This window comes from Pristiophorus japonicus, chromosome 11 (assembly GCF_044704955.1).
Source record: "Pristiophorus japonicus isolate sPriJap1 chromosome 11, sPriJap1.hap1, whole genome shotgun sequence".
Classification (NCBI taxonomy): Eukaryota; Metazoa; Chordata; class Chondrichthyes; family Pristiophoridae; genus Pristiophorus; species Pristiophorus japonicus.
The window spans coordinates 29,061,152-29,133,240 of record NC_091987.1 but is presented as its reverse complement, the minus strand read 5'-3'; the positions used below and the strand labels follow the sequence as shown (position 1 = coordinate 29,133,240).

General features: G+C 45.8%; 1 protein-coding gene across 1 annotated transcript; it reads left to right on the top strand.

Moving 5' to 3' along the window:
• The first annotated feature begins 33,977 nt into the window (after positions 1-33,977).
• On the top strand, positions 33,978-64,264 carry LOC139275704 (galactosylgalactosylxylosylprotein 3-beta-glucuronosyltransferase 1-like). Its single transcript, XM_070892879.1, has 4 exons — positions 33,978-34,097; positions 39,383-39,909; positions 41,366-41,662; positions 64,178-64,264. The coding sequence occupies exons 1-4, from the start codon at positions 33,986-33,988 to the stop codon at positions 64,262-64,264; spliced, it is 1,023 nt and encodes a 340-aa protein (XP_070748980.1). The 5' UTR covers positions 33,978-33,985.
• Positions 64,265-72,089: the final 7,825 nt, after the last annotated feature.

The following is a 72,089-nucleotide window of genomic DNA, read 5'->3' as shown; positions in this document are numbered from 1 at the left end:
TGCAAATTCTTTCTTTTCTTTCTTTCTCTTTCATTATTTGGTATCTCAGGCAATTAATCTGATTCTATCTTTGAGAAGCACAATTTATTTCTCTGATATTTAACTGTTGTTTATAGAAAAGTATCAGAAATAATGCCTGGAAAATACCTTTAAAGTCTGTAAAGAATGGTCCTGGTCATACATTTAAATATAACTTGTCTGTGACTTTACAACAGTCTTTTACTCCAAGTAAAGTTCCCCAGGTCTTCTACTAAACGAGAGAGATTTATAATGAAAGTTTAATAAAAGAGTTTTACTATAAGATGTTGGGGATGAAATTGCCCCTTTTTTTAGAGGTCTGTTAGCGGCTCTGGGGGGACACTAACGGGGTGAGGAGAATTTTCACCGGGGGGGGGGGGGGGAACTACCGGCTCCCGGAAAATTGCCCGGAGTTTGCAAAGGCGCTGCCGCCGTGCCCCATGGGTAGTACCTTGGGCTGCCGCGCAACCGCCAATGAAGTCATCGCTGTGCACGGCGACCTCTCACTGCCCGTGCCGACCCCGCAGGCAAATTGCCCCATGGGCCACGAGGCCGGCACGAGCGGATGTCACCGACCGGTTCGAGGGTTGTGAAGCTGGCCGACATCTGCTCTTGGGGCGCTACTTAAAGCGAAGGCGCCAGTGCCCCAAGCCGCCTTATTTCCTGGATTGCCGAATCTCGGGTCGGCTCCAGGATGGCGGCCATCACGTGGTCCGGGCCGCCATTATGCAGCCCGGCACTCCGTTTTGAGTGCCAGGCTGCAGACCGGGTCCTAAGCTGCCCTGGTCGCCTAGTGGAGGCCAGCTGAGGCCTTGCAGAGCGCACAGCGGCCCTCCCCTTTAAGCGAAGGGGAGGAGCGTTGAAGCGCGGATTATCCGTGTAGCGCTTTATTCACCATCTCAGTAGTGCTCCAGTAACCGTCCCCAAGGTAAGTGGAGTGCGCGAGATTGCATTCCGCTTTCTTTGAGGGGCGGTAAGGGCAATTCATTGGCGACAGCGGGACTTCTGCACCGGTTGTAGAAAGTCTCGGCTCCAGCTCATTACTGCCTCCAATCGGGGCGCAGGGCAACAACAACTGAAAATTCTGGAAAAACACAAAGGGCTTTGAGGCGGTGATACCTACCGCCAGGATGCTACCTTTATCGCCAGACGATGTCTACCGCCTCAAAGTGGGATATTCAGTTGTATCCAACAGGAGAGTGGGGTGCTAAGAGAAGCATTCCACATTCCTCTTTGGGTGCTAACGGAGCAATAACGCAGGAGGCCTCGTCAATTTTTGGCGCTAGCATCCTAACGCCTAAAGATGAAAAAAAAAATCCTGTTGAAAAATTCAATGAATCTCATCCACACTTCCCCATTGCTGCAATAAATAAATAAAAGTTGCAAAAGTGACATTTCAGCACTTACCTTTCACTCCGGACAATATTGCCCCAGGATCGTCGCTGGACTGACTGTTTTCCCCTGCCGGTCACAGCACAGGCACTACAGCAAGCAAAAGACTGAATTTTGCAAACGCGGCACTACGGGTTGGTTGCACACTCGGTGACTGCACCGATGCAGTGCTAGCGAGCGCAGTGCAAACTGTCAGTGCCATCGCTAAACCTTCACTGAAGTTCGCGGCAGGCACTGACAGTGCTGCGCTTGGGCGCTCGGTGTTTAGTGCCGCTAACAGGTGGTACTAACCAACTGAATTTCTAGCCCAAGCCCATCAGCATCTGTGAAGGAAGAGATAAGTTGACATTTCAGGTGTAGGCCTTTCATCAGAACTGGTGCACAACTGACTAGCACATACCTTTGAGACAGTAAAATGTAATAACATATTCTATATAGAAACATAGAAACATACAACGTTACAGCGCAGAAGGAGGCCATTTCGGCTCATCATGTCCACACCGGCTGACAAAGAGCCACACGGCCCTTGGTCAGCAGCCCTAAAGGTTATATATAAACCTATGAACAATGACGGAAAGGCAAAGAGCACCCAGCCCAACCAGTCCACCTCTCATAACTGCAATACCCCTTGTACTGAAAACATCTAAACTCCACCCCAACTGGAACCATGTGATCCCCTGGCAGAGGCAAAAACCAGATAAAAATCCAGGCCAATTTTGGGAGAAAAAATCTGGGAAAATTCCTCTCCAATCCATCCAGGTGATCAAAACTAGTCCAGGAGATCACCCTGGCCGTATTCGATTCCCTGCAGTACGTACCATAAAAATCTGCGCCGTCCAACAAAAGGTCATCCAGTCTAATCCCAATTACAAGCTTTGGGTCCATAACCCTGAAGGTTACGGCACTTTAAGTGCCCATCCAATCATCTCTTAAAAGTGGTGAGGGTTTCTGTATCCACCGCTCTTCCAGGCAGCGAGTTCCAGATCCCCACAACCCTCTGTGTAAAGAAGCCCCCCCTCAAATCCCCTCTAAACCTTCCACTAACCACCTTAAAACTATGCCCCCTCATAATAGACTCTTCCACCAATGGAAATAGGCCTTAATATCCACTATGTCCAGGCCCCTCAATATTTTGTACACCTTAATGAGGTCTCCTCTCAACCTCCTCTGTTCCAATGAGAACAAACCCAGCCTATCCAACCTGTCCTCATAACGAAGATTTTCCATTCCAGGCAGCAGCCTAGTAAATCTCCTCTGCACCCTCTCTAGTACAATCACGTCCTTCTTATAATACGGCGACCAGACCTGCACGCAGTACTTCAGCTGTGGCCTAACCAAAGTATTATACAATTTAAGCATAACCTCCCTGCTCTTATATTCTCTGCCTTGGCCAATAAAGGCAAGCATTCCGTATGCCTTCTTAACCACCTTATCCACTTGGCCTGCTATTTTCAGGGATCTGTGGACAAGCACTCCAAGGTCCTTTTGTTCATCGATATTATTAAGTGGCCTACTGCTTAATGTGTATACCCTTTCCTTATTAGCCCTCCCAAAGTGCATCATCTCACACTTATGGAAGCAAAAGTTTATTGTCTTTACTTTGACTGATTTCACAGCTTGCACAGTGCATTGAGTCACAATCATATCAATCACTGCCTAATATTATGGTTGGCCAAATTTAATGGATTGTCCAGCAATCTACCCCCTTATCTTCCATGTAAAGTGTGAGGTCATGCACTGTGGCAGAAAAAATCAAAGAACAAGTTATTATTTAAATGGAGAAAGATTGCAGAGCAGGATCTGTGAGTACTTGAGCATGAAACACAAAAGGATAGTATGCAGGTACAGCAAGTGAACAGGAAGGTCAATGGAATCTTGGCCTTTATTGCAAAGGGGATGGAGTATAAAAGCAGGGAAGTCTTGCTTCAGTTATACAAGGTATTGGTGAAGCCATACCGGGAATACTGCGTGCAGTTTTGGTTTCCATATTTACAAAAGGATATACTTGCTTTGCAGGCAGTTCAGAGAAGGTTCAATCGGCTGATTCCGGAGATGAGGGGGTTGACATGAGGAAAGGTTGAGTAGGTTGGGCCTCTACTTATTGGAATTCAGAAGAATGAGAGGTGATCTTCTAGAAACGTATAAGATTATGAGGGGGCTTGACAAGGTGGATGAAGAGAGGATGTTTCCACTGATGGGGGAGACTAGAACTAGAGGGCATGATCTTAGAATAAGGGGTCGCCCATTTAAAACTGAGATGAGGAGAAATTTCTTCTCTCAGAGGGTTGTAAATCTGTGGAGGCTGGGACATTAAATAAATTTAAGACAGAAATAGACAGTATCTTAAACGATAAGGAGTTATGGGGAGCGGGCAGGGAAGTGGACCTGAGTTCATGATTGTATTAAATGGCGGAGCAGGCTCGAGGGGCTGTATGGCCTACTTCTGTTCCTATTTCTTATGTTCTTATGTAAACAACAAATGTAACGGTGATTAAACAAACAAAAGAATGACATGTAAACAAAGAAAAATATGACATTTAAAATAGATTCAGATTTTATTCAGTGTTTACCACAGTCATATAAGCTATAGCAAACATTTTTTCCTCGATTGAAGTATCCATTGTAGGCAGTAGAATAGCCCAAACTCTGATGAGCCAAACCCTGAATGAGAAGATACTGGGCTGCTGCCCATACGTGTGCACGAATTCCTGTCAGCAATATACGGCAGCTGATCACTATTAAAATTAATTCAAGCTATGCCAAACCACAAGGCTTAATTGTTTAAGTACAGTAATCTCAATCTGCTGTATTCTGCTGACAAAATTACTATTAATCTTCTGAATGTTCACATATGTTTAGCACATTGAACATCAACAAGGTTAGTTCTGTATTTATTCAAATAACAGCAAATAACAAAATCTTTTCATACAACAAAACTCTCGTTATAATACTGTAGAGGAATCATTTCTACATTGTATTTGTTGTTGTTAAGCACTAGAATTAAATAAGCAGTATGTCATTTGATTAAGTTTCACAATACATGTAATTTAAAAATATTGTTAATGAAATTCAAACTGACTATTTTGTCATCTTTTTATGTTGTTGCATTTATGAAAACTAAAATCTCACTGATAGTGTAATGCTTTCCTAATGGAGCAATCCACCTTAATTGTTGTCTCGGCAATTGACGAATGATTAACTGGGAAATTCTGACATTACAATGCCTGCAAGTATATCGAAAAGATGATGATGAAATTTACCGCTGTATAACTAGGGCTAAATATATGGCTCTCTATTTAGCTTGCTTTGAGTTATCCTACGTTAAACCAATCCGAATAACATTAAGTAAATATTCTGCTAATAGATTTGAATAAAGTGCAGCATTGGTTGAAAATGATCTAAATCCTGGGTTACTAAGACATTAAGAAATTAATCAAATTCTGAGTTTATTTAATTTAATATAATATAATACCCTGTAACAGGAAATGCTGGAAATACTCAGCAGGTCAGAGAGCAGAACGACCTGAAACGTTAACTCTGTTTCTCTCTCCACAGATGCTGTCTGACCTGCTGAGTATTTCCAGCATTTTCTGTTGTTTTCAGACTTCCAGCATCCTTGGTATTTTGCTTTTGTTTTAACACTGTTTGATTTCACTGTCTATACATACAAAGGTAACAGTTATGAAAGTAATCGTCTGATAATAACTTGGTTTCAGAGGTACAACAGTACAACTAGCTGTGTGAAACCAGGTGTTACATAACTCAGTTTAGCATTACTTTAGAGCAGCCTTAGCTGGGTTCAATTTAACGCGATGTGACATAATGTGATGTGACGTGCCAATTGCTGAACTCAACTTCTAGTTTAGCAATTGTTTGTATAGCAGAATGATATGTAGTAATCATATACATTCTGTTTATATTTATAATATTCATAAAATCATAGAATCATAAAGGTTTATAGAATAGAAGGAGGACATTTCGGCCCATTGTGTCCGCGCTGGCCAATAAGAGGCTATCCAGCCTAACCCCACTTTCCAGCTCTAGGTCCGTAGCCCTGCAGGTTACAGCACTTCAAGTGCACATCCAAGTACTTTTTAAATGTGGTGGAGGTTTCTGTCTCTACCTCCCCTTTCAGGCAGCGAGTTCCAGACCCCACCATGCTCTGGGTGAAAAAATTTCCCCTTAAATCCCCTCAAAACATTCTTCCAATTACATTAAATTTATGCCCCCTGGTTGTTGACTCCTCAGCTAACAGAAGTAGGCTCTTTTTATCCACTATATCTAGGCCCCTCATAATTTTATAAACCTCAAATAGGTCTCCCTTCAGCCTCCTCTTTTCCAAGGAAAACAAATCCAGCCTATCTAATCTGTCCTCATAGCTAAGATTCTCCACTCCTGGCAACATCATCGTAAATCTCTTCTGTATCCTCTCCAGTGCAATCACGTCCTTTCTATAACACGGTGACCAAAACTGCATGCAGTACCCCAGCTTTGGTCTAACCAGTGTTTTATACAGTTCATGCATAAGCCCCCTGCTCTTGTACTCTATGCCTCGGCAAATGAAGGCAAGCATTCCATATGCCTTCTTAACCACCTTATCCACTTGGCCTGCTACCTTCAGGGATCTGTGGACATGCACTCCAAGGTCCCTTTGTTCCTCTACACTTCTCAGTGTCCTACCATTTAATGTATATTCTCTTTTCTTGTTAGCCCTCCCCAAATGCATTACCTCACACTTCTCCGGATTAAATTTCATTTGCCACTGTTCTGCCCACCTGACCAGTTGATTAATATCTGGTCTGCAGTCTGCAGCTTTCTTCTTCATTATCAACCACACAGCTGATTTTAGTATCATCTGCAAACTTCTCAATCTATGTTGAAGTCTAGATCATTGATGTATACCACAAAAAGCAAGGGACCTAGTATGGAGCCCTGCGGAATCCCACTGGAAACATCCTTCCAGTCACAAAAACACCCATCAACCATTACCCTTTGCTTCCTGCCTCTGAGCCAATTTTGGATCTAACTTGGCACTTTGCCGTGGATTCCATGGGCTTTTACTTTCGTGACCAGTCTGCCATGTGGGACCTTATTGAAAGCTTTGCTAAAGTCCACATACACTACATCCTATGCACTACTCTCATCGACCCTCCTGGTTACCTCCTCAAAAAATTCAATCAAGTTAGTCAGGCACGACCTTCCCTTAACAGATCTGTGCTGACTGTTCTTGATTAATCCGTGACTTTCTAAATAAAGATTTATCCTGTCTTTCAATTTTCCCACCACTAAGATTAGGCTGGCTGGCCTGTAATTACTTGGTTTATCCCTTTCTCCCTTCTTAAACAAAGGTACCACATGAGCAGTCCTCCAGTCTTCTGGCGCCATACCTGAAGCTAGAGAGAATGCTGAGTTTTGGATGAGCTGAAGTTTATGGAGGTGAGGTATTAACCATTACAATGTAGAAGGAGGTAATGCAGCCTGTATGTCTGTGCGGCTATTTTCTTAGAACTATATAAAAGCAATCCCACTGCCCTACGCTCTTCCATGACACTATTTGCACAGCCCCATCATCAGAGGCAGTCCCTCGAAATCGAGGAAGACTTGCTTCCACTCTAAAAGTGAGTTCTCAGGTGATTGAACAGTCCGATACAGGAATTACAGTCTCTGTCGTTCACTAAACTGGATCTGACATCGACCTACATGACACAGGAGCTGGTCGAGATGTCGAAGAAACTTACATGCATCAACACTCATAAAGGACTGTTTATCTACACCGGGTGTCCTTTTGGAATTCGCTTGGCTGCAGCCATATTTCAGAGGAACATGGAGAGTCTACTGAAGTCCGTTCCTAGAACCGTCGTGTTCCAAGATGACATCCTGATCACAGGTTGTGACTCCGCCGAACGTCTGAACAATTTGGAAGAGGTTCTACATCATCTGGACAAAGTGGGACTCGGACTGAAACGCTCGAAGTGCGTCTTCATGGCACCGGAAGTTGACTTCCTGGGGAGGAAAATTACTGCTGATGGTATCAGGCCTACGGACTCGAAAACCAAGAGCATCAAAAATGCACCCAAGCCTCAGAATGTGACGGAGCTGCGTTCGTTCCTTGGTCTACTCAACTACTTCGGGATTTTCCTACCTAGATTGAGCATTTTATTAGAGCCACTGCACATGCTGCTAAGAAACGGCGACAACTGGGTGTGGGGTGCGTCTCAAGACACAGCTTTTGAGAAAGCTACTAATCTGCTTTGCTTTAACAAGCTGCTGGTACATTATGATCCGTGTAAGCGTCTAGTATTGGCCTGTGATGCTTCATCATATGGGGTTGGTTGCATGCTCCAACAAGCTATTGAGTCGGGTAAACTACAACCTGTTGCGTATGCTTCTAAAAGTTTGTCAAAGGTGAAAAGAGCCTACAGCATGGTAGAAAAAGAAGCATTAGCCTTTGTGTATGGGGTTAAAAAGATGCATCAGTACCTGTCTGGTCTTCGGTTTGAACTGGAAACAGATCACAAACCACTCATTTCATTGTTTTCGGAAAACAAAGGTATCAATACCAATGCATCATCCCGCATCCAGAGGTGGGCGCTGACATTATCTGCCCATGATTGTCATTCACCATAGATCTGGCACTGAGAATTGTGCTGATGCATTGAGCCGTCTGCCGTTGCCCACACCGGAGGTGGAAACGCCACAACCTGCAGACCTAATGTTAGTCATGGATGCTTTTGAAAGTGAAAGAACCCCTGTCACAGCCCAACAAGTTAAGACCTGGACCAGCCAGGACCCGATATTATCAGTTGTGAAACGTTGTATCCTTAGTGGTGATTGGTCTGTCATACCCAAACAAATGTTTGAGGAGACCAAACCTTACAACCATCGCAAAGACGAACTGTCCATTCAGTCAGATTGTTTACTGTGGGGTAATTGTGTTGTTATGCCCAAGAAAGGCAGAGAGAAATTTGTACATGACCTACATAGCACTCATCCCGGTATTGTCATGATGAAAGCCATTGCCAGGATTCATGTATGGTGGCCAGGAATTGACTCTGATCTGGAATCATGTGTGCATCAGTGCAACACTTGCATGCAGCTTAAGTAAAGCACCAGCGGAATCGCCGCTGAGTCTGTGGTCGTGGCCATCTAAACCATGGTCGAGGATTCACATCAACTTTGCAGGTCCCTTCCTGGGAAAGATGTTTTTAGTTGTGGTGGATGCATATTCCAAGTGGATAGAGTGTATAATCATGTCATCCAGCACATCCATAGCTATCATAGAGAGCCTTTGTGTCATGTTTGCCACTCATGGTCTGCCCGACATCGTTGTAAGCGACAACGGACCTTGCTTCACTAGTTTGGAGTTTCAAGAGTTCATGAAACTCAATGGTATCAAACATGTGAGGTCAGCACCATTCAAACCCGCATCTAATGGTCAAGCAGAGCATGCTGTCCAAACCATCAAGCAGAGTATGAAACGTGTAACTCAAGGTTCACTGCAGACTCGCTTATCATGCATATTGCTTAGTTACAGGACAAGACCCCACACGCTTACCGGGGTCCCCCCTGCTGAACTATTGATGAAGAGAGGTCTCAAGACCAGGCTCTCTCTTGTCCACCCTGACTTGAATAATCATGTTGAATACAGACATCAAAGTCAGCAGTGGTATCATGATCATGCTGCTGTGTCACGCAATATTTCTGTTATGTACTAAATTATGGTCAAGATCCCAAGTGGATCGCCGGTACTGTTACGACCAAGGAGGGTAACAGAGTGTTTATCGTCAAGCTCAAAAATGGGCAAACATGCAGGAAACATGTCGATCAGATAAAGCTGTGGCACACGGATGAACCGGAACAGTCTGAGGAAGACACAATCAGTGACCAACCAACCTACCCTCAGTCATCAGAGGACTCCGCTGTCATCAATGAATCTGGACTTTCAATCCCTGACATGGTCATTGCCTCTCCCATCAGATCGGCCCCAGCCCCCAGTCACAACAGACTCAGAACACTCGCCCAAGGCTGGAGTTGAACTGAGACGATCAACTCGGAAGCGGAAAGCCCCAGAGCATATCAATTTGTAAAAACACTGTTACTATATCTTAAACGGGGATATTGTCATGTATGTATGCTTGGGGTTACTAGCCACCAGGTGGCACGACTATCGGAGGTCATCGGGCTGTACGCACATGTGTGCAGCCCAGGTATAAAAGGCAAGCCATCATGTAATGTAATCACTTTGGGCCCTAATAAAGCAGAGCCAGGTTTGTACCTGTATTAGTTTTCAGTATTCAGTTTATCAAGTTATTATATACAAGTTATAATAGGAAAATGATGGTCAACGCCTCTGCTGTTTCCTCTTTTGCTTTGCTTCACAGCCTGGGATACATTTCATCAAGGCCTGGGGACCTATCCACTTTCAAAGCTGCTAAACCTCTTAATACCTGTTATGTATGAAGAAAGAGTCAGACTGAATACTGTGAGCTCAAAGTAAAGTGTGACCTTAGTCTTTTATTGCAAGTCTCTAGACTGCCTCTCCAACCTGTGAGGCCTCCTTAAATACCTGTGCTCCCAAGGGATTATGGGATCCCTTGGGACTCCAGGGGATGACTCTCTGGTGGTTGTACAGAGTGTATACAAGTTTACATATATAACAACACTCCCCCACCCCCCCCCCCCCAAAGTCAACAGTGTAACTATTTACATAGAAACATAGAAAATAGGTGCAGGAGTAGGCCATTCGGCCCTTTGAGCCTGCACCACCATTCAATAAGATCATGACTGATCATGCAACTTCAGTACCCCTTTCCTGCTTTCTCTCCATACCTCTTGATCCCTTTAGCCTTAAGGGCCACATCTAACACCCTCTTGAATATATCCAATGAACTGCCATCTACAACTCTCTGAGTGAAGAAGTTTCTCCTCATCTCAGTCCTAAATGCCTTATCCCTTATCCTTAGACTATGTCCCCTGATTCTGGACTTCCCCAACATCGGGAACATTCTTCCTGCATCTAACCTGTCCAGTCCCGTCAGAATTTTATGTGTTTGATCCCCTCTCATCCTTCTAAACTCCAGTGAATACAGGCCCAAGGTGAGTCGATCTGGGGCCCTTCTTGCCCTGGTTGATCATCTCGGGGCAATTGCAGGTACTGGTGAGTCGTCTATTGGGCCCTCGCTGGGCTGCTGTGCAGCTGGTCTTGCTGGGCTGCCTGGTGTGGTGAGTCCTGCTAGGCTGCTGTGGATGATGGGTTCTGCTTCGTGGTCAACCGCGGTGTCGGTTGCCACTGGGGGATCAAAGAAGGTAAGGTCCAAAGTGGATTGCTCTGGATAGTCCGTGAATTTGAGTTTGATTTGGTCCAAGTGTTTCCAATGAATGAGTCCATTTGAAAGTTTGACCCTAAACACCCTGTTCCCCTCGTTGGCCACAACAGTGCCGGGAAGCCACTTGGGACCTTGTCCATAATTCAATACAAATACAGGATCGTTCATTTCAATCTCGCGTGACACATTTGTGCTATCATGATATTGATTTTGTTGGAGCCGCCTGCTCTCTACCTGTTCATGTAGATCGGGGTGAACTAACAAGAGCCTTGTCTTAAGTGCTCTTTTCATGAGCAGTTCAGCAGGTGGGATTCCAGTGAGTGAGTGGGGTCTCATGCGGTAGCTAAGTAGGACTCGGGATAGGCGAGTCTGCAGTGAGCCTTCCGTGACCCTCTTCAAGTCTTGCTTGATGGTTTGCACTGCTCGCTGCCTGACCATTGGATGCTGGTTTAAACGGGGCAGATGCAACATGTTTGATCCCATTACAGGTCATGAATTCTTTGAATTCAGCACTGGTAAAACATGGCCCGTTGTCGCTCATCAGGACATTGGGCAGGCCGTGCGTGGCAAACATGGCCCGCAGGCTTCAGTGGTGGCAGCGAACATGCTTGCCAACATTATCTCACATTCAATCCATTTGGAGTACGCATCTACAACCACAAGGAACATCTTGCCCAAGAACGTGTCTGCATAGCCTTAGACAGACTCCTGGATGCATAAGCAACCGGTTGCAATTTCCCCAAATCATTAGCTTGTTGCAATACACACCCGCCATATGACGACGCATCACATGCTAGTACCAAACGCTTACATGGATCATACAACATAAGCAATTTGTTTGAGCATAACAATTTTCTAGTTTTTACAAAGTCATTTTCTTGGCTTTTGCCCCAAACCCATTCGTATCCTTTCCGTAGTAAGACATGCAATGGTTCTAATAGTGTGCTGAGACCCGGTAAGAAGTTACCAAAGTAGTTCAGGAGTCCCAGAAACGACCGCAGCTCCGTCACATTCTGTGGCCTCGGTGTGTTCTCGATTGCCTCCGTCTTCGAATTGGTGGGCCTGATGCCGTCCGCCGTGATCCTCCTCCCCAGGGACTCCACTTCAGATGCCAGGAAAATGCACTTCGAGCATTTTAACCTGAGCCCCACGCGGTTGAGTCGACTAAGAACCTCCTCCAAGTTCTGCAGATGCTCGACTGTGTCTTGACCTGTAACCAAGATGTCGTCCTGGAAGGCCAGGGTGCACGGGACCGACTTCAGTATGCTTTCCATGTTTCTCTGGAATATCGCCACCGCTGATCGAATTTCAAACGGGCATCTGTTATAAATGAAGAGACCTTTGTGCGTGTTGATGCAGGTGAGGCCCTTCAATTATTCCACCAGCTCCTGCGTCATGTAGGCTGAAGTCAAATCCAGCTTCGTGAACGTCTTTCCTCCCGCAAGCGTTGCAAAGACGCCGTCGGCCTTTGGTAGTGGGTATTGGTCCTGCAGGGAGAAACGATTGATAGTTACTTTGTAATCGCCACAGATTCTGATGGTGCCGTCTCCCTTGAGGACTGGGACAATCGGACTGGCCCACTCGCTGAATTCGATCGGTGAAATTATGCCCTCTCTCTGCAGCCAGTCTAGCTCGATCTCTACCATTTCTCTCATCATGTACGGTACTGCTCTCGCCTTGTGATTAATGGGTCGCGCTCCCGGAATTAGGTGGACCTGCACTTTCCCTCCTTGGAATTTCCCGATGCCTGGTTCTAACAGTGAAGGAAACTTGTTTAAGACCTGGGCACACGAAGTGTCGTCAGCGGGCGATAGCGCTCGGACTTCGTCCCAGTTCCAGCGTATCATTCCCAGTCAGCTCCTGCCGAGCAGATTGGGACCATCGCCCGGTACCACCCAGAGTGATAGCTTGTGCACCGCACCATCACAGGAGACCTTTAAATAGCACTGCTGATTACAGGAATCAGTTACTTTGTATAAGTTCTTAGTTTCGTGCGAATGGGAGTTAAGACTGGCCTTGAGGCCTTACTGCACCACAATTTTTCGAAAGTCTTTTTGCTCATGATGGACTGGCTCGTGCCCGTGTCCAGCTCCATTGACACCTGGAGTCCATTTAGTTTAACGTTCAGCATTATCGGGAGACACTTTGTGGTAAATGTGTTCACTACATGTACCTCTGCCTCCTCTATCAGAGGCACTGGTTCGTCGTGATCCACCGTGGATCTGTCCTCCTCTGCAACGTGGTGGTTTGCAGGATTAACAGGATTTGCAGCTCGCCTGCACACGCGTTGGAGGTGTCCCATTGTTCCACAGCCCTTGCAAAAGTACCCTTTGAAGTGGCATGAATGGAAACGATGATCACCCCCGCAGTGCCAACAAGATGTTAATGGCCTTGTATTCATCACCCTTGATGGTGGACTCTGAGACATCTGCGGACATGCAGCTGCAGGTATGCGTGCCCTGCCCTGTACGTTGCGATTTGAAAACAACATCACTTTGTTCACAGTACTTGTAGCAGTACTTGTGTGCTGAAAGATTTGCTTTGTATTGTCACTGGTGGCAATGAACGCCTGGGCTATCGCTATGGCCTTACTCAAGGTTGGGGTCTCTACAGTCAAAAGTTTGTGAAGTATGGTTTCGTGGCCAATGCCAAGTACGAAAAGGTCTCTGAGCATGTGCTCCAAATGTCCTTCAAATTCGCAATGTCCTGCAAGGCGTCTTAGCTCGGCGACATAACTCGCCACTTCCTGGCCTTCAGACCTTTTGTAGGTGTAGAACCGGTACCTCGCCATCAGAACGCTTTCCTTCGGGCTCAAATGCTCCCGGACCAGTGTGCACAAATCATCGTACAATTTCTCCGTGGGTTTCGCTGGAGCAAGCTGATTTTTCATGAGGCCATACGTTGGTGCCCCACAGACGGTGAGGAGAATCGCCCTTCGTTTGGTAGCGTTCTCTTCTCCATCCAGCTCGTTGGCTATGAAATATTGGTTGAGTCGCTCCACAAATGTTTCCCAATCATCTCGCTCCGAGAATTTCCCCAGGATGCCCACTGTTCTCTGCATCTTTGGGTCCGCTATCTATATCTCGTCACCAGTTGTTATGTATGAAGAAAGAGTCAGACTGAACACTGTGAGCTTGAAGTGAAGTGTGACCTTAGTCTTTTATTGCAGGTCTCCAGAGTGCCTCTCCAACCTGTGAGGCCTCCTTAAATACCTGTGCTCCCAAGGGATTATGGGTTCTCTTGGGACTCCAGGGGATGAGCCCTCTGGTGGCTGTATAGAGTATATACAAGTTTACATATATTTCATTGTTTATTTCATCTAATATTTCACACTCCTCCTCCTCGATGGCAGTGTCTGCATCTCCCCTCTCTTTTGTGAAATCAGACGTAAACTATTCATTAAGAACCATACCCACGTCTTCAACTTCCACACACACATTACCCTCATGGTCTCTAATATGCCCTACCCTTTCTTTAGTTATCCTCTTGCTCTTAATATATTTATAGAATATCTTTGGGTTTTCCTTGATTTTACTTGCCAAGAATGTTTTATGCTCTCTCTTTGCTTTCCTGATATCCTTTTTAATTTCACCCCTGGACTTTCTATACACCTCTCGAAATTCTGCAGTATTTAGCCCTCGATATCTGTCATTAGCCTCCTTTTTTTCCTTTATCCTACCTGTATGTCCCTCGACATCCAGTGGGCTCTAGATTTGTTGGTCCCTCCCTTCTTTCAGGGCACATATTTGGCCTGAACCCTCTGGATCTCCTCCTTGAATGTCTCACACTATCTGGCACTAATTTATCTTTACGTAGCTGTTTCCAGTCCACTATGGGCTAAATAACCTCTCAGTTTAGAAAAGTTGGCTTTTCCCCAATTTCGAATTTTTATTCCTGATCTATCCTTGTCCTTTTCCATAACTACCTTAAATCTCACTGAATTATGGTCACTAGCACCTAAATGCTCTCCTACAGATACCTCTTCCACCTGCCCAGCTTCATTCCCTAAAACTAAACCCAGAACTTCACCCTCCCATGTTGAGCTTGCTACATACTGACTAAAAAAGTTCTCTTGAATGCATTTCAGGAATTCAGCACCCTCTATATCCTTCACACTAATTTTGTCCCCGTTAATATTAGGATAGTTGAAATCTCCTACTATGACTGCCCTATAGTTTTTGCACTTCTCAGAAATTTGCCTACATATTTGCTCTTCTCTCTCCCTCTGACTGTTTGGGGGTCTATAGTACACTCCCAGCAGTGTGGTCACCCCTTTTTTATTTTTCAGTTCGACCCATATGGCCTTGTTTGATCTCTCTAACATATCATCCCTCCTCACAACTGTATTCTATAGTTTCTTTAATCAATACCGACCCTCCCTTTTTACCCTTCTTTATTCTGTCTGAAAACCCTGTAACCAGGAATGTTGAGCTGCCATACCTGCCCTTCTTTTAGCCATGTCTCTGTAATAGCTATAATATTGTACTCCCAAGTGTCTACCTGTGCTCTCTGCTCATCTGCCTTATTCGCTATACTCCTTGCATTGAACTATATACCATTTAGCACAGGAAGACCTCCTTGTTTACTACTTTCTAGCCCTTGTTTCCTCTGTCCTTCAAATTCACTTTCTAAGTTTTGCTTTCCAAATCCAGCTTTACTTCCCTCCCTACGGAATTTATTCTCAGGTTCCCATCCCCCTACGAAGCTAGTTTAAACCCTCCCCAACAGCACTAGCCAACCCTGCACCACCCCCCCCCCATCCCGCGAGGATATTGGTCCCGGTTCTGTTGAGGTGCAACCCGTCTGGCTTGTACAGGTCCCACCTCCCCCAGAAACAGTCCCAATGCCTCAGGAATCTAAAGCCTCCCTCCTGCACCATTCCTCCAGCCACGCTTTCATCTGCTTTATCCTTCTATAGCTCGTGGCACGGGAGTAATCCGGAGATTACTACCTTTTGAGGTCCTGCTTCTTAATCTCTCCCCTAGCTGCCTAAACTCTGCCTGCAGGACCTCATCCCTCTTTCTACCTATGTCATTGGTACCGATATGGACTACAACCTCTCGCTGTTCACCCTCTCCCCCCAGAATGTCCTGCAAACGCTCGTTGACATCCTTGACCCTGACACCAGCGAGGCAACATGCCATCCTAGAGTCACGTCTGCAGCCACAAAAACGCCTGTCTGCCCCCCCTGACTATTGAATCCTCTACCACTATAGCTCTTCCATTCTTCTTCGTCCCCCCGCACCCCACCGTGCAGCTGAGCCACCCGTGGTGCCGTGGATTTGGCTTTGGCTGCACGCCCCAAAAGCATCATCGCCCTCACCAGTACTCAGACAGAGTACCGGTTGGAGAGCAAGATGGACTCGGGAGACTCCTGCACTACCTGCTTAGTCCTCCTCTTCTGTCCGGCGGTCACCCACTCCATCTCTGCCTGCACACTCTTAAACTGTGCGGTGACCACCTCTAGAAACGTGCTGTCCACGTAGCTCTCTGTCTCGCGGATGCACCGCAGTGACTCCAGCCGCCGCTCAAGCTCCGAAAAGCGGAGCTCGAGTTGGTGCAGCTGGAGACACCTCCTGCACACGCGATCGTCCAGGCTACACGAAGCTTCCCGGACTTCCCACATGCCGCAGGATGTGCAGTCCACGGGAATGAGCTGCCCTGCCATCCCTCTAGTTAGACTCGGAACTACAAAGCAGAAATAAATTCGAAACCTTAGCAAAACACACCCAGCAGCTACTCAGCAATCAGCTGATTTAATTAATTAGGGTTTTTACTTTAGAAATATCACATCTATTTAATTGCGGCTCCTAACTTACAGCAATGCACAAGGTTTTAAAAAAGAAAGAGAAATACTCACCAACCAACTGGTCAATCACTTACCTGCTTGGCTGTGACATCACACTTCGATTTTTTTAACTTTTTATCTCTTCCCCACGCAGGTCCGTTTGGCGATGCTGCAGATAGCTCCTCTGATCTCCGGCTCTCCTGCTGTGAGCCGCCTTTTGTAGCCCCGCACTAGTGAGGTCTCTCCTCCCATATTGGTAGAAAGCACACAACCTCTTTGCTCAGGAAGTAGTTGATCTATCAGGTTAATGTTGAACCTTTTCTGTGGTGACTTGATTCCATCTCTCTCTCTTTCTCTCTCTCTCTCTCTTGTGCTTTTATTTTATTTATTAGTTCATGAGATGTGGGTGTCGCTGGCAAGCCAGCATTTATTACCCATCCCCAATCGCCCTTGAGAAGATGGTGGTGAGCCGCCTTCTTGAACAGCTGCAGTCCGTGTGGTGACTTTGTTGCAGCCGTTTGTTACAACTCAGTGGCTTGCTAGGCCATTTCAGAGGGCAGTTAAGAGTCAACCACATTGCTGTGGGTCTGGAGTCACATATAAACCAAACCGGGTAAGGGCAACAAATTTTCTTCGCTAAAGGACATTAGTGAACCAGTTGGGTTTTTCCGACAATCTGGTTTCATGGTCATCATTACTGATACTATCTTTTTTATTCCAGAGTTATTTAATTAACTGAATTTAAATTCCCCCAACTGCCATGATGCGATTTTAACTCACATCTACAGTCCAGGTCTCTGGATTAATAGTCCAGTAACATACCACTATGCTACCGTACCCCGGTTGCACTGTCTAGGTTTGACATCAATCACAAGCTTTCATATCTGGTTCATCAGGTGTCTTCTACATTGTTCTGCTTAACTCTAATTCTATCGTGTATTTTTTCACAAATAGCAAAAAAAACCAGCAGCAAGCATAATGCTCACTGATTTGGAACCTGACCAATCTCACTGGATTTCCATGATGGCTCTACTTATTTATTCAAGCCAGCTCAAGTTCATATTGGCACAAATGCTGGGAGCTTGGCTTAAATGGTTTTGGGAAAAATGTTAAAGGATACAGCGACTTAAGGGACACAGTTAAATGTTCTTTCTGCCTTTCTTAAGGTTGCAAATATTTTTTTATGTATGTTTCAGATTGGGATAAAAGGAGTGACTAGAAAACCCAAGGGAGGGGCAAAGGGAGAAGGAACAAGTAAAGCACCAAGACCCTGTTTAATCAATTGCAAAGTGGGATTGCTGCTGCATAAGGTGATGCACGGAAGATTTACCTGTTTGGTATCTAGTGAATGCTCTTCAGAAGACAGTAGTGTTGCAAAACTCGTTGTTTTCTATTCTTCACAAGGTTCCCTTGGAGAACAATGTGAAGTAGTGGAAGGGTTTGCAGGCTGAATTACAATCTGAACGCTCCTTCCATGGTCAGAACCATTTTATACCAGCTGAGAGGGTGGCTAGTCCTATACAGATGTGGGGAGGGGGGTACCCACAACCACCAGAGGTGAGTATCCTGCTGGATATCAATGCAAAATTTAGAGTCCGCACTCGCCGGGACTGTCTGGAGTGAGGTTTGAAACCTGCCCCTTCTGACTTTGAGGCGGAAATGCTGCCACTCACCAAAGCCCCACTCCAGCATACATGCTAAGTGATAGCAGCAAAAATGGAGAAACAAGGAGGTGACCTTCACTGCCATTGCCAGTGTCATCTCTATGGTTCAGCTTAGTTGCAGGTGTCCTTGAAACAGATAGAATTATATAGATATAACAGCATGGAAACAGGGGGCCCGAAATTGGCATGTTCTGCTCCCCCCGCTAACAGGACGTAAAACTGTTTTTGCCCGGGAGGGGGCAGGGGGGTTACCGGCTCCCACAAAATTGCACTGGAGCTAGCGGAGGCGTTAACACGGTAGCGCCGCACCCCGCTAGTAGCGCTCTGGGCCACTGCGCAACTGGCAATTATGTCATCACCATGCACATCAACCCCTTAGCACCCCTCGGTGGAATTGGGCCAGCATCCCATGAGGCTGCTGCGAGCAACATCAGCACCAGCCTCGCGGATCACGAACCGGGGCGGAAGTTAAAGGGGAGGTGCGTTGCACCGTGTGCCGCCATTTTTTATTTCGGCCGACTCACCAGTCAGTCCATTCTGCTGTGCCGTCACGTGGTCCGGGCTGCCATCGTGCAGCCTGGCACTCCGTTTGGGTGTCGGAGTGCGGCCACAGCACCATGCAACCCTGGTGGCCCAGTGGAGGCCACCAGAGGCCCTCCAGAGTTTGCCGCGGCCCTCCCCTTTAACGGAAGGGCGGGGCGTTGAAACGTGTCAGCGCCACATGTAGAAGCCATGTATCGCTGCCAAACCTGCCCGAGTAGTGCCCCCGAACCCGTCCCAACAGGAAGTGGAATGCATGACATTGCGCTCCACTTCCTGTGAAGGGCAGTAACTGCAATTTCACGGCCGGGCGGGGCTTCCGCGCTGAGCGCAGGAAATGCTGTCCCAACTGGGTTACTGCCCACAAGCAGAGGGCTGGGGAGTTTCTGCCCCAGGGTGCTTTGGTGTTTACCTCCTGCATGACCAGCAATCCTAATCCCATGCACCAACTCTGCTCCCATGTCCCTTTATCCCCCTTTCCTTCAGCCACCTACCTAACCTATTCTTAAATGTTAGCATGCTCTGCTTCAATCATTTACTCTGATCGTGCCTGCTCTTCTCCACAAGTATGCCTTTCATCGTCTACCACTACAAGCATAAAATATTGGTTTTGTGGTGCTATAAACCAACCATCATTAGCTTTAACGATTTGCCAATTAACATTCTCTTAGATGCCCCAAATGCACATGAAATTTGTATTGCAAGAGTTCTTTTTCATGTCCATTCCTTTGTTCAGCTCTTCCTGCTCTGTTTAAGTCTTGGGAATACTTCAAATGCGATCAACTTTATAATGGCTGAAGGGGAAGGGGTTCATTAGGATGAATGTAAGAAAATGCAGAAACATGCCAAAAGGGTGATTAGAGGTGACTTAGAACGAAAGATGCCAGAAGTTACTAAAACACAACTGCAGAGAAGAGTTACGAGCCTGATTCCTTGTGTGAAGGATCTGAACTACGAGGAAAGAATGGAGAAGCCTGGGGCTGTTCAGCATCTGAAGGAGGCATTTGAGAGATGGGCTGACATTTTCCCTACCTCAGCGGGTCTGTGGCTGGCGATGTCGGTGGCAGGTCCTGGCCTCGCTGTTGGCTCCAGCCCGCTGTGTAGATGTTTCCCTGATTGGGCTTATTAAGGCTGCCCAGCGCGTTTCCCAGCCAATTGAAGGAAGTGGATCTAATGACATAATTTGTTGATGCGTCATCAGCCGGTTTCCTTAAAGGGACCACGCGCAAATTTATTTTGACATTTGTGCTGTCAGTGTTGGGCAGCATTGATGTGCTGCAAACACTGACGAGCACTGCATAAAGGTGCAAGGCTGCACCCAGGCTCTCCCATAAATCCCTCTATATGCTTATGGAGGGAGTCACAGCACAAAGGAAGGTTCTCGTCCCTTCTAATGGACGGAAGAAACCTCCCCAGGAGACCACACAGCCTGGTTGCATATTGCACAGGAGGGCACAAGCCGAGCTATCATCAGGAGGATCTGGCTGCAGTGGTGCAAACCTTTCAATGATCTCAGTAGATCACAAAACGTTACTGCAAAGCCACACTCGACCTCATCCTGCTGAGCCACTTCCCATTATCTGCCTTCCCTACTCTACTGCTGCACATCCTTACTCACCAATGTACCTTGCACCTCCACCCATCTCTCTCTATCTACATTATCATTTCCCCATCTCACTAGCCACCCCTCACACTCACCCTCATCCTAGTCCAATCATACTAACAACACACTTGGATGTTTTAGCCAATGTTTATGTGAGGTTTCTATTAATGTGCTGTCAAGTATTGAAACCTTTATTTTCAACACTTTGCAAATTTGGACAGATTTCTGTGCATCTTTGGAAGTGGCTTAGTGTGTTGCAGTGAATCGTGAGACATAACGGTAACCCCTGCAATACTGATGAGCGTGAAAGAATGGGTTGGGCATTACAGGGATGCTTTATGGTGTTGGTGTGGGGTGGTGCCAACCTGGCGCATCATGTGGCAGCCAAGGTGTACAGGGTCAACTGAAGTAAATGTGGCCATGGTGAGGCTGTCCCTGGTGTCCCAGGCAGCAATGCGATTGAGTGCTGATGTCCAGTGTCCTGTGGGAGTATCAGTTGATTGTGAAGAAGGTTGGTGTTGTTGTTGGTGCTGCTGGTATGCCTGGTGATGCTGATGTTGGGGCTGATCGTGGTGGGATTCTGAGGACCAAGGTGAGAGAATTTCAAGGGTACCTATGCTGATGGAATAGATGGCAGGTGAAGTAGAGATAACAGAAGAGATCTGTTAATCGTGGGAGAGTTAATCAGGTCAGATTGGATGGAGACTTGTATAAGGACTTGCAGCATTCTGAATCTGTAGTGGAAATGCAGTTCAGAGAAACTAATGGCTAAGGGAAGAAATCTGAATCTGCTGGGAGCTTTGACTTGACATTTGAAGCTGTCAACTCATCAGCTGAAACAATGGCAAGTGGCCTCCAGCCTCAGCTTCACGGATGAGGTCCAGGCACAGTGGGAAACCAGTGGGCGCCTGTCAAATTTCAAAATCTGGGAAAAAAGCATTTTTAAGTGGCTGTAAACAAGCCACTAAATTGTCTCCTCCATCGTTGTGTGTCGGGTCTGTTCAGCGTTGACAGACCCGACATTTGGTAAAGGCGCGTGTTTGCAGGTCAAAAAGAATCATTTTCCCACCCGACCCGCCACCGATCACGCCCGCTGAGCCCTGCACTCCCCCCCCCCCCCCGCCGAAAATTACCCCCATGATCTTATGGAGTTAAGTAAGATTGTTAAGGGAACAGAGAGAGTTACTTTAAATTACATTGTGAAAGTAGGACAAGGGAACACAAGTTCATACTAATAAAATCCAAATTTAGAATTGATATGAAATCCTTCTTCACAAAGAGTGAACTATATATGGAATGGACCTCCAGGAAAATTGGAGGTGAAAACCCTGGAATTGTAGGAGACATTTAAGATCTCTCTGGATGGATGGATGAATTAAGGTGGGCTGAATAGTATTTCATATACAGACTTATCTTGTGAATGGACAATATGCAGCTAGTTTAGGTTCTACGTAAACATTATGGACTGTTAGGAGAAAATGCTTTTGCGAAATTCTGCATGAAAATATTTTTCATAAGAATGTAATTAAATATTAACAAAAAACTAGACAACTGGAAAATTAAAAAAGCATCAAAGAACCCTTGGACCCTTTAACAGCTCCTCACTTGTGAAGCGTCCCTTGGGCCCACTCCAAATGGTCAAAGGAATCAGTGCTCAGTCGTGGCCTAGGCAGACAGAAAATCGTGATATTGGATTGTTCTACGTAGCATTTAACCTGTTGTCAGATTAAAGAGGTCATATGCTCATTATATCTTATAATCTGCTCTGTTAATATTGATGAAAAAAGAACGATGTGCATCTATATAGCACCTTTCATGATGTCAGGACATCCCAAAGTGCTTTAGAGCCAGTGAAGTACTTTGGAAGTGTAGCCTAGATTATAATGTGGTATAATTTTCTAGCATTCTATTTTGACTGCAAAAGTATATACATCTTATTAAAACTGCAGCTGTCCACTGTAAGCTGGATTTTATTGATAAGCTATGTTGAATTAATCTATAAATATAAGAATAGATTTTTTTTATGTCTTCACACGCATCATTGGAAAATCATGAGCCTGCTGCTCTCGATTTTCCATTCATTGGTTTCAATCCTTTCCGGGTCTGCGAACCTAGAAAATCTATCAGTTGGCTGATATGCTGTAGGTGCAGTTAAATAAAGTCGTTCATTGGTAGTGTAAAATGTGTTGTGTGATGTCTAGTATAATAAGCAATGGGTGAATTGATAATTCTTCTCTGTCGCATTTTTATGTCTCTGTGCTTAAAACCCAAGGATTACAATGTCACCAAAAATTAATCTGGACAGAATTTCTGTGTCAACCGCTCCTGTAATCAAAAACAATTATAATGCATTAAATACTTGAATATTTTGAGGAAACACTCAAGGACACCGAGGCAGTCAGGGCCCGCTGGAAGGAGCACTTCGAAGAACTCCTCAATCGAGATTCTGTCTTTGACTCGAGTGTTCTCGACTCCATTCCGCAGAATGCTACCCATCTCTACCTCAGTGAGACCCCAACATTGCACGAGGTAGAAAAAGCCATAAGACTGCTAAAAAACAATAAGACTATGGGAGCGGATGGAATCCCTGCTGAGGCACTGAAGTATGGCGTAGGGACACTGCTGGCGCGAATACACAACCTCATTCACATCTAGAGGGAGGAGAGCATGCCAGGAGATCTTAGAGATGCAGTGATTGTGACCATCTTTAAAAAAAGGGGACAAATTCGACTGCGGCAACTACAGAGGAATCTCCCTGTTATCAACCACTGGGAAAGTCATCGCTAGAGTCCTCCTCAACCGTCTTCTCCCCGTGGCCGAGGAGCTCCTCCCGGAGTCACAGTGTGGATTTCGTCCCCTCCGAGGCACAACGGACATGATTGTTGCAGCGCAACAACTGCAGGAAAAATACAGGGAACAGCACCAGCCCTTATACATGGCCTTCTTCGAACTTACAAAGGCTTTTGACACTGTCAACCGCAAGGGTCTATGGAGCGTCCTCCTCCGTTTCGGATACCCCCAAAAGTACGTAACCATACTCCGCCTGCTCCACGAAGACATGCAGGCCGTGATCCTTACCAACGGATCCATCACAGACCCAATCCACGTCCAGACCGGGGTCAAACAGGGCCGCGTCATCGCCCCAACCCTCTTCTCAACCTTCCTCGCTGCCATGCTCCACCTCACAGTTGACAAGCTCCCCGCTGGAGTGTAACTAAACTACAGAACCAGTGGGAAGCTGTTCACCGTCTCCAGGCCAGGTCCAAGACCACTCCAAACTCTGTCATCGAGTTACAGTACGTGGTCAACGTATTTACCGAGGCATATGAAAGCATGGGCCTTACGCTAAACATCAGTAGGACATAGGTCCTCCATCAGCCTGTCCTCACCACACAGTTCTACCCCCCCAGACATCAAGATCCACGGCGTGGCCCTGGACAACGTGGACCACTTCCTTTATCTCGGGAGCCTCCTATCAAAAAGAGCAGGCATTGACGACAAGATCCAGTACTGCCTCCAGTGAGCCAGTGTAGCCTTTGGCCGCCTGAGGAAAAGAGTGTTTGAAGACCAGGCCCTCAAAACTATCACCAAGCTCATGGTCTACAGGGCCATAGTAATACCCGCCCTCCTGTATGGTTCAGAGACATGGACCATGTATAGTAGACACCTCAAGTCGCTGGAGAAATATCACCAACGATGTCTCCGCAAAATCCTACAAATCCCCTGGGAGGACCGATGCACCAACATTAGCATCCAGGCCAACATCCCCAGCATTGAAGCACTGACCACACTTGATCAGCTCTGCTGGGCAGGCCACATAGTCCACATGCCAGACACGAGACTCCCAAAGCAAGCGCTCTACTCGGAACTCGTCCATGGCAAACGAGCCAAAGGCGGGCAGAGGAAACGTTACAAGGACACCCTCAAAGCCTTCCTGATAAAGTGCGACATCCCCACTGACACCTGGGAGTCCCTGGCCATAGACCGCCCTAAGTGGAGGAAGTGCATTCGGGAGGGCACTGAGCTCCTCGAGTATCGTCGCCGAGAGCATGCAGAAATCAAGCGCAGGCAGCGGAAGGAGCGTGCGGCAAACCAGGCTCCCTGCCCACCCTTTCCCTCAACGTCTATCTGTCCCACCTGTGACAGAGACTGTGGTTCTCGTATTGGACTGTACAGCCACCTAAGAACTCGTGCTAAGAGTGGAAGCAAGTCTTCCTCGATTCCGAGGGACTGCCTATGATGATGATGATTTTGAGGATGCTAAAACAGATTGCAATTTGAGGCATTCTTGCAGAAATGGGATGTGATTTGTTGTTCCAAATTGCACAGTCATTTGTGATTCCAGTTCTAAGTAGGTCCCCAGGGCTGTCCAGCAAAAGATCTCAAGATCTATGTAACAACAGACCAATAACAGCTTAAAACATTGGTGGTCTAGTTACACCTCATACAATTCAATATTACCCATATAATGTATTGGGCCCTAATGAGATTAAAGCTTGATGACCATTGATGAATGCCAAAGATGCAAGTGTGAGGAATTTATCCAATGTACAGCCTATGCACATGACTTTTAAGAGGCACATCAGTTGAGATGGGACATGGTACTGTAGTTGTACAGGAGAATGGGGCTTCACTACTCTTTATTCTGTAATACCAGGCTTTCCATGCTGTGATCTTGATAACTATCTCTGGTGTTTCGTTTGCATTCACCGTAACTACAGACTCAGTTTAGCATTATGTCGACCACAAGCATTGAGGACTTTAGAGCTTGGGTTTTCTGCTTGTGGGACAGGATTTCCCTCCCCATCATTTAAATGGGCTTTGGCAATCATGGGCAGAAAACACTGATGAAAGTTTGTAGTCAATTAGGATAATTTTCTTGACAGATCTCTAAATTTTGTACAGCAGTCACTGACTCTCTCAGTTATGTTAACTCTGTTTCTCTCCACAGCTGCTGCCTGACCCGCTGAGATTTCCAGCATTTTTTGTTTTTATTTTAGATTCCAGCATCTGCAGTATTTTGCTTTTCTATCAGTTAGTGAATGGGGACAGGAGAGCAGGAGAGTTCTCCCAGTGTCCTAGCAAACAATTACCTCTCAATCAACATCACTAAATAGATTATCTGGTCATTATCACATTGCTGTTTGTGGGAGCTTGCTGTGTGTACATTGGTTGACACATTTCCTACACTTCAAAAAAGTACCTAATCGGCTGTGTATAAAGTGCTTTGCGACATCCTGTGGCATTATAAAAATGCACGTTCTTTCCTTTTTGTTGCCGATGAAAGCTGCTTTCCTCCCTTGCCAGAGGATCATCAGCTATTTAAGATGTCTTTCCCAGGCTAAATTTATAATGCTCGTATAAAGATGACACATCATCAATAAATTAATTTTGCTATGCCTTTATTGGACATGAGAGAGGTTTCTAGGGCTGTGGGTAATACCTGGTTAATTAAAATATAATATTAAATCGGAAATATAAAGAGTTTGCCCTCCTTTTTTCTAACAACTATTGTACTATCAACCATTTCCTGGAGTAACTCAAGCTCTTAACCCTCTTGATCCCAGTCTCATGTTTCATTTATAATATTTCCTCCCTTTTTGCCTTCAGCTACAACTTGGTCACAATCCACATCGGGCTGAAGCAGAGTGAACTTTACCAGTGGATGCCAGAGGACTGCAGCAAGCACTAGGAGAGTCCTTTCATATCTATGTGTTACCTACATGGGGATAAATATGTTGGCTTGAAAGGAAATATATGTATGAAGATCCTAGTAATAACTTCATACTGCCTCGTCTGTCATGTAATTTTCTGTTTGAAAAGTAAACTTTGAATTATAGAATCATGCAGCACAGATGGAGACCATTTGACCCATTCTGGTTATGCCGGCTCTTTGAAAGAGCTATCCAATCAGTCCCAGCCCTCTTCTTTCCCCATAGCTCTGCAATTTTTTTCCTCTTCAAGTATATATCCAATTCTCTTTTGAAAGTTACTATTGAATCTGCCTCCAGCAGCTTTTCAGGCAGTGCATTCCAGATCACAACTCTCTGCATTAAAAATTCCCTTCTGGTTACTTTTCCAATTATCTTAACTCCAGCCAATGGAAACAGTTTCTCCTTATTTACTCGATCAAAACCCTTATAGGGCAGTGAACGGAAATGTCATTCGGAGCTACTTAGATAGCATTTTATTTCTGTAATGTTAATATTGTAACAAAACCTACACTTAAAAAGTTTTTAACAGTTTAAAAAAAATACTTTTTCTCCATTCTGGCTACGTACTTACTCCCATAATCCCTAACTTTGTGAATAACTTTTCATTCTTTTAGTTTTCTTTCATATTACTGCTTTGTTACAAAATTTATTCCAATCTTAGTTTGATTTTTTTGTTACTAATGTTACTTTCAAACAATAAGCATACCTTTTCTCCTTTCCCTTCACCAACCTACGCTCTGTGTTCCTGCTATTGATGCATTGTGCTCTGTGATTCTGTAACTTCTATTAATGAAACAAAATTGGCTTTGATTCCTCAGTCATTTTAGTTGGTTTGTCGATTGCAATAATATCTGTCAGCTCTCAGCTAGAAGGGGTTTGGGAAGGCGGGGTGGCTACTGGTGGGTGGATCACTGAAGCAACTAGCACTGTGGGTGGTGGGCAGCAGGATCGCGAGTGAACACGATCTTGGACAACAGCAAGAATAACAGAATACAAATTTCAGGGAGGGATTCTCCAGACTGGATTTTCTTCCGTTTGGCCACCCATTTTCGAGCATGCCTGGGACGGCCAAGAGAGAACAATGGAGGAATGGAGGGCCCCACTAATACAGCACCACAGACCCGCACAATTGAATGGAACCTCACTGGAGGCACCTTCACCCTGTCACATGTAAATGACGGCAAGTGTGTGGGGATTGCTACAAAGGTTGCATTTTCCTTTGTTCAATCTGCCAGTAATAGAGACAGCTTGAAGGGTATAGATATGCCTGAAGCTTCCCGGCCATAGGTGCATGACACTGCACTTGCCCACACTGCATGACATCTGCCACAAAGGGCCCCAAACCTAACCTATCGAAATCAGAGTTATGGTGGGGAGAGGGAGGGAAGGGAATCGGAATTTGAGGCAGAAACTGGATCCACCAGGTTTCTGCTCCATTTTGGTGATGTTGAAATTTCCTCCTGGGGTGGAGGGAAGGCAGGGTCACTTCATCTACCCACACTCTTATGTCGCAACTGCACTTTGGGGACACACCGAAAGGTATTTCTGGGTTACCCCTGAAATTCCAACCAACATGGCAATATCACCTCCAATGGTTCCCACGCCCGCTGAGAGCAAGCATGGGTTCTGTGGAGGGTCTACTAAAAGCCCCAGCAGTGAAATACGGAACAGAAATTGATCTCTTCCAGTCCCTGGGTAGTTTGACATAATCTTTACCATTTCCTCTTAAGTCTGATCAGGGCCATGGGATTGACTCCTCATGTGCAACGCCATGGGAGATGGACTGATGTGTGTGTGTGTGTAGGTGTGTGTGTGTGTCCACAGAGAGTTGCCATTTGTACTTTCTGTTGCTGCCACTGAACTTTGTTGCCTGGTTCAGTGTCTGATCTAACCATCACGGTCTGCTGCCATTTCAGTTCATACTTGTAGTCTCTGCTGCCAATTAGCTATGCTAATCAGTGTCTAACTGCTGCTACCAAGTTTGGCCATCCCGTTTCGATCTGTTGAGTCTGTCAGATTTTGATAACTGGACATGAGATATAAAAGTACAATGTAGAGAAGTAATAGTTGCAATGTAGTTAAATAATATGAACCAGTTTCACCCGAGAAGCAGTGGAATGCTACATAAAAACATAAGAAATAGGGGCAGGAGTAGGCCATTCGGCCCCTCAAGCCTGCTCCGTCATTTCATAAGATCATGACTGATCTGCTACCTCAACTCCACTTCCCTGTACTATTTCCATATGCCTTAATTCCCTTAATATCCAAGTATAAATAATATTTTGGTCGGCATGTTACAAAATTAACTTTGCGAGAAAAGTTTGAATGACCTGAGTGTAGCATCTGAATTCACAGATTGGATCCTAGTTTGTATCTCACTCCAACTGAATTGCTGTTTGATGGGTTATTTTCTGGTATTTTTTTACCCAATTAGTTAGTGTTGTAATATCCACCATTACAAACTATAACAATTTTCTAAAGACAGGAGCAGTTATGTCATGTGACAGACAAGGGTTGAACAATATTGATGATGAATGTCCTTGGGTAGATCTCCTCACCAAAACGACTATTCCTACATGAAAGATCTGGTGCTATGATATTCAGAACTTATAAAACCTGGAAATTTTATTGCGTGATATTGTATGAATGATATGGTTCACATCAAATTCCTTTGTCTACTATTTTAACAGAGGCTTTAACACATTTCAAATAAACAAGCAAACACTCAGCCATAACTGTTGTGTGTCTGTAAAGCATGCACTCCCATGTTCCACCACCAGGGAGTGCATCCTCTGAAGTCCCAAGGGATCCCAGTATCCCTTGGGAGCACTGTATATAAGCCAGCCCCTAAGGCCTGTTCCTCACTCTGGAGTATATTAATAAAGACTGAGGTCACGGTTACTTTAACCTCCCTGTGTGCAGTCTCATCTGTGTTAGGAACACAATAACTGGCGACGAGTATACAAATCCAACGCAAAGATAGCAAACTGTGGGCATCCTGGAGAAGTTCTCGGAGGGTGAGGACTGGGAAGCCTATATTGAATGGCTAGACCAGTACTTTGTAGCTAACAAGCTGGACGGAGAAGGAAGCGCTGCAAAAAGGAGAGCGGTCCTCCTCACGGTCTGCGGGGCACCGACCTACAGCCTCATGAAGAATCTTCTGGCTCCAGTGAAACCCACAGATAAGTCGTATGAGGAGCTGTGTACACTGGTTTGGGAGCATCTTAACCTGAGGGAGAGCGTGCTGATGGTGAGGTATCGGTTCTACACGTGCCAGCGATCTGAAGGTCAGGAAGTGGCGAGCTACGTCGCCGAGCTAAGGCGACTTGCAGGACAATATGAGTTTGATGGCTACCTAGAGTAGATGCTCAGAGACTTTTTTTACTGGGCATTGGCCACGAGACCATCCTACAAAAACTTTTGACTGTAGAGATACCAACCCTCAGTAAGGCCATTGCGATAGCACAGGCGTTTATGTCCACCAGTGATAACACCAAACAAATCTCTCAGCACACAAGTGCTAGCAATGTTCATAAATTGACTGGAACTATGTTTGCGAGCAGAAATGTACAGAGCAGAAACCACGAGCCTGCAACTGCCAGCAGGTCTCAGGTGACCCAGATGACTGAGTCCCCAACAAAGGATGAATGCAAGGCAATTCACATCTTGCTGGCGTTGTGGAGGCTCCCATTCAGCCTATTCATGCCACTTCAAAGGATATGTTTGCAAGAGCTGTGGAACAATGGGGCACCTCCAACGAGTTGCAAGCTCTGCAAAACCTGCTAACCACCACGTGGCAGAGGAAGATCGGTCCATGGTGGATCAAAGCAATTTCAAGCCTCAGAGGAGGCAGATGCTGAAGTATATGGGGTGCACACATTTTCAACGAAATGTCCACCTATAATGCTAAATGTAAAATTGAATGGCTTACCTGTAGCCATGGATCTGGACACTGGCGCTAGCCAATCCATCATGAGTAAAAAGATGTTTGAGAGACTGTGGTCCAACAAGGCATTCAGACCAGCCCTGAGCCCCATCCACACGAAACTGAGAATATACACCAAAGAGCTTATCACTGTCCTGGGCAGCGCCATGGTCAAGGTCACCTACGAGGGCACGGTGCATGAACTGCCTCTCTGGCGATGGCCCCACACTGCTTGGAAGGAGCTGGCTGGGCAAAATCCACTGGAACTGGGATGACATCCGAGCGCTATCACATGTTGATGAGGCCTCATGTACCCAGGTTCTTAACAAATTTCCTTCCCTTTTTGAGCCAGGCATTGGAAATTTTTCCGGAATGAAGGTGCAGATCCACTTTGTCCCAGAGGTACGACCCATTCACCACAAGGCGCGAGCGGTACCTCACATGATGAGGGAGAGAGTGGAAATCGAGCTGGACAGGCTGCAACGCGAGGGCATCATCTCCCCAGTGGAATTCAGCGAGTGGGCCAGCCTGATTGTTCCAGTACTCAAAAGTGATGGCACGGTCAGAATTTGCAGTGATTATAAAGTAACTATTAATCGTTTCTCGCTACAGGACCAATATCCGTTACCGACGCTGGCAGAAGGCAAGACGTTCACCAAGCTCGACCTGACTTCAGCCTACATGACGCAGGAGCTGGAGGAGTCTTCAAAGGGCCTCACCTGCATCAACATGCACAAGGGACTGTTCATCTACAACAGATGCCCGTTTGGAATTTGGTCGGCTAATACGATCTTCCAGAGAAACATGGAGGGCCTACTTAAGTCGGTATCACGCACGGTGGTTTTTCAGGACGACATATTCGTCACAGGTCGGGACACCGTTGAGCACCTACAAAACCTGGAGGAGGTCCTCCAGCGACTGGATCATGTAGGGCTGCGGCTGAAGAGGTCGAAATGCGTCTTCGTGGCAACAGAAGTGGAGTTTTGGGGGAAAAAGATCGCGGTGGACGGCATTCGGCCCACAGACGCCAAGACAGAAGCTATCAGGATCGCGCCCAGGCCACAGAACGTCACGGAGCTGCGGTCGTTCCTGGGACTCCTCAACTATTTTGGTAACTTCCTACCGGGGTTAAGCACCCTCTTAGAGCCCCTACATGTGTTATTGCATAAAGGTGAGAACAATTAATCGCTTTTGAGAAAGCCAGAAACATTTTATGTTCCAACAAGCTGCTTGTATTGTATAACCCGTGTAAAAGACTTGTGCTAGCATGTGATGCGTCGTCGTATGGAGTAGGGTGTGTATTACAACAAGCTAACATTGTGGGGAAGTTGCAACCTGTCGCCTATGCTCCCAGGAGCTTGTCTAAGGCCGAGAGGGCCTACAGCATGATTGAGAAAGAGGCGTTAGCATGTGTGTGTTCGGGATAAAGAAAATGCATCAGTACCTGTTTGGCCTCAGATTTGAGCTGGAAACCAATCACAAACCCCTCATATCCCTGTTCGCTGAAAACAAGGGGATAAATAGTAATGCCTCAGCCCACATACAAAGGTGGGCACTCGCGCTATCAGCATATAACTATACCACCCGCCACAGGCCAGGCACCGAGAACTGTGCGGATGCTCTGTCGGCTACCATTGCCCACCACGGGGGTGGAAATGGCACAGCCTGTAAACTTGTTGATGTTGGCGCAGCCCGCAGACTTGTTGATGGTCATGGAAGCATTTGAAAATGATAAATCACCTGTCACGGCCCGCCAGATTAGGACTTGGACCAGCCAAGATCCTCTGCTGTCCCTAGTAAAAAAAAAACTGTGTATTGCATGGGAGCTGGGCCAGCATCCCCGTTAAAATGCAAGAGCCAATCAAGCCGTTCCTGCGGCGAAAGGACGAGCTGTGCGTTCAGGCAGACTGCCTGTTATCGGGTAATGGCGTAGTGCTGCCCAAAAAGGGCAGGGAGACGTTCATCTCGGATCTCCACAGCACACACCCGGGTATAGTAACGATGAAAGTGATAGCCAGATCCCACGTGTGATGGCTCGGTATCGACTCTGACTTAGAGTCCTGTGTACGGCAATGCAGCGTGTGAGCTCAGTTGAGCTATGCGTCCAGAGAGGCACCACTAAGTTTGTGGTCCTGGCCCTCCAGACCATGGTCGAGGATCCATGTCGACTATGCGGGCCCGTTTCTCGGTAAAATGTTCCTGGTGGTGGTGGATGCTTTGTCAAAATGGATTGAATGTGAAATAATGTCAGGAAGCACCGCCACCGCCACCATTGAAAGCCTGAGGGCCATGTTTGCCACCACGGCCTGCCTGACATACTGGTCAGTCACAACAGGCCATGTTTCACCAGTGCCGAATTTAAAGAATTCATGACCTGCAATGGGATCAAACATGTCACCTCGGCCCCGTTTAAACCAGCCTCCAATGGGCAGGCAGAGCGGGCAGTACAAACCATCAAACAGAGCCTTAAACGAGTCACAGAAGGCTCACTCCAAACCCGCCTGTCCCGAATACTGCTCAGCTACCGCACGAGACCCCACTCGCTCACAGGGGTGCCCCCGGCTGAGCTACTCATGAAAATGACACATAAAACCACACTCTCGCTGGTTCACCCCAACCTGCATGATCAGGTAGAGAGCAAGCGGCAGCAACAAAATGTAAACGATGGTCGCGCCACTGTGTCACGGGAAATTGATCTGAATGACCCTGTGTATGTGCTAAACTATGGACACGGTGATAGCTAAAGAAGGGAGTAGGGTGTTTGTCGTCCATCTAGACAATGGACAAATTTGCAGAAAGCACCTGGACCAAACGAGGCTGCGGTTTACAGACTGCCCTGAACAACCCACAGCAGATACCACCTTTTTCGAGCCCACAACACACACCCAAAGGATCAACGACACCACCCTGGACCAGGAAATCGAACCCATCACACCCAACAGCCCAGCAAGACCAGGCTCATCCAGCAGCCCTGCAGGGCCAACAACACGCCAGCCCAGTGAGAGCACAGCCATCACACCAGAATAGACATTTGTACCGAGGCGGTCCACCAGGGAAAGAAAGGCTCCCGACCGCCTCACCTTGTAAATAGTTTTCACTTTGACTTTGGGGGGGAGTGATGTTGTGTATCTGTAAAGCATGCACTCCCATGTTCTGCCACCAGGGAGTGCATCCCCTGAAGTCCCAAGGGATCCCAGCATCCCTTGGGAGCACTGTATATAAGCCGGCTCCTAAGGCCTGTTCCTCACTCTGGAGTGTCTTAATAAAGACTGAGGTCACTGTTACTTTAACCTCCCTGTGTGCAGTCTCATCTGTGTTAGGAACACAATAGTAACACTCTCACTTCTGAGTCAGAAAGTTGTGGAATCAAGTCCCACTCCAGCAACCTGAGCATATAATTCAGTGTGACACTTCAGTGCAGTACTGAGGGAGTGCTACACTGTCGGAGGTGCTGTCTTTCAGATGTAACTTTACACCGAGGCCCGATCTGGCCTCTCGGGTGGATGTAACAGATCCCATGGTACTATTTCGAAGAAGAACAGGGGAATTATCCCCAGTGTCCTGGCCAACAACCTCAACCAGCATCACTAAAACAGATTATCTGGCCATTTATCTCATTGCTGTTTGCAGGAGCTTGCTGTGTACAAATGTGGCTGTTGCGTTTCCCTACATTACAGTCTAAAAGCACTTCATCAGCTGGAAAGCACTTTAGGATACCCTGAGGTCATGAAGTGCGGTATATAAATACAAGTTCTTTCTTTAAAATATACATACAAATCTGAGATGAACACATTAAATGATTGCACATACATCATTTCTAGGTTTATAATAATTGCATTTTTGCAAATGTTCTGTTAGGATTTTCATAATATGTGCACATTCAATTATATGAAATTCAAACACACATTGTTCTTCCTTTCAAATCGATCTCATCTTAGTAATGTTATCTTTCTGTTACATTTGAAGGTACGGATGAAGAAATGAGGGACTTTTCCTACTGTGAGTTCACAACAATATGCCAAGACGAAGAAACCTTCTCACTGCAATCCTCATTGTTTTACCCTGGACCATACTCTTAACCATCTGGCATCAGAACTCCGGTGTTTTCTACCTTGCCATTCAGAGAAGTATGCGATTCTTTGTGCCTCTATGTGACTTTATCGACTTCAGTCGTCATGAATTAAGGATGGCCTTCATGTTCCTGGCCAATACTTGGTCGGCAGCATTTTGAATTTGCTCCTTGAAATAAACAAGATAATCAGCTCTAGTCTGATAGCAGCCACTTTCCCAAATGTTCCAGTATCGAGCCTCCACTGCCGGGAGCACATATCAGGAAATCACCAATGCATCCCCATGATTTTCTGGATGGAAAATTAATGGCAGCACCCCTGTAATTTCCAGAGATGCGCTGTTCTGCTCTGCTCTGGTAACTTTTGATCAGAATATCATCCATTCAGTGCTGTACTTTGCATGGAATGCAATTTTTTTGGTGGACGTCTGAATATACACAAAATCAGGGGAGTCGTCTCATGCAGTCTTTGTAGAAGACTTGCGTGTAATACATCGGGTCCTCACACTACAGGGAGCTTCAGCGACTCTGTGAAAGAAATCCACACCATGCAAGATATGCAATCCTACACGTACATCAGCTCTATGGCTGATTGTATCACCCTATGTTTCTTGTTTGCATTGGTATCAGGTAAAAATGTAATGAGTCCCTGATTTTATCTATTCAATAAAATAAATGTGCTGTATAAATACACAGGGGGAATTTTCACCCCCAAAAATGGGACGGTCAGAGTGGGGTGGGAGGTTAAAGAGTTAAAAATCTGAATCCCGATCCTAAACCCCCTCCAACCCACCCACTTCCAGTTTTAACGGAGGCAGGATGGGGGTGGGCAACCAACCCAGTCACAGGAGGCAGGTTGGCACTTTAAATATTATAATGAGGCTCGGTGCCTCATGAATATCCACCATTTTAAATTGAACTTTGGTTGGCTGCCTTCATGGGCCTCGGGGAACCCGCCAGCTAAAGGAAGGTGAGGACTGCTGGATCGAGGAGGTAAATGCCTTTCCACTTACCTGCTGGATCCAGCGTTCCTGCATAGCCAACCCCCTCTTTGGCTTCTGATTCCCCTCTGACCTTCCAACGTCCCTCCTCTGTCCTCTCCCCTCCAGCCCCCGATAATCCCCTACTGACTGCCCCCCTCCGGACCCCGATTCCCCTCCGGCCTCCGATGCACCCACGATCCCTCCCTCCCTCATATCTGCGGCCTGGTGCCACAGGCTGCCATCCAGTCATGCGTTAAATTCAGCAGGGCATGGCCGCTTTCCAGCTCTCCGGCTCACTACCCACCTCCAAATTAAAATTCCAATCAAAGTGCCAGTTACTCTCCGTGCTAATGCTAATACTGTTGAATTTTGCTAGTAGAATATCTCACATCTTGAAGAAAACATTTCTGAACTTGTTCAGTTCAAAATGTGCATAGCAATTCAAAACAAGGGAGAAATGTGTTTTGGGGAAAAGCATAGTTTAACTTTGTAGGTAATAATTCTACTAAATGCCGAATGTGGAGATAAAGGATAATTTAATATCTTCAATCAATTCCTTCTCAATGCCAGCGGAGTCAGTGTCTACATGATCATGCTATTTTTGGTCCAAAATGCCTTTTAACAATGAAGTCTTGTTTACCTTCCCAACCCTGGGGAAGTATACTCTTCCTAGCATTACTGCATCAGCCCTAAGCAAATGGGCAGACATGTTCATGGTTGAAAAATATCTTTGCGAATACAGATTGAAACCAGTCACCTATAGCTAGAGACACAGGGGTAGATGTTTCTTTTTAACGTCCGGACGTAAGACATTGGAGGTGTGTAAGTACTATGGGCACAAGCTGCAGACAATTTTACATAGATTACACAGAACATCAAACCAGTCAGCCCAACTACTCTGTGCTGGTATTTATACTCTACATGAGTCTCCTCCCATTCCAGCTACCCCATCTCAGCCTTTCAGCATATCTTTCCATTTCCTTTTCCCTCCTGTACTTGGCTAGTTTCCTTTTGAAAGCATCTAAGCTATTTGCCTCAGCCACTTTCTGTGGTACCAAATTCCACATTCTAACCATTCTCTGATTAAAGAAATGTCTGCTAATTTCCCCATTGGATTTATTAGTAATTATCATGTATTTATGGCCCCTAGTTTTGGATTCTCCCAAAAGTGGAAACATTCTCTCCACATCTACTCTGTCCAATCCATTCATACTTTTAAAGACCTTTATCAGGTCACCTTTACTAAAGAAAAAAGCCCCAACCTGTTCAATCTTTCCCGATAATTGTAATCTCTCAGTTCTGGTACCAAACTTGTAAATCTTTTTTGCACTTTCCCGAATGCTTCTATGTCCTTTTTATAGTCTGGATACCAGAACTATGCACAGTACTTAAATCCCAGTGCTTTTTTTAGCATTTTTACTTGCTTTGCTGACCTGCGATGCTGCTTTTAGTGATTTGTTTACCTGTGATTCTGCACACATACAGAGGCCACACTCCAGGACATAGTCGACGTATTTACTGAGGTGTACGAAAGCATGGGCCTTACGCTAAACATCCATAAGACAAAGGTCCCCCACCAGCCTGTCCTCGCCGCACAGCACTTCCCCCCCAGTCATCAAGATCCACGGCGCGGCCCCAGACAACGTGGACCACTTCCCTCATCTCAGGAGCCTCCTATCAACAAGAGCAGACATTGACAATGAGATCCAACACCGTCTCCAGTGCGCCAGTGCATCCTTCAGTCGCCTGAGGAAAAGAGTGTTTGAAGACCAGGCCCTCCAAACGGCCACCAAGTTCATGGTCTACAGGCCTGTAGTAATACCCCCCCTCCTGTATGGCTCAGAGACATGGACCATGTACAGTAGACACTTCAAGTTGCTGGAGAAATATCACCAAAGATGTCTCCGCAAGATCCTACAAATTCCCTGGGAGGACAGGCGCACCAACATCAGCGTCCTCATTCAGGCCAACATCCCCAGTATTGAAGCACTGACCACACTCGATCAGCTCCACTGGGCAGGCCACATTGTCCGCATGCCAGACACGAGACTCCTAAAGCAAGTGCTCTACTCGGAACTCCTTCATGGCAAACGAGCCAAAGGTGGGCAGCGGAAACGTTACAAGGACACCCCCAAAGTCTCCCTGAAAGCGTGCAACATCCCCACTGACACCTGGGAGTCCTGGCCGAAGACCGCCCTAAGTGGAGGAAGTGCAAGCGAGAAGGCGCTGAGCACCTCGAGTCTCAACGCCGAGAGCGTGCAGAAATCAAACGCAGGCAGCGGAAAGAGCGTGCGGCAAACCAGTCCCACCCACCCTTTCCCTCAACGACCATCTGTCCCACCTGTGACAGAGTCTGTGGCTCTCGTATTGGACTGTTCTGCCACCAAAGAACTCTCTTCAGGAGTGGAAGCAAGTCTTCCTCGATTCTGAGGGACTGCCTATGATGGTTCACCTGTATCCCTAGATCTCTTTGCTGTTCAATTCCAGTCAATTTCTTATTTTCTAAGGCGCAGGTGATGTTTCTGTTTTTCCTATCAAAGTGCTTCACCTCACATTTATCTATGTTACAGTTCATTTGCCACTTAACTGCCCAGTCTGCAAGTTTTCTAATGTCTTTGTGTATTATGTTGCATTCTTTCTCAGTGTTAGCTATACCTTTGGTATCATCTGCACATTTTGATATTGAGTTACTTGTTCCTAAGTCTAAGTCAGTGGTTCCAGCACTGATCCTTATGCACAACGCTTTCTACCTTCCTCCAATCTGAATGACTACCTTTTACCCCTACTCTCTACTTTCTATTTTTTAGCCAATTTGCTATCCATTCAGCTATTTGTCCCCTAACTCCACATGCCCTAACATTTATCATGAGCCTACTGTGTCGTACCTTATCAAAGGCCGTTTGAAAATCCAAGTATAAGACATTTACATTACCGTTGTCTACTCTATCCTTTACCTTTTCAAAGAATTCTATCGGGTTTAGTTACGTCTTTCGGAATCCGTGCTGATGAATTTTTATTACATTTTCTATCTCTAGATGTTCTTCAATCACTTCTTTTAGTATGTATTCCAGTATCTTTCCTATCACTGGGGTTAAGCTGACTGATCTATAGGTCCCAAGTTTTGTTTGAGCTCCCTTTTTGTATATAAGAACAACATTAGCCATTCACCAGTCCTCTTGCACTTCTCACCTCTTCTATGGATCACATAAATACAACAATTTTACTCCCATTAACATTCACAGAATGAAAATCATGTGCATTTTATGCCTACATTTTAAGTAAGTACTAACATTCCATCAGTCTGAAGAGGAATATCTACCCCACTATCTATAATTGGTTTGGAACAATCTATATCTAGTTTGGCACTACCTGCATTTATATCTGATTTGGCATTATCTATATCTGGTCATTCTCAGGAATGGCACTACTTATAATTGGTTTGGCTCTATCGTTATATAATTTGGCACGGTCTATATCTGATTTGGTTCTGCCTTTCTTTGATTTGGCATATCTATATTTAGCTTGGTAATATCTGTTTGATTTGCATTATCTATACAGTGCTTTTTTGATTTTTTAAAATGTTTTCCTTTCTTACTTTTATCATTCCCCTTTCTTTTTTCACCCTTTTTCAATCGTTTTATTGTATTTTTCATTTTAGTTCCTTTTTTCTACTTTATTCTGTTACCTTTTACTAGTTTGAACATGCACCCCTTTGTCATACTTCCACAGTTTAATGTAAAGTTGTATCCTGGATTACCACAAGAGCCTGTGAATTTATTAAAGTATGGTTGTGTAAAAGGCAATACTTGTTATAAGTTATCAAATCCAGCATAGAACCAGTCTGATTCAACTCTTCATTCACTTTGATTCTGGTATCTCTAGCTCCCCCTGCTGACCCCTCACAAACATTACACCATGATAGGTATCTGAGGGTGCATCACATGCAGCACTTGGGCTGAGACTAGTAGTTGCACTTTGGGTTCCAGACATATATTCCCATAGCCAGGTTCCTGCCTCCGGGAATTGCAACAAGCTTACTTGAGGGAGAGTTCTATGCCTGCAGGTTTGGCCAGAGCATATTGCCATGGTGAATAGGAAAAATGCTGCCATGTTGGATCGAGCATTAGTTGTTTTTTAACACTGAATATGTAAAATAAACAAAAACAAAAAGTCAGAAACGACATTCACTATCATATAATCTGTTGCAGATTGTGCTCTAAAAGAAACTAAGGCAGATCAGCTTTCTTACTCTCACTAAGCTCAGGTTGAATGAAAGATATTCCATTAATATTGCTGTTTATTGAAAAACACAAGACCTTAGCAAATAAACTTTGAATATCTCTTACTGTTTCCTTTACAGAGGATCCTGACAATGGAACTAAAAGAGCACTTGTCAACAGCTCGCATAGCAAAGAGGAACAAGGTGTCTGTGTTCACCAGGAGGCAATACTTACTCAGCAGTTCATCAAACTGGAATACGTATACACTAGACCACCCCAGTGGTCCCAGTCTTTACCAACCATCTACGTCATAACACCAACCTACACCAGACCAGTTCAGAAAGCAGAGCTGACCAGACTGGCAAATACTTTCCTCCACATACAGAACCTACATTGGATTGTGGTTGAAGACTCTCCTCGGAGGACCAGTTTAGTAGCGCTGTTGCTGGAGAAGAGTGGACTGAACTTCACCCACTTGAACGTGCAAAGCCCGAAGAGCGTGAAGCTGGGCATCACTAAATCATCATCCCGCACTCCAAGGGGAACCTTGCAAAGAAACTTGGGCCTGCACTGGTTGAGAGACAAATTGAGCCCGAATGACTCGTCAGAGGGTGTAGTTTATTTTGCCGATGATGACAACACTTACAGTTTGGAACTCTTTGAGGAAGTGCGTTCTTTTAATCTAAGACAATCTTTGTATCAGAACTGAAGCATTTAATTCTTATCTTCCACAGTGACTACTGATTTATAGCCTTTGGTCACCACAGTCGCTGTCTATTATTGTTTATTACATTTAACATTTAACAACTACTGGTAGTTTATTTCTAGTAAAGTTAGTCATACAAAGTTGCTATTTTAACCATTTGCTTATTTTAAAAAGCAACTAATAGTATTAATTAAGCAATTAAGGGTACGGTAGCATAGTGGTTATGTTACTGGACTAGTAATCCAGAGGCGTGAGTTCAAATCCCACCACGGCAGCTGGATAATTTAAATTCAGTTAATTAAATAATTCTGAAATTAAAAAGTTAGTATCAGTAATGGTGATCTTGAAACTACCGGAATGTTGGAAAAACCTAACTGGTTCACTAATGTCACTTAGGGAAGGAAATCTGCTGTCCTTACCCAGTCTGGCCTATATGTGACTCCAGACCCACAGCAATGTGGTTTACTCTTAATTACCCTCTGTAATGGCCTAGCAAATCCACTACAACAAAATCAGCACTGTGGGAGTACCTTCACCACATGGGCTGCAGTGGTTCAAGAGCAATTAGGCCTTGCCACTGATGCCTGTAAAATACGAATACGTTTTTAAAAATTAGAGCAGGGACAGGTGAGAAGCTACAATTCTGGAGTGCTGAGGTCCTGAATAGGAAAGCTAAATGGAAGTCCTCAACTTAGCTGGCATTTAGGCCTCTAAAGTAAGAGCTTGTGGCTAGGGAGAGGAATCCCTTTTTATGCCACTAAGGTTTAGCTCTGGAAGGGGGAGTATTAAACACATCCTTGGAGTTATGTGTGGATTCGACAATCCACCCCAGATTATTGTCATTAATGAAGACAGCATGAACACAGAGGGCTAACTTCAGGAGAAGAAATTGGAAAAAATAATACAAGAATAATTTGATAGTTTTGATCGTAGTTATTGACATTAACACTAAAAGCCAGATTCGGGTCATGCTTGGGCATTGTTTACTGTCAGAAATCAGTATTTCTTTTTAGGGACGAACTTACAACACTTCTCATTCGATGTTTTCTCAGCTTCTTTTACTGAAACATGGGTACATGATTTATAGATGCAAACTGACCTAGCAATTTTCAGGATAGGCAATATGATATGGGGCAAACCTAATAGCCTTTGAACAGTTGAAGACTTAGTTTGAATAGACAAGAAGGAGACAAGTAACCATAAGCCTCAGAGACAGCCTCACTTTCAGACTACCAGTCCTGGGTTGCTAAGTTAACACATTCGCTCAGCAGTCAACTAAAGATTCAAATAAAAATTTGTTTTTAATGTTACATTTGTCAAGCAGCAAGATCTTATGAACTATAATAAAGACGCACAGCTTGGATACAGCCCCCATTGCAAAGTGTATATAATCCATCCTGTTATTTATATTTTTCAGATGCGATTCACAAAAAAGGTTTCCGTATGGCCCGTAGCTTTTGTTGGTGGACTGCTATATGAGTCTCCCAAAGTGAACACTGCAGGAAAAGTCGTTGGTTGGAAAACTGTCTTTGACCCAAATAGACCTTTTGCTATAGATATGGCTGGGTTTGCAATCAACGTAAAGTTGATACTCCAGAAATCTTCGGCCAACTTCCAGCTGTATGGAGTCAAGGGAGGATACCAAGAGACCAGCTTGCTGCGGGAACTTGTAACTTTAACAGAGCTGGAACCTAAAGCTTCAAATTGCACTAAAGTAGAGTAACGTTCCAACTGGGATTAAATTAACAGAGAGTTTATCCTTTCTCAACCAAAGCTGTGGGGCATGTATCACTCTATAAACTAGTATAAAACTATTATCTATTGAAACTCAGTCAGGGTGGACTGCATTACTGCCCGCTTACACTGCAGGTTTTGAGTCAATGTGCAAAGCAAACATCATGGGGAGTGATATGTGCGATGGACGTGTGCCTCCGGTTACAACAGGAATAATGTCAAACACAATGTGCCATCCATTAGGGCTTTGCTTTTCATTAATATTTCTAGTTTACCGTTAATGAAAGCATTCCCAGGTGTAATCCCAAGTGTGTTCCACTGTTAGTTTTCTTTCTTTCATGTGAGTAGAACAAGTGAAGGGCAGAGACATGATGAGTTGGTAGTCCATGTGCTTGCTTTATTAGGCCAGAGCGAACTGAGCATGCTCATACCAAACCATGTGACAAGCCATGTGTTAATACAATACATTGCTTTTCCCCTTAAAACAAAAGTATGTAATTCCCTCCCAAATACAACAAAGCTATGGTCCCACCTTTCCCAACATTACAGATACCACATAACAAACATTCTTGCCTCTTTTTATTTTAAATGAACTACAAATCCAGTTTAATAACAGGTTTGTGGAGCCTTCCTGATCTTCCAGAAGGATTTGCTGCTGAACCAATTTTCGAGCTGCTTATTTTGGTTCCAAACTCAAAGGTGATCCTGTTTCTATCTCAGACTTGTTGAACCTGATACTTCAGTTACTGAAGTCTGAACTGAGTCAAACTCATGTATGTGTTCATGATCAAGTGGTTCAAGATCACTGTCCAATCCAGGCCAGTAAACAAAGCTTCATGCAATTGATTTCATACTGGATGTTCAGTATGAAGTTCGGACGGAACTCGATCTCTCAAAGAAGTAGGAACCACTACTGTGTTTCTCCATTTAATACAACCGTGCTTTCAAGACAATTCAGTACAACGGTTATGGGATGGTTTCAATTCTGTGTCCAGACACTGATCAGTCCATCCATTCAAGGTGTTTTCATACACTCTTTTCAGTACTGAGTCCTTTTGAGTCTCATCTGCAATCTCAGTTGCATTCACGGGAAAGTCTTTGTCAACTACACCTAGTGTGCAAATCGCACCTTCACTCCCAACATGAGTCCTCATGTGGCAACCTGGACAAGGCATCTGCGATTGCATTTTGCTTTGAAGTGCAATATTCAATCGTGTAATCATATTGTGGCGACAACACTGCCCAACATTTCATTCTAGATGCGGCAGATATTGCAAGGAGCGGTTTGTGATCGGTCATCAAAGTAAACTTTCTGCCGATCAGGAACTGTTGGAACTTCTTCATTCCAAGCACTATGGCGAGTGCTTCCTTTTCAATTTACACACAGTTTCTTTCGCTCTTTGTGAGGGTTTGCAATTCGACCGCGATTGGTTTCTCTTGGCCGTCAGCCATTACGTGGCTTATGCCAGCTCCCACACTGGAGCTGGAAGCATCACATGCTAAGTTAAGCTCATGCTCTGTGTCATAGTGCACAAGTGGAGCATCGCTAGAGAGACGTCTCTTACAAGCGCCGTAAGCTTCCTGTTGCACTTTCATCCACTTCCACTGGACATCCTTCTCGAGGAGCTCGGGCAATGGAGCTAACATGGTCGCTAACTCAGTACCGGACCATGCCAAGGAAAGATCTTAACTCAGACATGTTTTGTGGCTTTGGAGCATTGGTGACAGCATCAGCCTCTTCCTTCACTAGTTGCAAGCCATTTGCATCAACTTTCAACTATGATACACAACCTCAGGCTGTATAAAAGCACATTTGCTCCTTTTCAATTTGACATTGTGGGCATTCAACCTTTGAAGCACTAAATCTAACCCTTCTCGATTTTCTTCCTGGCTGCTTGTTGCGATCAGCACATTGTCTTGATTGCATAGCAATTTGAAACTCCTTGCAAAATCTTATCCATCGCAGCTTGGTGTATGGGTACAGTCCCTTGTTTGTGTTGATGGTGCGATACTGTTGACTCTCTTTGTCAACATTTAGCTGAGTGTAAGCGTGTGACAGGTCAAGCTTGGAGAAAACCTTTGACCCAGAGAGTGCTGAATACAAATCTTGTAGGTAACAGGTACTGCTCATCGTCAACTGCTTGGTTGATAGTAACTTTGTAGTCACCAGACAAGTCTACAGTTTTGTCTGCTTTGGATACTACTATGATTGGGGTAACCATTCACTTTTTGTCAGTTTTTACTAGCACGCCGTTCTCTCTGAACTTCACTAGCTTTTCTTCCACCTGACTTTTCAACACATAGCTTTGCTGTATAATAGACAGGCTTCATGTTGGACTTAATGCCCTCATAACTGTCTGTGAACACGCTTTTGTACATGTTCAGCATTGTGTTGAGTCGCTTCTTTGAAGCATCTACACTGAAGATGTTTTTACCAGTCTAGTTTTAACTTTCTCAACCAGTCTTTGCCCATGAGAGTTGGCCTGTTGTAGCTCGCTACAATAGGCAGCTTTACTGACTGGCCATTGTGTTGAGCTGTACATTCCATTTGTCCACATGTTTCTAGGATTACTCCAGAGTACGTTTTTAATGCTATGGTACTCTTTGTAAGTGGTACTTGATTAAACTTACTCCCTTATGTGTCCTTACTCATGATAGAGCAGTCCGGCGCTCTGTCGATACACATTAATATATTGTTCATTAATCAAAAGCTTTGTATGGAAGTCTTTCTCAGGACTGCTCGCATTTCAGCTAGAGGCATAGATACTGTAGATACCTAGTTCTTCAACATTAGATGTGTTTAATTCAGTATTGTGAACTCCTCCCTTTTGTTGTCGCTGCTTTGCATTGCCACTAGATTGGATATTACTTCCTGCTTTACATCTAGCTCTGCTAGCTGTTGAAATACGGTCTTGCGTCTGGCAGTGAAAACACTTGGGGCTAGACTTTCCACTTTGCTGTCTGTCTATTGCCCAGAAAATGGGCGATGTTCCGGCGATGTTCAATGTCCCAGCCTTACCGATCGCTGGCTCATCGCCCATTTTTTGGATGGCGATTTTCCACTCGGCGATAGGCCAGCGATGTCAAATGGGCGATGCAAAAGGTCAGCGATGTGACGCTCGCCCAGCGAATGGCCAGCGATGTGGAAGGCAAAAGCTTCCCTAGCAACGGCCTTCTGCGCATGCGATTTTTACATTTTTTTCCAGTTGACAGCATTTTGCGCGTTTCGGGAACATGGGTCAACCACACATGCACAGAAGGCCATTGGGGAGAGAGAGAGAGGAGAGATAAAGGAGAGTTGTTAGAGAGAGGAGATTTGTGGAGTTTTGTGGAGCTTTTACCGTTGGAGAGTTGGATAAAGTGTTTTTTGCCGTTGGAGAGTTCAATAAAGTGTTTTTTGCTGTTGGAGATTTGGAGAGTTGGATAAATTGTGGAGATGTCATCATCATCATCGTCCGAGAGCGTGGTTGGGGGTCGGAAAAGGGCAAAGCCGTTTTCGGCCAAGGCCAACGAGGCCCTCGTCAAGGAGGTTCGCTCCAGGCGGGCAGAACTTACCCGGGGTGCTAAGGGCAAACCTGCACCCCAGGCATACAGGAAGCTGTGGTCCAAGATTGTGGACGTCGTCTCCTCGGTGTCCCAGGAGGCGAGGGGGCCCGACCAGTACCGGAAGCGCTGGAACAGCCTTGTGGCATCAGCGAGAGTAAGTACAGATTTTATATTGTATCGATGAAGATTGTAATTAAAACTGTAAGAGTAAATCTCCTGGATTGAATTAACTTTTGTAAATTCTTACATACATACATACGCATATATACATATGTAGATCCAAAACACACTGATCTTTATTATAACTGTGCATCAATTGTGGATCTCATTTGCATGAAATGTTTGAAGCTGTTGTCTTTCCATGAACCTACCTAGTCAATTAGTTTATGCCATGCTCTTTTCACATTTGCAGAAGAAGACATCTAACAACAGGGCACAGCGGAGGTGCACCGGAGAGAGCCCTGTTTACATGCAGACTTTAAATGAGCTGGAGGAGCGTGCAGCAGCGCTGGTGGGGACCACCAGTCGCTCGGCCACCACCCGTGGTGTTGCGGGACCCTCCCATGCATCACGTGAGTAATGTGTGAAACAGTTTTAAAGTAATGTAACATCATTTAATTAAAATGCAATGCACGGATGATGTAATGTCATGTCATGGCATGTCATGAATGCAGCCTTTGTGCTACTCTCAGGTTGACAACATAAGAAGATAAGCAATAAGAACAGGGGAAGGTCATCTGGCCAACTGTCCCCTTCTCTGTGCGTTCCCCATAAATCCCTGTGTCCAGCTGTGACAGATGCAGCGGTGGCAGGTTTTCTGGGGCAGTTAAATCCACATGATGCATTAATATGTAACGTCTTGTCGGTAATGTGTATCCTTCTGTTCTAATAAGCTCAATAGGCTCAATTGTGCTTTGAAGGTCAACCAGAGGCACAAGTGGAGGCCGCACAGGAGGAGGAGGATACGACTGAGCCAGAGGAGGAGGATGAGGAAGAAATGGAGGAAGCCACAGAGGGGGTGAACCTACGGCCACTGTGGAAGTTGCGATTGCGACTGAAGAGGCACCAGGACCAAGCGGCGTGCAGCCGGCAATGCCAAGGCACGTTATAATGCGCACGCCGACCCCACAGAGGTCGGGTCAGTGAGCCCAGCACTCGCCTGCAGTGGACGATCAGATAGAGGGCGTGATCTCCCTGCGCGAGGAGACGGTTGCGATAAATCGCGAGCATCTCCAGCGTTTCGCGTGGGAATTTTCCCAGGTTCTGCTCCCCAAGTGGAGGCAATGCAGCAGACGCTGGAGGAGATGCGTTCACAGAACGCCGACACCAATGCCTTGCGGTATGCATTGCTGGCTGAGCTCGGCGCTTCACCCCAAGGTGCCGCGATCGATCGAAGCACAACCCCCAGCACACCAGCGAGTCGGGAGGAAGCACTTCCTTCTGACTTGGAAGACTATGCCCCTGCCCGTGCGTCGTCTTCCCCTCTAACACCCCCCAACAGCCGATCGTGCCACCATCACCCCCACCACGGCAGGAAGTCTTGGCATTGCCCGCTGCGTGCCCGCGTCGTCTCGGTACCGAGGGACCAAGCGGGTGGGTGGGGCAGGACACGGGGGGGTCCAGGATCTGGAGGGAAACATGGCCACAGGTAGGGAGGGGTTGTTATTGTTGTTCATGTTTTTCTTGTTGTTCGTCTTGTTGCTGTTGCTGTTGCTGTTGGGGGCGGGGGTCGGGGCGGGGGGGAGTGTGTGGGGTGGGGTTGGGGGGGAGGTGGTGTTTAAAATTGAAATTGTTAATAAAATTTTGTTGAATCTTACATTTGTTGTGCATTGTCTTTTAATAACGTAAGTAAAGTTAAGTTAAAACATTAATGCAACTGTTGTACATTTAAATATAAATATAAGTATAACTGTGAGTGGATCTCTCAGTAAAAAGATGTTAAAAGCCCCTTGGTCTAGCAGCCTCCTCCCTTCCTCCAACATTCTAAATGGCGTCCTTGTGCCGAGTTCTGTGAGGAAGGCCCGGGAAAAAGCAACTATTCTCCAGCGATGTTCTCGGTGAGCGATCAGCTCGGCGATGTGCCGGCGATGTGCCGAAAGTTGGACTGGGCGATGTGCGGGCAATCTCCTCAGCGATCAGCTCGGCGATGTGCCGGCGATGTGCCGAAAGTTGGACTGGGCGATGTGCCGGCGATGTGCCGAAAGTTGGGCTGGGCGATGTGCGGGCAATCACCTCAGCGATCAGCTCGGCGATGTGCCGGCGGTGTCAGCCGAAAGTCAGGGGCATAATTTTTCGGCGATGATCCAGCCTGAATTTCCATTTTTTTGTCAGAATGGGCGAAAAGGCCGTTTTGGGTGATATATGGGCGATGTGAAGTGGGAAGTCTAGCTCTTGGCATTTCTGTACTGGCCGGACTGTGGTGAGTGACTTCCATTGCAGCAATAACAAGTCACTGAACTGCTCTCATCGATATGCTTTTGACTTAGTCTCTCAGGTTTTAGGTTTAGCGATGACTTTCTTACTGTGGACCTCAGCTGCACTAGACACCTGAGTTGGACGGAGCTCACGAGCATTCTTAGACACCATCTGCATAGATTGGCCAAATTTTGCATGCTATGTCAAACGTTAGGTTCAGAGTGCTCCATAACTTGAACTGTGTGCGTCATCCACCAGTCCACACACAAATTTATCTCGCAACGCACGACCCAATAACGTGCCGAAGTTACAATGTAAAGGACAGGTTCTTAAGAGCTCCAAAGTACTCACTGATGGTTTCACTTGTTTTTGGTTTCTGGCACCAAACCTATAGCTCCCTGCTAGTTCTAATGGCTTTGTGTCAAAATGATCCTTGTGTTTCTCAACTATGTTTGTCAATATTCCGTAGACATCTGGCCCAATCTTGGTGAGAAAAATTGCTTTCTTCTGTTCACGAATTACTTTATATCAAGCTTGAACATTCTCATCTGCATCTTCGGTCTCAATATTGTTATTGGAACATAAGAACATAAGAACATGAGAATTAGGAACAGGAGTAGGCCATCTAGGCCCTCGAGCCTGCTCTGCCATTCAACAAGACCATGGCTGATCTGGCCGTGGACTCAGCTCCACTTACCCGCCCGCTCCCCATAACCCTTCATTCCCTTATTGGTTAAAAATCTATCTATCTGTGATTTGAATACATTCAATGAGCTAACCTCAACTGCTTCCTTGGGCAGAGAATTCCACAGATTCACAACCCTCTGGGAGAAGAAATTCCTTCTCAACTCAGTTTTAAATTGGCTCCCCTGTATTTTGAGGCTGTGCCCCCTAGTTCTAGTCTCCCCGACCAGTGGAAACAACCTTTCTGCCTCTATCTTGTCTATCCCTTTCATTATTTTAAATGTTTCTATAAGATCACCCCTCATCCTTCTGAACTCCAACGAGTAAAGACCCAGTCTACTCAATCTATCATCATAAGGCAACCCCCTCATCTCCGGAATCAGCCTAGTGAATCGTCTCTGTACCCCCTCCAAAGCTAGTATATCCTTCCTTAAGTAAGGTGACCAAAACTGCACGCAGTACTCCAGGTGCGGCCTCACCAATACCCTATACAGTTGCAGAAGGACCTTCCTGCTTTTGTACTCCATTCCTCTCGCAATGAAGGCCAACATTCCATTCGCCTTCCTGATTACCTGCTGCACCTGCAAACTAACTTTTTAGGATTCATGCACAAGGACCCCCAGGTCCCTCTGCACCGCAGCATGTTGTAATTTCTCCCCATTCAAATAATAATCCCTTTTACTGTTTTTTTTTCCAAGGTGGATGACCTCACATTTTCCGACATTGTATTCCATCTGCCAAACCTTAGCCCATTCACTTAACCTATCTAAATCTCTTTGCAGCCTCTCTGTGTCCTCTACACAACCCGCTTTCCCACAAATCTTTGTCATCTGCAAATTTTGTTACACTACACTCTGTCCCCTCTTCCAGGTCATCTATGTATATTGTAAACAGTTGTGGTCCCAGCACCGATCCCTGTGGCACACCACTAACCACCGATTTCCAACCCGAAAAGGACCCATTTATCCCGACTCTCTGCTTTCTGTTCGCCAGCCAATTCTCGATCCATGCTAATACATTTCCTCTGACTCCGCGTACCTTTATCTTCTGCAGTAACCTTTTGTGTGGCACCTTATTGAATGCCTTTTGGAACTCTAAATACACCACTACCATCGGTACACCTCTATCCACCATGCTCATTATATCCTCAAAGAATTGCAGTAAATTAGTTAAACATGATTTCCCCTTCATGAATCCATGTTGCGTCTGCTTGATTGCACTATTCCTATCTAGATGTCCTGCTATTTCTTCCTTAATGATAGCTTCAAGCATTTTCCCCACTACAGATGTTAAACTAACCAGCCTATAGTTACCTGCCTTTTGTCTGCCCCCTTTTTTAAACAGAGGCGTTACATTAGCTGCTTTCCAATCCGCTGATACTTACCCAGAGTCCAGAGAATTTTGGTAGATTATAACGAATGCATCTGATATAACTTCTGCCATCTCTTTTAATACCCTGGGATGCATTTCATCAGGACCAGGGGACTTGTCTACCTTGAGTCCCATTAGCCTGTCCAGCACTAACTCCCTAGTGATAGTGATTTTCTCAAGGTCCTCCCTTCCCACATTCCCATGACCAGCAATTTTTGGCATGGTTTTTGTGTCTTCCACTGTGAAGATTGAAGCAAAATAATTGTTTAAGGTCTCAGCCATTTCCACATTTCCCATTATTAAATCCCCCTTCTCATCTTCTAAGGGACCAACATTTACTTTGGTCACTCTTTTCCGTTTTATATATCGGTAAAAGCTTTTACTATCTGTTTTTATGTTTTGCGCAAGTTTACTTTCGTAATCTATCTTTCCTTTCTTTATTGCTTTCTTAGTCATTCTTTGCTGTCGTTTAAAATTTTCCCAATCTTCTAGTTTCCCACTAACCTTGGCCACCTTATACGCATTGGTTTTTAATTTGATACTCTCCTTTATTTCCTTGGTTATCCATGGCTTGTTATTCCTTCTCTTACTGCCCTTTTTCACTGGAATATATTTTTGTTGAGCACTATGAAAGAGCTCCTTAAAAGTCCTCCACTGTTCCTCAATTGTGTCACCGTTTAGTCTGCGTTCCCAGTCTACTTTAGCCAACTCTTCCCTCATCCCCCTGTAGTCCCCTTTGTTTAAGCATAGTACGCTCGTTTGAGACACTACTTCCTCACCCTCAATCTGTATTACAAATTCAACCATACTGTGATCACTCATTCCGAGAGGATCTTTTACTAGGAGATAGTTTATTATTCCTGTCTCATTACACAGGACCAGATCTAAGATGGCTTGCTCCCTTGTAGGTTCTGTAACATACTGTTCTAAGAAACAATCCCGTATGCATTCTATGAATTCCTCCTCAAGGCTACCCCGTGCGATTTGATTTGACCAATCGATATGTAGGTTAAAATCCCCCATGATTACTGCCGTTCCTTTTTCAAATGCCTCCATTATTCCCTTGATTATTGTCCGCCCCACCGTGAAGTTATTATTTGGGGGCCTATAAACTACGCCCACCAGTGACTTTTTCCTCTTACTATCTCTAATCTCCCCCCACAATGATTCAACATTTTGTTCATTAGAGCCAATATCATCTCTCTCAACTGCCCTGATATCATCCTTTATTAACAGAGCTACCCCACCTCCTTTCCCTTCTTGTATATCTTTCCGAATTGTCAGATACCCCTGTATGTTTAATTCCCAGTCTTGGCCACCCTCCAACCACGTTTCTGTAATGGCCACCAAATCATACCCATTTGTAATGATTTGTGCCATCAACTGATTTACTTTATTTCAAATGCTGCGTGCGTTTAGGTAGAGTGTTTTAATACTAGTTTTTAAACCATGATTTTTAGTTTTGACCCCTCCTGCAGCCCCTTTATATTCATACATATTGTCCCTTCCTATCACCTTGTGGTTTACACTTACCCCAATGCTACTCTGCTCTGTTGCCTCCTGCCTTTTGCCTTCTTTCTTGGGGTCCTGTTAATCTGAGCTCTCACCCACTCTAACTAGCTCAGAGCCCTCTCCTGGGTTCCGAACACTCCCACATTGAGGCTCCGAGCTTTCAGGCTTGTCTTTTTATTACACTTTGACCCTTTAGAATTTTGCTGTATAGTGGCCCTTTTTGTTTTTTGCCTTGGGTTTCTCTGCCCTCCACTTTTACTCATCTCCTTTCTCTCTTTTGCTTCTGTCTCCATTTTGTTTCCCTCTGTCTCCCTGCATTGGTTCCCATCCCCCTGCCATATTAGTTTAACTCCTCCCCAACAGCACTAGCAAACACTCCCCCTAGGACATTGGTTCTGGTCCTGCCCAGGTGCAGACCATCTGGTTTGTACTGGTCCCACCTCCCCCAGAACCGGTTCCAATGCCCCAGAAATTTGAATCCCTCCCTGCTGCACCACTGCTCAAGCCACATATTCATCTGAGCTATCCTGCGATTCCTACTTTGACTAGCACGTGGCACTGGTAGCAATCCCGAGATTACTACTTTTGAGGTCCTACTTTTTAATTTAGCTCCTAGCTCCTTAAATTCATCTCGTAGGACCTCATCCCTTTTTTTACCTATATCGTTGGTACCAATGTGCACCACGACAACTGGCTGTTCACCCTCCCTTTTCAGAATGTTCTGCACCTGCTCCGAGACATCCTTGACCCTTGCACCAGGGAGGCAACATACCATCCTGGAGTCTCGGTTGCAGCCGCAGAAACGCCTATCTATTCCCCTCACCATCGAATCCCCTATCACTATCGCTCTCCCACTCTTTTTCCTGCCCTCCTGTGTAGCAGAGCCACCTACGGTGCCATGAAGTTGGCTGCTGCTGCTCTCCCCTGATGAGTCATCCCCCTCAACAGTACTCAAAGCAGTGTATCTGTTTTGCAGGGGGATGACCTGCGGTAAGACCAACTCGCTACACGTGCTACTCACATCATTCTCAGCATCGTGGATGCTCCAGAGTAAATCCACCCTCAGCTGCAATTCCGCAACGCGGCCTGTCAGGAGCTGGAGGCGAATACACTTCCCGCACACATTGTCGTCAGGGACACCGGAAGTGTCCCTGAGTTCCCACATGGTACAGGAGGAGCATATCACGTGACCGAGCTCTCCTGCCTTGACTTAACCCTTAGATACACTTAATTTGGCGACAACACTGTTAACAGGTTACTTACTGATATAAAAAAATTAAAAGAAAAACTACTCACCAATCACCAGCCAATCACTTACCCTTTTGGCTGTGACGTCACCTTTTGATTTCTTTCTACTTTTTTGCTTTTTTTGCTTTTTCTCCCGGCTGGAGCTGGAGCGGGACAGTCTCCGACTCACCACGCTGGGCCTTTATAGGCCTCCCGACACTGCTCCCGACTCACCACGCTGGGCCTTTATAGGCCTCCCGACACTGCTCCCGACTCACCATGCTCACCGGCCCTAAAAGACATCTCTGTCCGCTCATTGTAAGAACTGAATGGTTCGCGAGCTCGGTCATACATGCCGATGCTTGCAATGAATCCCTTAGGCACAGCCATGATTGTCCTGATCCCGTCGAACAATGACTCAGGGCCACTGTTGCTGTGTATACATAGACGGGAACCGAAACACAGACAATTCTGCAAAAGCATTAATAGTAAAACATCGCAAAAATTCAGTTTAGGTGTCACAAGTTCACAGTATACATTTCCCCTTGAAGGTTGAACACGGTGTCCTGTCATGATCCCTAAAAATGGCTTTCGGATCCCATCCTCATCGCCAAAATGTAATATATATGGGTAGGACAAGGACAGAGACATGATGAGTTGTTAGTCCATCCACTTGCTTTATTACTTCAGAGCAAACTGAGCATGCTCATACCAAACCATGTGATAATACATTACGCTGGCCAATGCCGATCTACCCTTGATAATAACAGTTTCACAAATCTGCAGCAGTGTAACAGCCATTAACAGGTGTATGTAACACTGTGCAGGTAAACCAGTGGCAGAGAGCGTGATTCTGGCAGTGCAAGAAGGCCTGGCTTTGTTATGGGCTTTCTTGTGCTCCGACCCAGCCCTTGTACGCAGGCTGTGGGGAAGTGTCAGGAGCCATATTTGCAAGGCATAGCTGCATCTCCCAGCAGCCAGTGCAGAGCATCCCCATCTCTTGGAAGAGCTTGGGAATGTTAGCTCTACGCCAGCTGTATAACGTGTATTAGCCTACGGCAGAGGTCAAATAGGATCTGCACATAACAGAATTAAAAGTTCATTAATTATTTAGGTATTGGATGGTGTCTGAATAGCCGCATAGGAATAATCAATTATTCAATGAACTCCACAGAACCATGCAAATTGGTAGAAGCTCTGCTGCTTTGAGTTTGCATGTGCTGCTGCATGCCAAAATTAACAGCTCATGTGATGCATAAAGACTGGCAGAGACCAGCTGGGCTGAATGGCCTGTTTCTGTGCTGTAGACTCAATGTAGTTGTGTGCAAATAGCACACCATCCCATTGCTGCAGTGGTGGGCATGCATCAATCCGCTGCTGAAAGGTTCTGTGAATCAAACAATAAGTCGCCCCTCAGAGACTGGAAGCAGCCTACCGATGGATTAGAAATGGAGAGCTGTAACCAAGACTGGGATAGGAAGGACAGTGCTGTCTGAAGACTGTCTCTGCAGTTGATTGTTCAGGAAGTGACCAAGGATCAGTATCCATCAGCTTGTACTAACTACACTGCTGCATCTGATGAATGTGTGTTATATTAAGTGTAGCAGTCATGCACAGGTGCTGGTGCACCTTTCCTTAAGCAGGGAGTAAAGATGGGAAGAATAGTCTTTGTCCTTCTAAACTTTTCTTCCTAAAAATCTAGGAGAAACATTGTGAAGTGAAAGAGATACATATTGCTAACCTGGTACACAAACACAGTGATATGTCCTTACTATACAGTATAAATGCACACGAGGCCTATACTTGAGAGAAGATCACTCTGTGACCAGTTACCTTTATTACCAAGACCTCGCGTGCTGAAGGTGGCTGGAGCTTCCCCTTTTATACCTGAAAGTCCAGGTTAGGAGTGTCTCCCACAAGTTCACCCCCTTGTGGTCAATATTCTCAAGGTGTACAATTTGGTCAGCTTGTACATGGGTTACAATGATAGTTGAATACATGACATCACCTCCCCCCCAAAAGTCTTATTGGGATCACAGGTTAAGTCTCTCTGGTGGTTTACGCTCCCTTGTAGAGCACCTGAGTTGGGGCTCCGGTTGTTGGGCGCTGGCCTGAGTGTCTGCTGTTTGCGGTGCCTCAGGCCTGTCCAGACTGCCCACAGTGACGAGGCGCTCCTCCACTTGCTTCCGGTGTTCGGTCACCTGTGGTGGCGTAAACTCTATGTCGTGTTCTTCCTCTGCTTCTTCTATGGGGTTGCTGAACCTCCTTTTAGTTTGATCCACATGTTTGCGGCAGATTTGTCCATTGGTAAGTTTAACTACCAGAACCCTATTCCCCTCTTTGGCAATCACAGTGCCTGCAAGCCATTTGGGCCCTGCAGAATAATTAAGGACAAAAACAGGGTCATTGACATCAATACATCGCGCCCTCGCATTCGTGTCATGGTAGCCACATTGTGACTGACGCCTGCTCTCAACAATTTCTTTTATGGTGGGGTGTATAAGGGATAACCTGGTTTTGAGCGTCCTTTTCAATAGCAGCTCTGTGGGTGGAACCCCTGTGAGCGAGTGTGGTCGGGATCTATTGGCCAACAGGAGGCATGATAAGAGGCTTTGTAGGGAACCCCCTTGGATTCTGAGCATCCCCTGTTTGATTATCTGCACTGCTCGTTCCACCTAGCAGTTTGAGGCCGGCTTGAACGTTGCCGTTCTGATATGGTTGATTCCATTGCCTGCCATGAAGTCCTGAAATTCAGTGCTTGTGAAGCACGGGCCATTGTCGCTGACCAAGACATCCGGTAGACCATGGGCGGCGAACATTGCCCATAGATGTTCTACCGTGGCAGAGGATGTGCTTGAATTTAAAATGGCACACTCAATCCATTTGGAGTAGGCGTCTACTACAACCAAAAACATTTTTCCCATGAAAGGACCTGCGTAGTCCACATGGATGCGTGGCCATGGCTTGGCAGGCCAGGACCAGGGGCTAAGGGCGGGCTTCCCTGGGTGCATTGCCCAGCTGAGCACACGTGTTGCACCTGCGAACACAAAGTTCCAGGTCTGCATCTATCCCTGGCCACCAAACGTGTGACCTGGCAATTGCCTTCATCATGACAATGCCCGGGTGCTCATTGTGAAGTTCTCTGATAAACACCTCTCTGCCCATCTGGGGCATGACTACTCGGTTTTCCCACAGTAGGCAATCGGCCTGAATCGAGAGTTCATCCTTGCGCCTATGAAACAGTTTAAATTCCTCAGGGCATGCCCTGTACGTGGCTGCCCAGTCCCCATTCAGGACACATTTCTTAACTAAAGAAAGTAGCGAGTCTCTATTTGTCCAGACTTTAATCTGATGGGCTGTCACAGGTGAGCCTTCGCTTTCGAAAGCTTCAACAGCATCTCAGCATCATGTTCAGTTGCCCCCTCAGTGGTGGCTAGTGGGAGCCTGCTGCGTGCATCGGCGCAGTTTTCAGTGCCGAATTGTGTAGTCATAGGTGGCTAACGTATGCGGGCCGATGCATTCGCATTTATGGCCTTGTTGTCAGCCAAAAGGGACGTTAGGGGTTTGTGATCTGTCTTCAGCTCAAATTTCCTGCCAAACAGGTACTGGTGAATTTTGTTTACTGCATATACACATGCTAGCGCTTCCTTTTCTACCATCCTCTAGCCCCTTTCTGCCTGGGATAGACTTTTGGAGGCATAAGCTACCGGCTGTAACTGACCATTGGCATTCACATGCTGCAATGCACACCCGACCCCATAGGACGACGCATTGCACGTTAACACAAGTTTCTTACACAGGTCATATAACGTTAACAATTTGTTGGAGCATAACAAATTGCGTGCTCTATTAAAAGCTCTTTCCTGGCTGTCCCCCCAGACCCATTCACGACCTTTACGAAGGAGCACGTGTAGCGGCTCTAGCAGCGTGCTCAATTTGGGAAGAAAGTTACCAAAATAGTTCAGGAGCCCCAGGAACGAACGCAGCTCTGTCGTGTTATGGGGTCTGGGTGCTCTCTGGATCGCTTCCATTTTGGACGCAGTAGGTCTGATCCCGTCTGCTGCTACCCTCCTCCCCAGGAATTCTACCTCTGGAGCTAAGAAGATGCACTTTGCCTTTTTCAGTCGCAGCCCGACCCGGTCCAGTCTGCGTAGCACCTCCTCCAGGTTGTGGAGGTGTTCTTCAGTATCGTAACCCGTGATGAGAATGTCGTCTTGAAAAACCACCGTCCTTGGAATCGACTTGAGGAAGCTTTCCATATTTCGCTGAAAGATCACGGCGGCCAAACAAATCCCAAACGGACATCTGTTATACTCAAACAACCCCTTGTGTGTCGTAATGGAGGTCAGCTTCTTCGACTCACTCGCCAGCTCCTGGGTCATGTAAGCTGAGGTCAGGTCCAATTTTGAAAAAAGTTTGCCACCGGATAGCATCGCAAAGAGGTTCTCCGCTCTCGGTAGCGGGTACTGGTCTTGGAGTGACACCCGATTGATGATGGCCTTGTAATCACCACATATCCTGACTGACCCATTCGCCTTGAGCACCGGCACGATCGGGCTCGCCCAGTCACTGAATTCAACTGGCGAGATGATGCCTTCCCTCAGCAGACGGTCCAATTCGCATTCTATCTTTTCTCGCATCACGTATGGCACCGCTCTGGACTTGTGGTGTACTGGCCTGGCATCCGGGTTTGTGTGAATCACTACCTTGGCCCCCATGAAATTGCCAATGCCGGGTTGAAATAATGAGTCAAATTTGTCCAGGATCTGTGAGCATGATACTCGCTCCACAGAAGAAATTGCATTGACATCGCCCCATTTCCAGTTCATGACAGCAAGCCAGCTCCTCCCCAGTAGTGCGGGACCATCCCCCGGGACAATCCAGAGTGGCAACCTGTTCTCCGAATCTTTGTGGGTCACAACTACCATGGCGCTGCCTAGCACCGGAATTATCTCCTTTGTATATGTCCGTAGCTGTGTGTCAATTGACAATAATTTTGGCCTCCTGGCCTTGGACTCCCACAACCTTTCGAAATGTTTGATACTCATCAGGGACTGGCTGGCCCCCGTGTCTAGCTCCATTAATACTGGAATGCCATTGAGGAGCACTTTCATCATTATCGGTGGTGTCCTGGTATATGAACTGTATATGTGCTCCACATGAACTCGCTGAACTTCAGCTTCCAACGATTTCCCCCAGTATTCATTTGGCCTCGTAGGGCTTACATCGGGCCCGTCCTCCTCGTACATCAACCTGGCTGCAGGCTTCCTGCATATACGCGCCAAGTGACCGCTGACGTTGCAGTTTCTGCAGGTATATTGCTGATACCTGCAAGCTCTGGCTGGGTGTTTGCCTCCACACCTCCAGCATAAGCTGGAGGCCCCATTGTTGGAAACAAAAGGTCCATTACCAGTCGATCGTCTCTGACTGTCTCTATAACTGCCCTTAAGCGCACCATTAACAGGTGATGATAGTCCCATTACTGGCCGCATTGTCCATTGCGATGGCATGAATCGCTGTTCAGCTAGCCATTGTCTCTGTTGAATTCCCCCTTTGGGTTCGACTACATGCTGGGGCATATCCGATTGCCCTTGTCTGCCTAGAGAACTGTGTGCCATGTTAACAATGTTGACTCCCTGGTCGTTTGCTGCATTTGAGCCAAGATTTTGTCATACATCATTCTGGTCTCTTTCTCCCCTGAGATAAATGTCTGGGCTATCAGAGCCGCCGCTTCCAAGGTCAAGTCTTTGGTCTCAATCAGTTTCCTGAAAACCCCAGCGTGCCCAATGCCCTCAATAAAAAAGTCTCGCAGCATCTCCGCTCTGCATATATCTGGAAACTTAAATCGGCTTGCCAGTCGCCGGAGATCTGCCACAAAGTCTGGAATGCTTTGCCCTTCTCGCCGCCGGTGTGTGTAAAACCGGTGTCTCGCCATATGCATGCTGCTCGCCGGTTTAAGGTGTTCCCCGATCAACTTACTGAGCTCTTCGAACGTCTTGTCCGCCGGCCTCTCTGGCGCTAGAAGGTCCTTCATCAGGGAGTACGTTCTGGATCCACAAACCGTCAGGAGATGAGCCCTGCGTTTGTCAGCCGAATCCTGTCCCAACCATTCCTTAGTGACAAAACTTTGCTGTAGTCTCTCAATAAAGTCGTCCCAATCATCACCAACACAGTACCTCTCTTCTGTGCTGCTCATGGCCATGCTCGCGTGGTTTAAATCCCAGTTTCTCGTCGCCAATGATATGTCCTTACTATACAGTATAAATGCACACTAGGCCCATACTTGAGAGAAGGTCACTCTGTGACCAGTTACCTTTATTACCAAGACCTCAAGTGATGAAGGTGGGTGGAGCTTCCCCTTTTATACCTGAAAGTCCAGGTTAGGAGTGTCTCCCACAAGTTCACCCCTTGTGGTCAATGTTCTCAAGGTGTACAACTTAGCTCAGCTTATACATGGGTTACAATGATAGTTGAATACATGACACTTAGACAAAGCAACCTTCGTTGAAAATCAGTTCATTCATGTAGTTTATAAAAGTTCAAATTTTGCTGTTATTCACTCCTAGTGGTAATTGATTGGGAGGTAAGAGATCGAGCGTAGGGATAAATGGAGCGTTCTCTGATTGTCGGGATGTGTCAACTGGCGTACCCCCGTTATCAGTACTGGGGCCACAGCCTTTCATCATATATATTAATGACTTGCATGAAGGAGTAGAGCATTGTATATCCAAGTTTGCAGATGACACTAAGTTGGGAAGCACAGCAAGTTTTGTAGATGGGAACAGGAAGTTACAAGGGGATATGGACAGACTAAGAGAGTGGGCGATAACTATGGCAGATGGAGTTCAATGTGGGGAAGCGTGAGGTTTGGATCCAAGAAAGACAAATTGGAATATTTTCTTAATGGTGAGAGACTAAGAGCATGTGGAGGACGAGAGATTTAGGAGTTCATATGCACAAATCACTAAAATCTAGTAGACAAGTACAAAAAGTAATCAAAAAGGCTAATGGAATGTTGGCCTTTATCTCAAGGGAGTGGGAATACAAAGGGGAGGATGTTATGCTTCAGTTGTATAGAGCCTTGATCAGACCACACCTGGAGCACTGTATTGAGTTTTAGCCACTGATCCTCTGGAAAGATATATTGGCTATAGAAGGGATGCAGCACAGATTCGCCAGAATGATACCAGGGCTTAAAGGATTACGATATTGGCTCAAATGATCAGGATGTTGAAACAATTTGGGTGGAGATAAGGAATAATAAAGGGAAAAAGTCACTGGGTGGGTGTCGTCTATAGGCCCTCTAACAGTAGCAACTCTGTTGGTCGGAACATAAACCAGGACATAGTGGGGACTTGTAAAAGGGGAACAGCAATAATCATGGGTGATTTTAACCTCCATATTGATTGTACAATTCAAATTGGTCAGGGTAGCCTTGAGGACGAGTTCATAGAATGCATAAGGGACGGGTTCCTTGAGCAGTATGTAATGGAACCAACCAGGGGGCAGGCTATCTTAGATCTGGTCCTGTGTAATGAGACAGGATTAATAAACAATCTCCGAGTAAAGGATCCCCTTGGAATGAGTGATCATAGCATGATTGAATTTCAAATTCAGATGGAGGGTGAGAAAGTTGGATCTCTAACCAGCTTAAATAAAGGAGATTATGAAGGTATGAGGACTGAGTTGGCTAAAGTGGACTGGGAAAATAGATTAAAGTGTCGGACGGTTGATGAACAGTGGTGTACATTTAAGGAGATATTTCACAACTCTCAAGAAAAATATATTCCAGTGAGGAGGAAAGGGCATAAGAGAAAAGATAGCCATCCATGGCTAACTAAAGAAATAAAGGACGGTATCCAATTAAAAACAAGGGCATACAAAGTGGCCAAAACTAGTGGGAGGACAGAAGATTGGGAAGCGTTTAAAAGCTAACAAAGAATGACTAAAAAAATGATTAAGAAAGGGAAGATAGACTATGAAAGTAAACTAGCATGAAATATAAAAACAGATAGCAAGAGTTTCTATAGGTATATAAAAAGGAAAAGTGTGGCTAGAATAAATGTTGGTCCCTTAGAGGACGAGACTGGGGAATTAGTAATGGGGAACATGGAGTTGGAAGAAACTCTGAACAAATATTTTGTATCAGTCTTTACGGTAGAGGACACTAACAATATTCCAACAGTGGACAGTCAAGGGGCTATATGGGGGGAGGAACTTACCACAATCACAATCACTAAGGAGGTGGTACTCAGTAAGATATTGGGACTAAAGACGGATAAATCCCCTGGACCTGATGGCTTGCATCCTAGGGTCTTAAGAGAAGTAGCGGCAGGGATAGTGGATGCATTGGTTGTAATTTACCAAAATTCCCTGGATTCTGGGGAGGTCCCAGCAGATTGGAAAACTGCAAATGTAACGCCCCTATTTAAAAAAGGAGGCAGACAAAAAGCAGGAAACTATAGACAAGTTAGCCTAACGTCTGTGGTTGGGAAGGTGTTGGAGTCCATTATTAAAGAAGCAGTAGCAGAAGACGATTGGAGAAGCAAAATTCGTTCAGGCAGAGTCAGCATGAATTTATAAAGGGGAAGTCCTGTTTGACAAATTTGATAGAATTCTTTGAGGATGTAATGAACAGGGTGGATAAAGGGGAACCAGTGGATGTGGTGTATTTGGACTTCCAGAAGGCATTTGACAAGGTGCCACATAAAAGGTTACTGCACAAGATAAAAGTTCACGGGGTTGGGGGTAATATATTAGCATGGATAGAGGATTGGCTAACTAACAGACAACAGAGAGTCGGGAATAAGTGGTTCATTCTCGGGTTGGCAATCAGTAATCAGTGGGGTGTCGCAGGGATCAATGCTGGGACCCCAACTATTTACAATCTATATTAACGACTTGGAGGAAGGGACCGAGTGTAATGTAGCCAAGTTTGCTGGTGATATAAAGATGGGAGGAAAAGCAATGTGTGAGGAGGACACAAAAAATCTGCAAAAGGACATAATTGAGTGGGCAAAAATTTGGCAGATGGTATAATGTTGGAAAGTGTGAGGTCATGCACTTTGGCACAAAAAATTAAAGAGCAGATTATTATTTAAATGGAGAAAGATTGCGAAGTGTTGCAGTACAGCGGGACCTGAGGGTACTTGTGCATGAAACACAAAAGGTTAGCATGCAGGTACAGCAAGTGATCAGGAAGGCCAATGGAATTTTGGCCTTTATTGCAAAAGATGGAGTATAAAAGCAGGGAAGTCTTGCTACAGTTATACAGGGTATTGGTGAGGCCACACCTGGAATACTGCGTGCAGTTTTGGTTTCCATATTTACGAAAGGATATAGTTGCTTTGGAAGCAGTTCAGAGAAGGTTCACTAGCTTGATTCCGGGGATGAGGGGGTTGACTTATGTGGAAAGGTTGAGTAGGTTGGGCCTGGGCCTCTACTCATTGGAATTCAGAAGAATGAGAGGTGATCTTATCGAAACGTACAAGATTATGAGGGGGCTTGACAAGGTGGATGCAGGGAGGATGTTTCCACTGATAGGGGAGACTAGAACTAGAGGGCATAGATTTTTCTAAGGGGTCGCCCATTTAAAACTGAGATGAGGAGAAATTTCTTCTCTGAGGGTTGTGGAGCTGTGGACTTCGCTGCCTCAGAGAGCTGTGGAAGCTGGGACATTGAATAAATTTAAGACAGAAATAGATAGTTTCTTAAATGATAAGGGAATAAGGGGTTATGGGGAGCGGGCAGGGAAGTGGACCTGAGTCCATGATCGGATCAGCCACGATCGTATTAAATGGCGGAGCAGGCTCGAGGGGCCGTATGGCTTACTCCTGCGACTATTTTTTATGTTCCTATGTTCTTATTATGAGGACACATTGTATCAATCGGCCTGTATTCCCTAGAGGTGATCTAATCGAATTGTTTAAAATGATAGAGATTCGATAGAGTAGATACAGAGGAACTATTTCCTCTGGTGGGGGAATCCAGAACAAGTGGTCATCACCTTACAATTATAACTAGGCCATTTAGGAGTGAAATCAGGAAACACTTTTTCACACAAAGGCTAGTGGAAATTTGGAACTCTCCCCATAATGTTGTGGATGTTGGGTCAATTGAAAATCTATAGAATGAGATCGATAAATCTTTGTTAGGTAAAGGTAATCAAGGAATATGGATCAAAGGCAAGTAAACGGAATTGAGGTACAGATCAGCCATGATCTAATTGAATGACGGAACAGGCCCATTGGGCTGAATGGTCTATTCCTGGACCTATGTTCCTTCGTTTTATACAAATCTCTAGATGCAAAATTCTGATTACATGCAAGGGGAAAGAAGTAAGATTGATAGATAGTCTCAGGGCAATATCTTATTGGATATAAATCAAGGATTTTAATACATGTAGAATCATAGAAACATTACGACGTGGAAGGAGGCCATTCGGCCCACCGTGTCCGTGCCGGTCGAAAAAGAGCTACCCAGCCTAATCCCATCTTCCAGCGCTAGGTCCGTAGCCCTGTAGGTCACGGCTCTTTAAGTGCACATCCAAGTACTTTTTAAATGTGATGAAGGTTTCTGCCTGTACCACCCTTTCAGGCAGTGAGTTCCAGACCATGAAAATGATTCAGGATTACAGCTTTAAATATGACAATATTCCATTGTATTTTTTCCAGCCATACATCAGAGACTGCAGTGAGAAATAAAATCCGTTTTTAAAAAAAACCTCTCAATTATTTAACAGCTGTAGATTTTGTTACAGGTTTGCATTCCTGAATGCAGCTGTTAAACTGGTTACACTGTATGATCCATTGATATACACATTTATATGTCCTGTACTTTTTGGGGAATTTTAATCATTAGCACAGGATGATTTCACATACTATATTTATGTGGCCAGATATATTGTACAAAAATGTATTAGTGCTCATGCAATAACTCAAAGTGGGACCCATATCCCCACAGGTTACACATAACCAGCTTTTGCCAAGATAAAAACCAAATCGTGGGCACAATAGGGCTGGACTGGCAGTGATACTGTCACTTGCTTTACTGACCTTCAATAACCATAAGAACATTTGGTTCCACATCATCAGGCACAGAGAAAATGGCAAAAATAGATTTTGGTAGCTGGTTTGCAATTGAGACATTTCTGGGCCTATCACTGAGAAAGCCCGACTGCCCAGCCCAACACGAGATAGCAGGCACCTCTCCCAGAAAAAAAGACTTGCATTTATCTAGCGCCTTTCACAACCACCGGATGCCCCAAAGCACTTTACAGCCAATGAAGTACTTCTAGAGTGTAGTCACTGTTGTAATGTGGGAAACGCGGCAGCAGATTTGCGCACAGCAAGCTCCCACCAACAACAATGTGATAATGACCAAATAATCTGTTTTAGTGATTTTGGTTGAGAGATAAATATTGGCCAGGACACCGGGAATAACTCCCCTGCTCTTCTTCAAAATAGTGCCACGGGATCTTTTACATTCACCTGAGAGGGCAGACAGGACCTTGGTTTAACGTCTCATCCAAAAGACGGCACCTCTGACAGTGCTGCACTCCCTCAGCACTGCACTGGAGTGTCAGCATAGATTTTTGTGCTGAAGTCTCTGGAGTGGGATTTGAACCCACAACCTTCTGACCCAGAGCACCCTCAGTAAGGTTTGTGTGTCTTACTAGTGTGGCACTGCACACAGTAAAGTGTTAACGTTGCCATTGTTGTTTGTGATGATTGTTTTACAGATCCTGGTATGGCACACTCGGACCGAAAAACCAATTCTAATAAACGAAGGGAGAAATGGATTCACTGATCCAAGAGTGGAGGTGTGAACTACACTGAGATGGGAGCCATTTTCTGTAAGTCCCATTTTATTGCAGCAGGCTCAATAGTTAATATTTAACTATTTTGCTAACAAATGCCACCTTTGGTTCTGGGCTTCTGCTCTCTGGAAGTTAGTGGAACTGGTAGAGCAGCAATCCTGGACAGGTTCAGAAATATTATTGAATCTGAATTTATCCAGACTCATCGTGTGCTTAAAAAAGTTAAAGCTACAATTGTACTATATTTTACAATACACAGGTTAGAACCTTCTCTTCTTAGGCAGCCCCTCGGAGTCGAGGATGACTTGCTTCCACACTAAAAATGAGTTCTCAGGTGACTGAAGAGTCCAATGTGGGACCTACAGTCTCTGTCCCAGGTGGGGCAGATGGTGGTTGAAGGAATGGGTGGGTGGGTTGCTGTGCGCTCCTTCCTTCTCGAGGCTCGGCTTCAGCTTGCTCCCGGCGAAGAGACTCGAGGTGCTCAGCGCCTTCCCAGATGCTTTTCCTCCACTTTGAGCAGTCTTCGACCAGGAATTCCCAGGTGTTGGTAGGGATGTTGCACTTTTTCAAGGAGGCTTTGAGGGTGTCCTTTAAGTGTTTCCTCTGCCCACCTGGGGCTTGCTTGCCGTGCCGGAGCTCTGAGTAGAGCGCTTGTTTTGGGAGTCTCGTGTCATGCATACGGACAATGTGGCCCATCCAATGGAGCTTGTCATGTATGTAATCTCCATGTAACCGTAACCTTCATGTAACAACACTGTACACTGTATACACCTAAGAAATGCACACCTTGACCACAGGGGGTGAACTTGTGGGAGACACTCCTCACCTGGTCATCCAGGTATATAAAGGGAGGTCCCACGCAGGGTCATCACTTCTTGGTCCTGTGAATAAAGGTACAGGTCACAGGGTGACCTTGTCTCCAGTATGTGCCTCGTGTTGATTTGCTGTAGTGTGTAAGGACACAACATTTGGCGACAAGAAACGGGAATCAACGACTCACGAAAATGGCCACCGGTAGCACAGAGGAACGGAGGAACGGTACTGTGTTGATGAGGACTGGGACGATTTCGTTGAGAGGCTCCAGCAGAGTTTTGTCACGAAGTACTGGCTGGGAGTGGCAGCGGCTGACAAGCAAAGGGCGCATCTATTGACCAGCTGTGGACTTAAGACATACGCGCTAATGAAAGACCTGCTCGCACCCGAGAAGCCGGCGGACAAGACCTTTGAGGAGCTCAGCAAACTGATCGGTGAGCACCTCAAACCGACGAGCAGTATACACATGGCCCGACACTGATTCTATACACACTGACGTCGGGAAGGGCAGAGCATACTGGACTTTGTTGCGGACCTTCGGCGCTTGGCCAGCCTCTGTAAGTCCACAGACACCTGCAGGAGGGAGATGTTACGGGATTTCTTCATTGAGGGCATTGGTCATGCCGGGATTTTTAGGAAGCTAATTGAGACCAAGGACTTGACCTTGGAAGCAGCGGCGTTGATGGCTCAAACCTTCATGGCGGGGGAGGAGGAAACCAGGATCATATACGCGTGCAACTCTGCTCCCAACGTGGCGATGGAGCAGGGAGTTAACATTGTAAACGCGACTCAGAACCCCGCAGGCAGGCAAGGGCAATTCGACACCAACCAGGCAGTAACAGACTCTAGGGTGGGCCCTCAACAAAGCTCTGTTAATAAAGGATGATATCAGGGCAGTTGAAAGAGATGATATTGGCTCTAATGAACAAAATGTTGAATACAGGGGCAGGGAGGTGTTGCTACAGTTGTACAGGGCCTTGGTGAGGCCACACCTGGAGTATTGTGTACAGTTTTGGTCTCCTAACTTGAGGAAGGACATTCTTGCTATTGAGGGAGTGCAGCGAAGATTCACCAGACTGATTCCCGGGATGGCGGGACTGACCTATCAAGAAAGACTGGATCAACTGGGCTTGTATTCACTGGAGTTCAGAAGAATGAGAGGGGACCTCATAGAAACGTTTAAAATTCTGATGGGTTTAGACAGGTTAGATGCAGGAAGAATGTTCCCAATGTTGGGGAAGTCCAGAACCAGGGGTCACAGTCTGAGGATAAGGGGTAAGCCATTTAGGACCGAGATGAGGAGAAACTTCTTCACCAGAGAGTGGTGAACCTGTGGAATTCTCTACCACAGAAAGTAGTTGAGGCCAATTCACTAAATATATTCAAAAGGGAGTTAGATGAAGTCCTTACTACTCGGGGGATCAAGGGTTATGGCGAGAAAGCAGGAATGGGGTACTGAAGTCGCATGTTCAGCCATGAACTCATTGAATGGCGGTGCAGGCTAGAAGGGCTGAATGGCCTGCTCCTGCACCTATTTTCTATGTTTCTATGTTTCTATTGTGGGGGGAGATTAGAGATAGTAAGGGGAAAAAATCACTGGTGGGCGTAGTTTATAGGCCCCCAAATAATAACTTCATGGTGGGGCGGACAATAATCAAGGGAATAATGGAGGCATTTGAAAAAGGAACGGCAGTAATTTTAACCTACATATCGATTGGTCAAATCAAATCGCACGGGGTAGCCTTGAGGAGAAATTCATAGAATGCATACGGGATTGTTTCTTAGAACAGTATGTTACAGAACGTACAAGGGAGCAAGCCATCTTAGATCTGGTCCTGTGTAATGAGACAGGAATAATAAATGATCTCTTAGTAAAAGATCCTCTCGGAATGAGTGATCACAGTATGGTTGAATTTGTAATACAGATTGAGGGTGAGGAAGTAGTGTCTCAAACGAGCGTACTATGCTTAAACAAAGGGGATTACAGTGGGATGAGGGCAGAGTTGGCTAAAGTAGACTGGGAACACAGACTAAACGGTGGCACAATTGAGGAACAGTGGAGGACTTTTAAGGAGCTCTTTCATAGTGCTCAACAAAAATATATTCCAGTGAAAAAGGGCAGTAAGAGAAGGGATAACCAGCCATGGATAACCAAGGAAATAAAGGAGAGTATCAAATTAAAAACCAATGCGTATAAGGTGGCCAAGGTTAGTGGGAAACTAGAAGATTGGGAAAATTTTAAACGACAGCAAAGAATGACTAAGAAAGCAATAAAGAAAGGAAAGATAGATTACGAAAGTAAACTTGCGCAAAACATAAAAACAGATAGTAAAAGCTTTTACCGATATATAAAACGGAAAAGAGTGACGAAAGTAAATGATGGTCCCTTAGAAGATGAGAAGGGGGATTTAATAATGGGAAATGTGGAAATGGCTGAGACCTTAAACAATTATTTTGCTTCGGTCTTCACAGTGGAAGACACAAAAACCACGCCAAAAATTGCTGGTCACAGGAATGTGGGAAGGGAGGACCTTGAGACAATCACTATCACTAGGGAGGTAGTGCTGGACAGGCTAATGGGACTCAAGATAAACAAATCCCCTGGTCCTGATAAAATGCATCCCAGGGTATTAAAAGAGATGGCGGAAGTTATAGCAGATGCATTTGTTATAATCTACCAAAATTCTCTGGACTCTGGGGAGGTACCAGCGGATTGGAAAGTAGCTAATGTAACGCCTCTGTTTAAAAAAGGGGGCAGACAAAAGGCAGGTAACTATAGGCTGGTTAGTTTAACATCTGTAGTGGGGAAAATGCTTGAAGCTATCATTAAGGAAGAAATAGCAGGACATCTAGATAGGAATAGTGCAATCAAGCAGACGCAACATGGATTCATGAAGGGGAAATCATGTTTAACTAATTTACTGGAATTCTTTGAGGATATAACGAGAATGGTGGATAGAGGTGTACCGATGGATGTGGTGTATTTAGATTTCCAAAAGGCATTCGATAAGGTGCCACACAAAAGGTTACTTCAGAAGATAAAGGTACGCGGAGTCAGTGGAAATGTATTAGCATGGATAGAGAATTGGCTGGCTAACAGAAAGCAGAGAGTCGGAATAAATGGGTCCTTTTCGGATTGGAAATCGGTGGTTAGTGGTGTGCCACAGGAATTGGTGCTGGGACCACAACTGTTTACAATATACATAGATGACCTGGAAGAGGGGACAGAGTGTAGCGTAACAAAATTTGCAGATGACACAAAGATTAGTGGGAAAGCGGGTTGTGTAGAGGACACAGAGAGGCTGCAAAGAGATTTAGATAGGTTAAGCGAATGGGCTAAGGTTTGGCAGATGGAATACAATGTCGGAAAGTGTGAGATCATCCACCTTGGAAAAAAAAACAGTAAAAGGGAATATTATTTGAATGGGGAGAAATTACAACATGCTGCGGTGCAGAGGGACCTGGGATCCTTGTGCATGAATCCTAAAAAGTTAGTTTGCAGGTGCAGCAGGAAATCAGGAAGGCGAATGGAATGTTGGCCTTCATTGCAAGAGAGATGGAGTACAAAAGCAGGGAGGTCCTGCTGCAACTGCATAGGGTATTGGTGAGGCCGCACCTGGAGTACTGCGTGCAGTTTTGGTCACCTTACTTAAGGAAGGATATACTAGCTTTGGAGGGGGTACAGAGACGATTCACTTGGCTGATTCCGGAGATGAGGGGATTACCTTATGATGATAGATTGAGTAGACTGGGTCTTTACTCGTTGGAGTTCAGAAGGATGAGGGGTGATCTTATCGAAACATTTAAAATAATGAAAGGGATAGACAAGATAGAGGCAGAGAGGTTGTTTCCACTGGTCGGGGAGACTAGAACCAGGGGGCACAGCCTCAAAATATGGGGGAGCCAATTTAAAACTGAGTTGAGAAGGAATTTCTTCTCCCAGAGGGTTGTGAATCTGTGGAATTCTCTGCCCAAGGAAGCAGTTGAGGCTAGCTCATTGAATGTATTCAAGTCACAGATAGATCGATTTTTAACCAATAAGGGTATGAAGGGTTATAGGGAGCGGGCGGGTAAGTGGAGCTGAGTCCACGGCCAGATCAGCCATGATCTTGTTGCATGGTGGAGCAGACTCGAGGGGCTAGATGGCCCACTCCTGTTCCTAATTCTTATGTTCTTATGTATGTTATGATCTGCAAGGCAGGGTTATGCTTGGGACACAGCAATGGATGCTGAAGTTCAGCGGGTTCAGGTGGCAAACATCCACAGCTCATACACAAAGACGCCACCTATGATGATGAGAGTACTGTTAAACGGCATCCTGGTATGCATGGAGTTGGACACAGGAGCCAGCCAGTCACTTATGAGTGTCCAACAATTCGAGAAACTGTGGCCACTCAGAGCCAGCAGACCCAAACTAGAACGCATTGATACACAATTATGGACGTACACCAAAGAGATCATTCCAGTGCTAGGCAGTGCAATGTTGGTGGTCACACATAATGGATCAGAGAACCGGCTGTCACTCTGGATTGTCCCGGGAAATGGTCCCGTGCTTTTGGGGAGGAGCTGGCTAGCCGAGATGAACTGGAAATGGGGGAATGTACACGCCATTTCATCTGTGGAGCGAAGTTCATGCTCACAGGTCCTACAAAAGTTTGAATCACTATTTCAACCTGTTTGGAATTTCAAAGGTACCTAAGTAAGGATACGCATCACGCTGGACGCCACACCAGTGCACCACAAAGCCAGAGCTGTGCCGTATGTGATGCGGGAGAAAATTGAGAGTGAGTTGGACAGGTTGCTAAGAGAGGGCATAATTTCGCCTGTTGAATTCAGCGACTGGGCAAGCCCCATCGTCCCTGTCCTAAAAACGGATGGCTCGGTCAGGATCTGTGGCGACTACAAGGCCACTATCAACCAAGTGTCACTACAAGACCAATACCCACTTCCGAGAGTGGAGGATCTTTTTGCCACGCTGGCAGGCGGCAAGCTGTTCACCAAGTTGGACCTCACTTTGGCCTACATGACCCAGGAACTGGCCGAAGAATCCAAGCTACTGACCACCATCACCACGCACAAGGGGCTGTTTGTCTACAACAGGTGTCCTTTTGGCATTTGTTCAGCAGCCACTATCTTTCAGAGGAACATGGAAAGCCTGCTCAAATCCATCCCCGGAACAATCGTATTTCAGGACGACATCCTTATCACGGGTTGAGTCACCGAGGAACACCTCCACTACCTGGAGGAGGTGCTACGCTGACTGGACCGGGTAGGCCTGCGACTAAAGAAGTCCAAGTGTGTGTTTTTGGCCCCAGAGGTCGAGCTTTTGGGCAGGAGGGTTGCTGCAGATGGGATCCGGCCCACCGAATCCAAAATGGAGGCGATCCATCGCGCGCCCAGGCCCTGCAACACATTGGAGTTGCGTTCATTTCTGGGACTATTGAACTATTTCGGGAACTTTCTGGCGAACTTAAGCACATTGTTGGAGCTGCTACACATGCTCCTGCATAAGGGTTGCGATTGGTTTTGGGGGGACTGTCAGGAACGGGCTTTCAATCGGGCGCGGAACCTGCTTTGTTCAAATAAGCTGTTGACCCTGTACAACCCATGTAAGAAATTGGTTTTGACATGTGATGCATCATTCTATGGGGTTGGGTGCGTGTTGCAGCAGAGTAATGATGAGCGCCAACTCCAACCTGTGGCTTATGCCTCCAGGTCGCTCTCCCAAGCAGAAAGGGGATATGGGATGGTTGAAAATGAAGCACTCGCATGTGTCTACGGGGTGAAAAAGATGCACCAGTACCTTTTTGGCAGAAGGTTCGAGTTAGAAACGGACCACAAGCCGTTAACATCCCTATTGTCAGACAGCAAAGCTGTCAATGCCAATGCGTTAGTTCGCATACAGCAATGGGCTCTCACGCTGGCTGCGTATGACTATACCATACGGCACCGGCCAGGCACCGAAAATTGCGCTAACGCGCTCAGCAAGCTTCCACTGGCCACCACTGAGGGGGCAGCGGAGCGAAGTGCTGAGATGGTCACGGCTGTCGATGCCTTCGACAGCGCAGGCTCCCCCATCACAGCCCACCAGATCAAAACCTGGACAAACAGAGATCCCCTCCTATCCTTGACTAAGAAATGTATCCTTACTAGGGATTGGGCGCCCGCACACGGAGCATGCCCTGAAGAGGTCAGACCGTTTCACAGATGGATGCATGAGCTCTCCATCCAAGCCGATTGCCTGCTATGGGACAGCCGGGTAGTCATGCCCCAGAAGGTAAGGGAAGCGTTCATCAGGGAACTCCACAGCGAGCACCCAGGCATTGTGCTAATGAAGGCCATTGCCCGGTCACATGTATGGTGGCCGGGGATTGACTCAGACCTGGAACACTGTGTTCGCAGGTGCACGATGTGTGTCCAGCTGGGCAATGCCCCCAGGGAGGCCTCACTCAGCCCGTAGCCCTGGCCCACCAAGCCATGGTCACGTATTCACGTAAGCTACGCGGGCCCGTTCATAGGGAAAATGTTCCTCATTGTTGTTGATGCGTACTCGAAATGGATCGAGTGCATCATATTGAATTCGTGCACAACATCCACCACAGTGGAGAGTCTGTGTGCGGTCTTTGCGACCAATGGCTTGCCAGACATCCTGGTTAGCAACAACGGCCCATGCTTCACTAGCTATGAATTCCGGGAGTTCATGTCAGGCAATGGCATCAAACATGTCAGGACGGCACCATTCAAGCCGGCTTCCAATGGCCAGGCGGAGCGTGCAGTCCAAATCATAAAACAAGGCATGCTCCAGATTCAAGGACCCTCCCTTCAATGCCGCCTATCGCGCCTCCTGCTGGCCTATAGGTCCCGACCGCACTCGCTCACGGGAGTCCCGCCCGCGGAACTACTCATGAAACGTACACTTAAAACTCGGCTGTCCATCATTCATCCAGTCCTGTCAGACATTGTTGAGGGCAAGCGCCAGTCCCAAAATGAGTGCCATGACCGTAACTCAAAGGGGAGATGT

What these genes read in the sequence shown, in the direction of transcription:
- LOC139275704 (XM_070892879.1), top strand. Translation starts at nt 33,986, where the DNA reads ATGCCAAGACGAAGAAACCTTCTCACTGCAATCCTCATTGTTTTACCC. An exon ending in CTACCTTGCCATTCAGAGAA is followed by an intron (nt 34,098 to 39,382) that starts GTATGCGATTCT and finishes TTTCCTTTACAG; the next exon opens with AGGATCCTGACAATGGAACT. An exon ending in GTTTGGAACTCTTTGAGGAA is followed by an intron (nt 39,910 to 41,365) that starts GTGCGTTCTTTT and finishes TATATTTTTCAG; the next exon opens with ATGCGATTCACAAAAAAGGT.